Source organism: Punica granatum, chromosome 4 (genome assembly GCF_007655135.1).
Source record: "Punica granatum isolate Tunisia-2019 chromosome 4, ASM765513v2, whole genome shotgun sequence".
In the NCBI taxonomy this organism is placed as follows: Eukaryota; Viridiplantae; Streptophyta; class Magnoliopsida; order Myrtales; family Lythraceae; genus Punica; species Punica granatum.
The window spans coordinates 11,207,444-11,268,391 of NC_045130.1; the positions used below are offsets into that span (position 1 = coordinate 11,207,444).

A 60,948-nucleotide genomic window follows, 5' to 3' on the forward strand; every position below is an offset into this window, starting at 1 on the left:
AGATTTCAATTTTATTTTTTCAGCAAGATCATAAAAGATTCTCATAAATTAATTCTCGCTCATGTATCGATTTGGTCTTAGCTACAGTTACGAGGTACTTTTAATAGGAACCTGAAATGCCTCCACTGCGGATCCCCACTGCTTGCACCGCAATTTATAAAACCACATGACAGCTCATGATTCATATATTGATTGTTAACCTCATTTTATATGTTGGTTCATTTTCTTTGCAATTTTAACAAAATCATGTGCATTTCTCAAATATTTTTTGACGAAGTCCTTCATCCTTTTACATATGCGACCCTCTTGATTGATTAGATGGAGCAAGAGCAGAAAGTTAAAGATATAATGATCACGTTTGGTACACCAAAATGAAAAAGAAAGAAATAAAATATAAATTTATTGAGAAAAAAATAATTCTTTTAGTTAAATTTGAAAAATGTAAATTGATGTAACTAAAAAAGATTAACTTAGTTTTCATGATCTCGATTTATACGTACATTAAGTTTTACGAATTTCAATGAAACTATATAATATTTGAATATATAAAAGCTAGTTAAAATGAAGGCATGAATATTACTTAAAATTTTTGGAGGAAATATTATACTATTAAGTTGAAGACAAAAGATCATATTAATAAAATGTATCTTTCCAAATAGTAAAAGAGACACTATTAAAAGACACATTCGCCTATTGACTTGGAAGTCGCGGGTTATATGCATAGTGGAACTACTGGTGCCACATTATTAGTTATTTAAAATTTCTTTTTCATTACACTAAACCTTTGACATCCTTTGTAATTGAGAAAAAAAAAAAAGACACTGAAGAAAGAAATGGATGAAAGGATGAAATATTTATCCCATTGTTCGATTCCTATATGCCAAAGGTAACCTAAATAGTGAAAAATCAAAATGGATCCATATGCATGGTAGGGAGAGTAGTATACTTTTTTATACTCTCACATGTCTTTTTAAAAAAAAATAGTTTTTTTGCAAATCTTTTTAAATAATAATGGTATAAGAGTTTCTTGACAATTCAAATGGCCCAGTGACCATTCTGCAAGATACGAGAAAGATAAGTTTGGCCACGTACATATCGTGCATGTAGCCCTACAAGAAGTATTCTCTTTCATAATATAATGAAGTATTATGTACATTTTTTTAATAATTAAAATTCTTTTTTTGATTTAAAAATTCTTAATTTAACTTAGATATAATTTTAATTGTATATACAAAACTTTTTCTTGGTGTACATCGCCTACTATCCTGAAGTTCAATGGGCCTTATTAATCCAACCTTAATTATTATTATTTTTACGATATTTCCTAAATCTTTTATCTAATTTCACTATAAAAACCTTTTATGTTTTGATGTACCATTTTTTTATGTATGCGATGCCCTATCTAGCAAATTCAATTGGTTAGACTTCTTTAAGTTCAAGCGAGGTCAACTCACTAAAGAATAAAGATATTCCTATTGTGAATTTTCGGTAATTACAAAACATGCACTTGAGACCGTATCTAAAAAAAAGCGTCATATTTCATAAAATCAACCGACATTGATTAAAAATGTCCATATTTTTTCAATGAACGCATGATTATATCATGCTATTAATTGAGACAAATTCTCGCATGACTATTGACAATAGCTGTGACAACGAAATGCTTTCAATGAATATCAAATCCCTAATACAAGTAAAGTTCGTCCAATCAAAAGTAACATACCACCTAAAACCTTTTATATTTTGGTCATCATTTTCTAATTAGAACTATTGATAATTTAAATTACCATTAGTGGGAAGTAATGTTAGATTTTACACCGTAGGAAATATTAATTAGCACAATATTAATTGAAAATCATGATGATTTACTATCATCAAGGGTGTATAATTTTCAAACATAGACAGCTTTTTATCATTACTTTAATAATAATCAATATAAAAATTATTATTACGCATGCTAGACAAGAAACGATTAAAAATTTTCTCAACCCGAGGCAGCATGCGGGCTTCGAGCACTAGTGTAAAAAATAAAAATAGGTCCATATGAACAAGAGAGGGAGTATGGTGGATTTCTTACTCTCACCCACATCCTTCCTCCCTTTTTTTTAAAAATATATATTAGTTTTTCTGGTGCGTAACACTTACCATCTACATACCGAACATATTTGACAAATCGAAATTCGAGCGGTATTAGTTTACAATTGTGGGCTCTCTCCAATCACAAAATTCACACCTGATATATCGTTTAAGGAGATAGCACGTAAGGTGGATTTTCGCACTCTCACTCATCCTTTTTTTAATTTATTAATTTAAAATTTGTTTTCTAATTTAAGTGTAATATTTTTTCCGATGTGTATCAACTACTATCCAAAAGTTGAATGGGTCTGATGAATCTAAATTCAAGCTATATAGCCTAAAATCATGAATTTTCTACGATCACAAGACTCACACCTGACATTACCTAAGGGGAACAAAACCGAAGTACTGAAAACTAACTCATGTTGCAAAATACCTATTCAATTAATTTATCATCACTTTAAGCCCCTTTTTTATTCGTGGCATTACAAACGTCTTTTTTTCTTTTAAAAAAATTATTATTTTAAATGTTCCGGTGTGCATCATCCACCATTTAAGAGTCGAATGGGTTCGATTAATCTAAATTCAAGCGATATCGGCCTATAATTGCGATTTTCTCTGATCACAATACTCACCCCCGAGACTTTATTTAAGGAAAATAAGTACCGAATCATTTAAAAATTAACTCACATTATAGAAAGCCTATTTCATTTAATTTATCACCAATTTAAATCTTTTTTTTATTCGTAATATTACAAACATCCTTGTCAGTTTAGTAAAAATGTAAGGTCACATTAACTTGCTGATCACTAAAACTAATTTTTGCTTAGGCATGGGCTTCATCGTGACTTAGGGGCGGAGCCAATGAAGGAGCAGGGGGCCAATTGCCCCCCCTGAACTTTGAAATGTTTAAATTTTACCCCAAAAGTATGAATTTTTTATATAAAATTAGTACTTTGCCCCTCTGAACTTTGAAATTTTTAAATTTTGCCCCAAAAGTATAAGTTTGCCCCCCTTGAATAAAAATCTTGACTCCACACCTGTCGTGACTACTAGATACTTTTAAAGAATTTGGATCCCAACAGCAAGTAAAATTCATTCACATAAAATTAGGAGACAACTTCAAACTGATATATTATATTGCAATTATGGATATATTATATTGCAATTATGGTCATATAACCAGATAACTTGTAAAATCCAAATCATTTATTATAAGTAGAAATTTCTTGATTTTTACACATACATTTAATTGTATCATTAGGTTCAGTTATACTATATATTAATTGGTTATTAACAAATTATTATGATAAATCAAAAAAATTGATGAAAAATATTATTGCCCGCGACCTCATGTGGTTTGGTTGTTCCCTAGTACTAATAGTTCTTACGGGCACCGTTCGTGTTCTATCCACATCTGATGCGGCATAGGCAATAATAAGTTCATTGAATGATATGCTGATCTTGTCTATATAAATTCAGTTCGACTGATAATTTTTCTCTCTCTCTCTCTGCTCTTTTTTTTTTTGGGGCAGCTGTTCAACGATAATTAAGCCGACCACATCTGAGGTATTGTATATAAAAGTAATTTCAGTTTGCAGTTGAATTTGTCCGACATGGTCGGTCAAGCCCAAAGCAAACTAGCTCTTATGAGCAAGTTCACCCATGGACGTGGGGGGGCGACTTCCTAAAATTTTAACGTTCAAATAAAATAATTGTATTATTTGTAAAATTTTCATGGACCTATATGTAATTAGACTCTTTCTCAACTTAAAAGTTCAAGTTAAAAAATTATGATATCAAATCTCTTATAAATTCAAAAAAATATAATCAATATTTTGATGTGACCTATTAACTCTCAATAAATTTTTTAATTTTTGATAAGTTTTTTTATATTCGCCTTCTTACTTCGGTAAAAATAATTTCTTGTTTTTCCCTTCAGAGATTTCACCTCTGTCGCTTCAAATCCTAAATCCATCCCTGAGCAGGTTCCCCCATCAGCTTTCAAGTTACACGTCACCGCCCCCTTGTTCCGCTTTGACAGCGCATGCGCAGTAAATTAATCTTACATTTATTATCATCATCATATATATTACAAGGAAAGAAATTGGGATTAACTTTTTTTTATCCAAAAATACCCATTACAAGAATAAAAATTATAAATTCAAAACATTTAAATTAGAAGAAAAATAAAAGAATAAATTAATAATTTTATTATTTTCTTTAACTGGCAGTTTTATCACTCAACTACTAATTTCTCTCCCCCTCTTTCTCTCTCTCATTTCTCTCTTTTTACTTTTTTTCTTTCTTATTTTTCATTAAATATCACAAAAAAACTAATATTATATAAAATATTCGCATTTTCATATTTCTATATAAACATCAAATCATACATAAATTAATTTCTAAAATATAATTAAAATGAAAAATATTTGCATTTCACCTGCCTATATGCATTTCCCCATGTGGGGTCTGTTGACTAGGTAACCCGAGTTCACCATACGCCCAAGACACAAAGAGGTATGGCCGAGAGCACCTTCTAAGCGCCTTCTATGGGATGATTGGTGTCCCTCTTATGACATTATCACATGATATATCTATTATATATAAGATTTTCTCTCATGAAAATATGTGTGTTTTTGCTCTTTAAACACTATACAGCAGTTTTAACTAGCCAATACAACAGTTTTAACTAGCCAGTTGTTATAGTCGGCCTCATAATTAAGTTAAAAACGAACTAGGATTAATTTTGAAAAAGAAACTAGATTTAGATTAGAAATCTAAATAAATTAGGGTTAATTAGAGAAGTGGGTCTAATGACATACGTTCTCGATTAAGAATTACGATGTTTCGAATTCGATTGTCGCCAAAGGGCTACCACTTGTGTTCTTTTATTTAGATTTAGATTTTTTATTTTTTTATACTAGATTTATGAGTAACCGAAATTAGCTCAATGGAACTCGTCATTGACCTAAAATTAAGAGATTTGATTCAGTTTTTCATTGTGGACTTCACTGTCAGTTAATTTGCTTCTTATTTGGTCCATAAGTCTTATTGTAATTGGAATGAAGAGGGTCAATAAAGAAAGAGCTTCAACGAGGTGATACTCGCCCTCGATAACCACAAGAAGTTTCGAATTTAATTATTATCAGGAAGAGTTTTTCATATCCCTTACACCAAATTCTCTTTTTCTTTATTTTTTATTTTATAATTTCGTATGTATCTAGCTTATGAATCTCTCTCATAACTTAAATATTGGGCTCAATATATATATATATATATATAGATAAAAATACGAAGAAAGATAAATCGAATGAAAAGGCGGGAAATCCTATTATATGTTTATGAAGAAAGACTTTCTCACGCAATCTTTCCTCAAAAATATATATATATATATATATATATAAGAAGTGATTCCTAGTCCCATTATAGGAGCAGTGGGCGAGTGAGGATTTTTGCCCACTTGCCACTTCCATAAAAAAATAATTCAAATTTTAATTTTTAATTTTCTCTTCGGCCTTTTTTTCTTTCAGCGTTCTCTAGGTCCTATTAACAAGCTAGATAAGCAATAATCCGGTTGACCTCTCACTCTAAATGATCGTTATGACTGGACCAATTATTTCGAGGAACATTTAATTCTACCTTAAAAAAATTTCTTCTTTCGCACAATGTTTGTAAATCCGACTTGGAGAATAGAGTGAATAACCCAATTAACCCCTCACCCAAATGAACATTCGTCGTGTCAGACTGAAGTATTTTTTCCCTAACATTTTAGTCAGAGAAATATTTTAAAAAGAAAATATCGAAAATGTTAGATGTACAAATTAGTTTATATATAATATTGTCCTTTTCAAATTTTAGATTTATATTGCAAATTGAAACCCTAGGGTTCTTTTTTAACTTAATTAGAAGGATTAATTTTGGAATTTTTGTTATGTGCTTTTGGTATCCGAAAGTCTAAGGCAATTGAGCTCTACTATTTCAGGTTCAAGCCATGACAACTTTCTAAAGGGTAAAGCTGTGCATATCGTAGACTGTCTCTATTCACATGACAAAAAATTGAAATCTTATTTAAATGAAAAGGACATCTAATTTAATTTTGAACTTTATATAAGAAGAAACTCTTGGGCCTTTTTCTTTTCCTTTCACAATTTCCTTTTTTTTTTTAGGCAATAGGGCATTGGAAACCACCACCATTTTTGTAGGGTTGTCAACAACCTATTTAATAAGAGCAAGTCAATGCAAGTGCCTCATTTGGGTGCTAAAAGGAGCTCACTCAGAGCCTGTTTGGATTATAAGCAATGCTCAACTCTGCTCAATCTAATTTGCTACCCGACAAAGTGGGTCTGCGTTATCAAACCTATGGGTCGCAATATCACAACGGTAGGTCAACTTGCTCGAGAAACCATGCTTCTGGGCAGAAAACCGTTCGAAGCCATGCCAAACAGAGAAATGTGAAGCTCCTTCCTCCTTCCAAGCATCGGTAGGGTTCGAAACTTCAACCAAATTGGCTGCAGGAATCTCAAAGCGAGGGTGGAAACTCCCGATTAGTGAGTGGGTTCCGTCAATTCCATCGATAACTCACCTCCATTTCGTCAATTTCACAGACTGTGCGTCCGTGACGAGCAGCGGGCAAAGGAGCTGCGCTTCACTGTGAAAATGGGATCTTGTTAGGAGTTATTCACGGAGATACTGTGCTCTGGCACGCGATGTCAGATCTCCCGAATAATGCAAAATTATAGGGGCCCCCTCCAAGTGCTATGTTCTCGGCTCAATTTGCCCCTTTAAGAAGCAGTGGACGTGGATTTGGGAGAAGCATCCGCATTTGAGGTATGTCCCGTCGGCCTCTGTCTCCATTAGTACTTCTCATTTGAAGATTTCCCTTTGTTTTTCTTCGTTGGCTGCTCATTAAAAGTTTAGTTGATGCCATGAGATGAATATTGCAGCTATGCCCTGAAAGCTCATTAAAAGCTCAGTTTCCTTTTGTTTTTGTTACGAGTGTGATTGCTTTTGTTCTCTAGTGTTATACAACTTGCTAAAACCGTTTGAGTTGTTTTCTCATTATTTTGTTGCAAAAAACAACAACGTTTTTCCTTGTCTGAGAACCTACTGCTGCTCTTTTTTTTTTCCAAACATAGTCTTATGGATTTAACCGAGACGGGAGTCGCTATTTGTTTGTTTCTGCATTGTCTTTCTGTTGTGAAGTTTTGTTTGTCTGTCATTCATTTTGTTTTGCCTGTTATTTGTGGAAGTTCTGCTCCACCAACTGCATGCATCATGGCTCCAAAAGGGAAAATATCATCGACTGAAGTGATGAAATGGAGTTCGCTTTCCTAAATGTAATGCTTGAAAAGCTGAGAATAACACACACTACAACATGAAAGACTAGTACTTGGAATGAGATCACAATTGAAATGATCAATCTATTTCTTGATAAGCAACTGTGTTTGCAGAAAGTAAAGGACAAGCATCAAAGAATGAAGACAAATTTCACCCGATTTTCTGAAATAGTCAGGCATACAGGCGTCGGGTGGGATGCAGACACGAACACTATCACAGCCGACCCAGATGTTTGGGATATGTTTATAAAGGTACATACTCGTTAATTTTTTTGTTCGACTTCTATTGTTATTTTGAATGAATTGTCATTGATCTCCTTCGAGCAATGCCGTACTTCTTCGTACAGAAGAACATGGCGTATAAGACTTTCCGGAGCAAGGGCTGCAAGCACTACGATTTGCAGAAGCAACTGTTCAGTTCTTCAGTGGCTACCGGTGCTGTCCGCATATCCTCGACCGATCCACCTCCAACTTTAGAAGAAGAACGCCGGTTAAATGAGGAATTCTTCTCTGGGGGTAAGGGAAAGCAGAAACAACATGTCGATCTCGAATAAGGCTTCGACGAGAGTGACGGCCCCATCCATGTTGCAGAGCCCATTCTAATCGAGTCTCGACGCCGAGTGCCGAAAAGAGCTCAAAGCAAGAGCTCACAAATGCAGGTGTGCATGGACATATTCAGGGAGAGTTTCACGAAGAAGCCACAGGAGACCCCGCCGTCAGCAAAGAGAAGCAAGTCGGTATCGAGCCCTGAGAAACCTGAGAAGAATAGCATCGAGGAAACCCTCGAGGAGTTGGCTAAATTCAAATCGAGAATCCCTCACCCCTTGTTTGTGAATAGCACTCCTTGATCCGAGAGTGCGGAGGCTTTTCATGTGGTTCAAAGAGGACTCACGACTGGAACGGATATTGCAGCTTCCTCATCCTTGAAGAATCCGTGATCACATCTTAAAAATTTTTTTTTTCCGAAAAACAACGTTGTTTTTTGTTTGTTCTGACTCAACTCGTACTGCTCATGTTTGTTCTGTGTGTTTGCTTATGCTAATGATTTTCTATTTTATGTGTGTGTTGCATGTTATTGTGTTATGATTATAATTGAGGTGTTTCACTGTTAACGACATATTCATGAACTTATTTCTACAGTTATAGGCGATCATTTGGCAAACAGTATGTCTCGTAATGGCACGTCTTTGGGCAATGACAATAACTCTAGAGACGACGAGAATGAACGTAGGCAATGCATGTTCTTCTACTTGATGATGCAATTTGATCAGATGGAAGATCCCGTTCCACAGAACATGCCGTGTAGAAATTCAACACTTAAATGACGACAGTACATTGTTGAAGTATTAGGGAGAGATGTTCGGTGCTTCGAAAGTTTCAGAATGGAACCATACGTGCTTAAAAATCTATGTGACACACTGCAGTTGCGCTGTGGCATCACAGATACTAGTTAAAGTATTACCGTAGAAGAGCAAGTCAGCATGTTCTTGTTGGTTATTTCACACAGTATGCGATTTTCAATGGTGGCGGAAAGGTTTCAGCATTCGAAGGAAACGGTTTTACAAGTTATCAAAAAAATTGCACGCGGAATACAAGAATTATCTGCCGATTTTATAACATCGCAGAATGTTATTGTCCAGCCGGAATTTGAAAATGATGAAAGGTGACGCTTTTTTAGGGTATGTTATCTGCTAATTTCATACTGTATAGAATTGTTTTCAATATACTATATGGGGTACATATAATTATGCGTTTTTCATGCAGCATTGTATTGGAGCTATCGATGAAACCCATGTCGCTGCAAGCGCGCCACCGGGAACAGAGTACCTTACCGTGATCGTAATGCCAATATATCAAAAAATGTATTGGCTGTTTGTTCACACGACATGATGTTTACATACGCGATGACGGGTTGGGAGGGTTCCGCACACAATTCGAGAATATTTACCAGTGCTGCGTCAGTGGAACGCTTTCCAGCACCGCGTGGTCGTGAGTATTTGCTTATACATTTGCAATTTTCTATGAAATTGCAAGCCTAAATTAGTTAACTTTAATTTTCCTTTTGTTTTTTGCAGGACGATATTATGTTGTTGATGCAGGATTTTCAAATTTATCGAGATATTTGGCTTCGTACAAGGGAGAACGGTATCACCGAAGTGATTTTCCTAAGCATAATCCGCAAACAACGGAAAAAGAGCTATTCAACCAGTGCCATGCGTTAGTGCGTAATGTCATCAAACGTTGCTTCGGTATTTTAAAAAAGAGATTCGCCATACTGAGTTTAATGACAAACTTCATATCGTATACACAAAGACAACTTGTCCTCACTTGTTTTGTTTTGCATAATTTTATACGCCATAATAATTACAATGACAGATTATTTCTGGAGTACGGCGATGCGTGGGCGGATTACGATGAATTTCGCAATCCGCCACTACAAGAAGGAAATAGAGTAGATGTAGATATGAATAGCGCCGAAATGAACGATGTACGCAATCGTATCGCTACTCGATCATGGCTTGTAGAGAGAGGAGGGCGATGACATGCACTTAGGCGTTGTATTACGCATTGTTTTAATTATTATTATGATGTGACAATGATAGTGTAAGCATTATATTAAATGAAATGAATATAACGGGGATCTTTGTTTGTTTGACCAGTGATGGGGCCCACCCTCAAGCATTATATTAAATGAAATGAATATATTAGGGGTCTTTGTTTGTTTGACCAATAATGGGGCCCACCCTCAAGCTTATTTAAATATATTTTTGTCTTTTTTTATAATTAAGTTAAGTTGAATATTATTTAAATTTCAAACACACCCGCAGTGTCACATTGGCTCCACTTCAAAAAGCAAGACATCCACCTCAAGGAGGCGCTCATCCCAAAAATGCTACTCTAATACAAGGCACCCATTTTTGGTGCTCATAGGGCCCAAACACTTTTTATATTAAAAAAATTAATAATATAATATTATGTAGTATAAGTAATTTATTTCAATAATAAAAATTAAAATAATTTAATTAAACATAAAATGTAATTTATTTAATTAACAATATTTAATTAAAATAATCACATTAATAAAAAAAATAATTAATTGTATTTAATATTTAAATAAATACGACCTTTACACAAATATCGAAAAAATAGCTATACTTGGAAATTTGCATGTAATGGTTGAAAGTATTGAGATTAAATTTATTGGGGTCCACTTTTAAAAAGAGAGAATATTGAGTAAGGTAAATTTGGAGGAGTGGAAATTGTGTGGGAAGTATTTAGATATGTGTCGATATGTATAAGTTTCAATAAATTAATTAAAAAAATATGTCACCTGGAGTAATGGTCAAAGAGCTGTTCCTAATTGCAATGGCTTTTTGACCATTTTTATAAAATTAAAAAAAAAAAAAAGCCAAAGCAGGCCGCATGGGCCCAGTGCAAGCCACCCAACCGAGCGCTGTGCTGGACTTGCTCTAAGAGTGCGTTTGGATTTAGAGTTGAGTTGAGTTCAGTTTTGGTTTTAATTGGTTTGTAATGATTATATTATTGAATTATGAGAAAAAGTGTGAAAAATAATAAATAATTAAGAGAAAGTAATGATTGTATTGTTGAATTGTGAAAAAGTAATGAATAGTTGGGAGAATTTAATATTAAAAATTGAATTGAATGGTTAAAAAAATTTAAAAATAAAAAAAAGTAATGATTGTGATGTTGAATTGAAGATAAGTGGAGTTGAGTTGAGTTGAGTTAAACATTGTTTGGAAAACAAACACACCCTTAGAGCAAACACACCCTTACTAAAACTTGATGCTTTACATAATGATAAGAGATGTTGAATATTAATTTTGAAATTTATATAAGAAAACTCCTTTTCCTTTTCCTTTCACGATTTCCATTTTTTTTTATTTGGGCGAGGAAGCGTAGAAGGCCACCACTATTTTTGTAGGGTTGCTAGCAACCTATTTAAAAAAGTTATGTTGGAACCCACTTAGGTTAATTGCCGGTGAACCACGTGGAGCCGTTAAATGACACTTTGGCAAATCACTGGAATAAAAGCGACACTAATATCATACTAAATATAATACAAAATTGAAAGTTTGTATATTTTCATGTGATTGACATTAAGGATTGACGAAAATATAGTCTTATAATTATTTATATATTTTATTTTTTATTTTTATGCTTCCTACATTATAACATAAATTGATATAATGTGAATAATAAATAATTATAAAAGACTTCTAGGCCCCCAAGTCATTGCGCCGGATGCCGGTCTAGTGTGTATATATATATATATATGGAGACGCCTTAACCATTACCCAGAAAAAAAAAAAAAAGGCTTCAGAAGCTGCTTATGCAATCTGTGTCAAATTAAAGAAAGAAAGTCAACGTGTAATTATATTGCATGAATCAGTTCACCGTGTTCGTCATTCTTATTGAATGTACTTGGAAGTAGAAGCTACTTTGCTCTTTAGGTTTCGGTCCCCAACCATTAATATATCATAGCAAGATGGAAAATGGCCGATGCTTCGATGAGCTCAGTAAAAAGCTCATGCTCATCTCGGTGTATGATGTCGACCAAGGAAGCATTTTGGTGTCGTAATATATAACTAGCTTCTTTTCTATATTTCAAGTGATTCGGTTAAATTTTGCAACTTAATGCATAGATTTGAGCTGATCAATTTTAAAGATTTTACAACACGCGTGAAAGTTATGACTGAAGCAAGAAAGTGCTTGTTTCTCGCTTGATTTTCGCCTAGATCTCGGCCAATCTTCCTAACCGCGCACCGGCTGGTCTTAGTTTGTTGTTGGCATACATCATCAATCTTAATTAAAATGTCTTATCCTCTTAATTTGCATCGGACGTAATTACTAGCTTATATTGTCAATCCGTCATCGAAGGACCGGACCGTAAACATATATCTTTTAGAAAGAAAGAAATCCTTATTTCCAAGTTGGGTTACGCTCGGCCAAGCAAGGATTGTATATTGCACGATTTTCGTCGGCACATTAGATGAAAAATCCGAGCATGTCCTTTTGATGAACGAAGGCAAAGCCACTTTCGCTTCTTTAGCGATTAGCGTTCAAAAGTTGGTGCCACTTGTACCAATTTATAAGATAGTGAATTGGCGTGCCCTTATGATGAATCAGCATCAATCGTTGTCGTACGCGATCGTACATTGCATTATCGAATATATATGGGAAATATATATATATATATATATATATATATATATACACACACACACATAGTGCAAGGGCCACAGTTCTTGTTCGTGCATGTTGCATGTAATACAGATATCGAAGAACTTATAGGGAAGACGGCCCACAACTCAGAGAGATGGTAGGCTCTCTTAAGATTATGAATGAGATTTCAATTAAACGCTTTTTTTTTTTAATTACAAAAGAGATTTATGGATTTTGTCCAACATAAGAAAATAAAAATTAAATAAAGAGATATGGATAGTTGAATTACGACATTCAAATATGAAATCTTTAGATTATGAGACGAGGGTACGTGTCACTTCATTATACTCCTCATCTTAATAGAACACTTTTAATATAATTCTGAGGGGGAGAAGGGGTATACTAGCCAGTATTGCAATTCAACCTTTTATGCTGGTTAAATATAATTTTGCAGTGTAATTTTTTTCCCATCACTAAATGTTGATAAAAATATAAGCAATTAATTAATCAATTAATAACAGTAGAAAACAAAAAAAACGGGAAGCGAAGACCAGAAAGGAACCAACAAAAATCGGTTCAAGCGATTCGGCACTTGTTCCGCTTAAATAAGGTTTCAGGTTCGAATTATTGTGAATGCATAAAATTCATATTGAAAGAGTTTTACCCCTTAAAAAACGGATTCAATTTGATCGAATTCATCAGAGGTCAATTGAGTTTAAAATATCAAGGTTGAGACCAAAAAAAGAAAGTTAGTAGGGAGGGAGGGGGACGGAGAAGAGACATAGGCTACATGACAAAGGGAGGGTGGGTGAGTCTGGGCCGCATGCAGTAGCCATTTGTCTATGATTGCACGAGACCTCCCCCCTATGCACCCTTTTCGTGGGTCCGTTTGCTGACCAGATATTGAGTGAGTATGTAATCCCGTCATTTGGACTTTCGAATATAAAAATGCTAATTGAGAGAATATCTTTTGGCGAGTACATTAAAATAATTTTGAGTATCATTTAATCATTTGGCAATTAACATCCAATTAAAATATTAAAAAAATGATAAAATTAGTTTCAGAGTAATCTCATAAATTTTTACTTACAATTTTTTTATTGGTTATTTAAAATAAATGAATAATACTCGTTAAATATTTAGTTTGATTCGCCTCGCTTTTACATATTGTAAATTCAAATTATTATTTTTTTCCTAATATCGGTAGCAAGAGACTATTCATTTGGATTGTTTTCATTTGGATGTGGACTTGTTTCTACCATATATATATATAAATAAAAAATCAATATCATTGTTAGTATTATTGTTTTCCAACTTTTTCTTTTTTAATGCTTATCATTTACCAAGCAATTTTCTCTCTTCTTTTTTTCAAGCTTGCACGACTTAATGTTTTCAAAAATTCAACAGGTCTCGACTGATTCAAGGTTTGAGCCAAAACAATCCACGTAAAACTCTCATAGTTGTGGATTCTCTCCATTTACAATATTCGAACTCGAAATCTTATTTAAAAAAAGATATATCAAATTACATGAATCAAACCTCATTCGTCTCTCCTATTGCTTTTTTTTTTCTTTTCCTTTTTTGCTTGGGCTATTTCTTTTTCTTTTTCTTCCCTCTGTATATATTTATTATTAATGAAATTAAATTAACCCATTGTCCGATCCCCATATGGGTATGGGTCTGGGGTCAGACTTGAGAGCTCCCCTCCTTTCTCTTTCACGTTCCCTTAATCCTATCTTCTTCCTTCCTTCCCCACATTACCTCTCTCTCTCTATATATCTGTGACTGCGACTGTGAGTGCGCGCAGGCAAGGCAGCGTAGAGAATAATAACAAGCAAGTACAGACCACAGAGAGTTAGTAGAGAGGGGGCAATGGACGTGTATGGAATGTCGTCGTCTACCCCCGACCACGTGTTCCGCATCGACGACCTCCTCGACCTCTCCAACGGCGACCTGTTCTCCTCCACCCTCTCCGCCGCCTCCACCTCCGACGACTCCCTCAACGCCCTCTCCACCACCGCCCTCCCTCCCCCTCCCCCTCCGCCCCTCCCTGATCTCTCCTTCTCCTTCTCCTCCTCCTCCTCTCCCGCCGCCCCCATTTTCCCCGACGACTTCTCTTTCACCCCCGTAAGCTCTCCGCTAGCGTGATTTCTTCACATGTGCAATTATTTGTATTTTTGATAATTTTTAAAATCGAAAAATGTTCATGACTAAGTTGTGGGTGGGTGCAGAGCGATGACGTGGCCGAGCTAGAGTGGGTCTCGCGCTTCGTGGACGACTCCCTCTCGGACGTCGTCATCCCGGCGAACTCCGTCGCCGGCACCCTCGCCGTCCGCCCTGACGCCACCGCATTCTCCGGGAAGCCCCGGACCAAGCGTTCGAGGCCGGTCTGCGGCAACGGGAAGCTGACCGAGGAGAACTCCGCGGACGCCGGGGTGGAGGCGGCGGTGCGGCGGTGCACGCACTGCGCGTCGGAGAGTACGCCGCAGTGGAGGACGGGGCCGCAGGGGCCGAAGACGCTATGCAACGCGTGCGGGGTGAGGTACAAGTCTGGGCGGCTGGTCCCAGAGTACAGGCCGGCGGCGAGCCCGACTTTCGTGCTGACCCAGCACTCCAACTCCCACCGGAAGGTGATGGAGCTGCGGCGGCAGAAGGAGCTGTCGCGGCAGGAGCAGCACTACCGCTACCAACAGCAGCAGCAGCATGACTTCCAGGTGTGCTGAGGAGCCGACAAGTGTCATCACTGCGTCCATAGAAGCTTCAACATCTTCTTCTTCTTCTAGAGATTACTATAGAAATTAAAATCATCAATCATTTCTGAGTATTTCTCAAGAGTCTATCTTAGAGCTAATGCTTCGCCATGGCAATAGAGGAGTGAAGCAGACGACTGAACTGAAACTTTTTTGAATTTTGGGCTGTAAATCGTAATTGGGTCTCTCTCTGTCCTTTTGTTTTGCTAGATACAAATTGTTTCTTCTTTTGACTGCCATTAGAGTCCAAAACTCAACGCTTCTGAGAGAGAGAGAGGGGTGACTTTTCGTGATGAGAAGGTAACACATTGCACGTGATGGCTACTCTGCCTATGAGCCTGAGGGGAATATTCTTCCTCCCTAAATAAAAAATAAAATAAAATAAAAGGTTTATTAAAGGAAAATTAGTCGCACCGAAAATTTGGCCATGTCTCTACTCCACTTAATTTCACTTATTTTCAATTCAATAACACAATTATTTTTTTCTTTTTTTTCAATTTTTTAACCATTCAATTCAATTTTTAATATTAAATTCTCTCAATTATTTATTACTTTTTCTACAATTCAACAACACAATTATTATTTGCTCTAACTATTCATTACTTTTTCCACAATTCAACAACACATTACTTTCTCTCAATTATTCATTATTTTTTCACATTTTTTCCTATAATTTAACCGCGCAATCATTACAAGCCAATTAAAATTAAAACTCAACTCTACTCAATTTTAAAATCAAATACAACCTTAATGCTGCCCGGACTAACAAAAAAAAGAAAAAAAAAGGTTTATTTTGACTGAATTAATCAGAATCAAATTGAACTTCTGGATACATGAGTTTATACCGAAATTTTTAATGCTGCTCAGATTGAAGCGAAAGTAACCCCATGCTGCCAATGGATGGAAGTGCTACTGTAGTAGTCCAGAAAAATCATGGGGTTGGGAATCCCCGGCGCGGAAGGGAAGCTCACCTGAACTCCACGAGGAGCTCGCCGAGTCCGAACCTTTGGTTTAGGACTCGACGAGCCCAGCTTTGATGGTGGGAACTCTGAGTTGTCGGCCTAGACTAGGCCCTACTTCTTGGGCCTCAATCAAGCCCAGCTTCGTAGGAGTAAACACTGCCTGGATCATTGGGCTGGGTGTGCTGGCCCAAAAGCGAGGCCCACACTTGGAAAAACCAAGCTGGACCTTGTGGGTCAAAGAACCCAAACAACAGTAGGAATGTGCCTTGGGGGAGTTCATTGATAAATCCCCCTTCATTTCGATGTATAAGCGTAAGTTTTTCCCTGTTCTCAACCGAGAAAAAATAAAAGCAAAAAAGAACCCCACCCAAAAAAAAAATCACTATTCACATTTAGACCTTGATTCTGTTTCCCAAGCAAACGTGGAATTGGAAGTTCATTGAGTTACGCGGAAGGAAGTTGCGCCAGGTAACTCGATGAACTGTCAATTTCATGTTGAATTGACCTTTCAATTTGGTTATTTGTTTCAATTTAAGTTCCTTGGTGAATTAACTTTAACAATATTTTGTTGGTGTCATATTCGATATAATTTAGTTATTTGTTCATATTAGTTTTTTGCATGTGCCTTGCACGGGTTTTTTCTAAGGGATTTTTTAATCAATTTCTATAGCTTAATTTTAATGAGTATGCAAAACAATTCCATTTCATATGATTATTCTAAAATTAGATATTTATTTTAATAATAATTACGAACTTAAAAAATATTTTCGAGTTAGTCATTAGAATTGGAAGTTAATAGAACATGTTTATAGAGTGATGTAAATTCTAAAAAAAAATAAAATTAACAATTAGATTTTATGAATTATTTCTCATTTTATTGAAATTTTATGTCCATGCTAATCCTAGTAATTGTATTAGTGATTGTAAATTAGAAGAATAACTAACAATAACTTTCTAGTAGAGAATCTTTAACACACACACATATATATACACACTAGGGTATTACTCCGCGCGTTTTCGTGGGTTGAAATTTTTTCATTAATTTGATTGCTTTATCGTGGTAGTTTGGTAATAACCAATCTAAAAATAATTGAAATTAATGATAAAATTATTATATTTAACATTTATGAACTATCATTTAATAGTAAATGATTCAATTTTTTTCAAAAATGTACTAATTAATATTTTATATGGCATAAAAACTAACATTTCTCACGTTAACCTTAAACTAAATTATCGATGTTTGTAATTACGAAAACCATGATTACAATATAATAGGCCTTGAGTGGCCAGCTAATTTTAAGTGTACTAACTTTACTTGTAATAGGATCGATTTTCATTAAAAGTATTTTATAATCATTGTAACTTTACATTTCATAGGAAAATAAAAGGCATTTCCAAGATCCAACATTAAATAAAAAGAAACTATTTAAATTGGTGATAAATTAAAATGGAGTTTTTTTTTTACAAATTCGTTGATTTTAGGTGATTCGGTGTTTGTTCCCTTAAAGCGAGGTCTCGAGTGAAAGTTTTGTAATTGGAGAAAATCCACAATCTGCAGACATTTGTCTCTTTAATGGACTAACCTTGCTTGAATCTAAACTAATCGCATCTATTGAACTTTTGAATAATTTATGGTACATACAAAAGAGACTATTTAACTGGTGGTAAAATGAAATAAGCTATTTACCATCACAGTGTGTTTTTAGTTAGTTTGGCGTTTATTTCTCTAGAGCAATGCATAATTATGAGATTTTGTAATTGTAGAAAAATCTATGACCGTAAGAAATTTGTTGACTATTACATCGATCTTGCTAGAACCTAGATTATTAGAACTCATTAAACTTTTCAGTATTAGGCGGTGCACACCAAGAAGAAAAAAATGGCTTTCGTGGATAAATTAAATTAAAAAATAAAAATATTAAGAAATTTTTAAAAAGAGTGAGAGTAGGGAAAATTTCCCCACTGTTCTTGTGGAGGGGACGAAACCATTTTCATTGTTGTGCATAATATAATATAATATCATATCATATCATACAGTGGACTTTTTACAAGATTTGAAACAAAACATATAAAAATTATCCATGAATTATTTACGATGCGTTTAGTTTTAGAGTTAAAATAACTTTGATTTTGATTGTGGAAAATGACAAATGTTGTGTAGTGTGTTGATTTAAAGTTAAAGTTAAAATTTTTTACTTGAGAAATGTGTATTTTTGTTGTATAGTGTGTTGAGTTAAAGTTAAAGTTAAATTTTTTGTGATTTTAACCCCGAAAACAACCGGCCGTTACATATGGAATAATCCAATTTTGTATAGATATATATGCTTCGTTTAATTCAAAAATAATAATTCCATTCTACTCTACTTTACTCTATTATTCTCTCAATTTAACAACATAATTATTACCTTTTGTTATCGTTTTTTCAAATTTAATAATAAATTATCTCACATACTTTTCCTTAATCATTAAATTAATTTTTTAATACTAAATTCTTCCAATTTTTCATTACTTTTTTTGTCTTTTTTCCAAATTTACATTAAATTCTCACGTACTTGTTTTCCTAAACTATTATTACAACTAAATTTTTAATAATAAATTCCATAAACTATCTTTCATCTCCATTTCATGGAGTGAAGTAGAGTTATAACTCTACTTTGAAACCAAATACACACATAATTTTATTTATCCTTTAAAATTATCATATTTATAATTAATTGTGTATATTTTGAAATATATGTTATTATATTAATGTAATTTAGTAGTAATTTGTTGTTTAAAAGAATTTATTTGTAATACATAAAATTAACTATGTAAAATATGCTCTATTAATTAATTGAGTATATATCATAATTTTACTTATTGTGTAGAATTACAATATTCATAATTGATTATGCACGTTTTGAAATACATGCAGTTATATTAATATTATTTGGAAATATATATAATTATATTCATATGATTTAGTAGTAATTTGTTGTCTAAAAAGAAATTCTTTATAATACAGAACATTATCTATGTAAAATATGGTCTATTGATTAATTGAGTAGATATTATAATTTTACTTATAGTGTAGAGTTGATTGTGCACATTGTGAAATATATTATATTAATATTAAGTATTTACATTAATTTAATTTCACACATTTCATGATTTGACTATAAGATATTATTTATTTTACGATTCTATCCCTATTTATTAGTTTCTATTCAAGTTTATATATACATAGATTTTATGTGATAATATATAATTAATTTTTAAAAAATTAAAATTTATCTCAATAATTAATAAATTTATCGAAATATGTAATATTTTTGAAAGAGACAAGTGTTCTATAGAAACAATACCTGAAAATTCATATTTTTTCATAATTTCGTTACCTATTATAAATTTTCCAACACCATAATTCTTGCACAATATCTTATTACTAAAAAAATTTTAGTTTTTATTATGCTTATTTAGTCAAACATACAATTTGAACATATCCTTTCTGCTTATATTTATTTTTCTTATAGTTTTGGTCCTTTAAGTTTGGCCTTCAGTCAATTTTGATCCCATAAGTTTCAAAAATACCGAATCAGTCCTATACTTTTGATTCGGTAGATACTTTTGGTCCATTCCATGATTGGTCATTATAGAACTGCTGATGTCAATTTCACAGCGTTAATTTTCTCAACGTGAAAATTTTTTGTTGGCTGAAAATTTAAAAGTTTACAAGAGAAATTAAAAATAGATTAATAAAAATTTACAATCTTTTTTAAACCCTAGTGGGCTGGGTGCTCGCAAGTTGGATCAAATAGAGGGACTCTTATTTTGGAGGCTCGGTGGGTTCACTAAAAACAAGGGGCAGATGGAAAGGGACCCCCTAGGGAACTGGTCCCTGTCTCCTCTCTCTTTATCAAGGAGAGTGTCACGACTCAAAATTTCGATAGAACTTTTCCTAAATTTCATCGAATCCATTATCATATAAAAACTTTTCACATAAAAACTTAGTTATCATAAATTTCCAAAGTATATAACCAATCAATCAACTCTAATAGGTATATACACTTTTCCGGAAATTTCTTTTTCGCTCTCACATCAGTGATACAATTAAACAAAATCTTCAGGTCGTAACATTCTAAAGTCCATTATATACAGAAAGGATATCTATTAAATAACTAAGGCTCCTACCTAGTCCTCCAAGCTGATCCCCGATATCAAAAAGTGGTTTTTCCGCACAATCAGAAGCTTATCTGGAAAAATGTATGCAGGATGTGAGCTGCATCTCAGTGAGCACTAAATTTCAAAGCAAAATGAATAATATTAAGAGATAAATATATTTTATACAACCAAATATTCATATAGATAGTAGTAGCATAACCAAGTCTATCAATTAATTCACCAACACGACATATTAGAAAATACGTACAACTAATTACTAAGTTCATTCATCAACAATCAATTGCCCTTATAACCATATAAAACTATTATTAGAATTAACATTTAACCCAACATCATCTTGCACTCATAGCCTAACTAAATCAAATTAGCAACAACCTGTCTTCCACATAATAATTCAGACAGTCATAACAATTATCACATTTACAGCAATCCAACCAAACAAACAATACACATCACAACCAAATCAATATAGCCATAGGGTTGCATTTCCTCGTAACAGAGTTATGACGGTACCGTGACCCCGCACATCTCGCTCATACCATTCTAAACTTCCAATATCCACATCTCATAAGCGGGGGCCGCCTATTAACCTTTGGCTGTAAGAGTTGACCTCAATTTATATTCCGCCGGGTCTTAGCGGCCGATCAGGCCCCTTTTTCAATTTCGCCGGGTCCAACGGCCGATCAGACCCCTGTTTATATTTCGCCGGGTCCAGCGGCCGATCATGCTCCAATTTATATTCCGCCGGGTCCAGCGGCCGATCAGGCCCTATTTGTATTCCGCTGAGTTCAGCGGCCGATCTGGCCCATTTTGTAATCCGCCAGGTCCAGCGGTCCCATGGTTATAAACAACAATCACAAGCACAGTCAACTGCAACCAGGCCATCACACATCATAAGCCCACACCAAATCCTTATTCCCAAATTATCACAGTTCCGTATACACAAACACAACCACAATCATTTTCCAATTGAATCACATTATCGTCATATTTTTCTTACGCAAGCCACATACTCAATCATACTGTATATCCTAAATCAAGGTGAAACATAAAAGGCCATATTTCTCAGATCCTTTCCCACAACATTGCAAGACCGATTCCTTAATCTAACTACCACTATATTCGTCTTAAATAATTTATATAATTATAACACATAATTTCACAAGGAAATAGTGTATTCATAAAACATACTATAATTATATATATAATTTCACAATAGAATGAAGTACTCACCGAATCCCAAAAATTATTTCATCAAGTTCGAGCTTTAGAGTTGCATGGTTCCCCTCTCCTCGATCCCAATCAACTAAACACGTAGCAAGGAACCAAATTGTAACGTATATTCACAACATCATGTTACAAATTATACCTCTTGATCGTCCACTTATCCCTCGTATCAAGCCACATCATGTTGGTGTTACAAGAAGATCGATCAGACCCTAATTATAGCTACACCACTAGCAATAGCTACATAGTATACAGAAACCAGGATTTCAACCCACTTAGAATATTCCAAGGCAGCAATACAATCTTTCTTTTTTCTTTTTTTAATAAAGAAATTCCTACCCCTTCATCTCTGCAATTAAACTAATAAATCTTACTACCTCTAATTTTCATCTCATAATTAATTCAAGTCAATAAGGCAGAAACTTAGATAAAATGTAATGACTAACGAAGTAACTAAATACATTACTAAAACAAGGAAATCGGAATTAAAACTCAACAAAATCCCTTTTCGATTCAGTTAACCCTCATCGAGAAGCTCCAAGTTAAGTCTTGCCTTTAATTTCTCTGACTGGTGGCCCGACTAAATCAGCCCCATGAACAAGTCCATCTCTTAACTAGTAGAAAAGTGGAATTCTAGCAAATTAACCAACCAACTTCCCAACAAGACTCCTATATGATCAGAATAAACACTATCACTCGCTCTTTCTATTTATGCATATAAGCTAACCTTGCTTTGCTCCACACCACATTAATACTTAGATTTAATAGAAAGAACATGATCGAAGGAAAGGATAACTCAAACAACATGAATTCAGCAATACATACCTCATATGCCCATAAATTAATCAATTAAAATCTAAACACTTGCCCTTGGAATGACTTGCCACCACTATACTCTCGGCATAATCCATCATTTCTTATGTTTTTCTCTACTTTCAGCCCATCTCTTCAGCTCCATCCTGAACTCTCGTCCAGCTCTCACTTACTATCTCTCTCTCTGTTTTCTCTCGAGCAAATCCTCTTCCTCCCCCTTCTCTCTCTCTCTCTCTCTCTACAGCTCTATTTTCTTCTTCCACTATCCCAGCCAAAAACAGTGCAAAGGAAAAGAAGGAAGAAAGAAAAAAAATGAAATGGCAAAAGGAATGGCGGTGGCAGGATGGTTTAAGGGATGGCGGTGGAAATGGATTGCTTGGGGAGGAAGAGGGCCACGTGGGGCCCTTTCTTTTTTTCTTTTTTTTTTTTTTTCCTTCAGCAACGTAACACACACATATATATATATAATAGCATATGTATGTATAGGTATGTATGTTTAAAAAAAAAAGTGCCGGGTCTTACAATCACATATATATATATATATATATATATATGCATATGTGTATGGATGATATATATATATATATATATATTTTAATACTAGGTCTCACAAAGAGAAAGAGAAGGGTGAAGAGATTCGAGGGAACTCTCTTTTCAGGCACCTGTAATTCTCGATTTGGTTATCCCCTCTCCCATTCTCTTTGTTGTATAAAGACAGACGAACAGAGGAGGATTGAATCGGAGCCCAAGAGAGAGAAGAAAAGGGATCATGGGCTCCCCTTTCTTCCTATCCCTCCCTCCCGACGACCTCGTCGATGCCTCGATCTGGTCCCCTCGCTCGGTGACCACTTAGCCCCTTAGAGCTATTTAAAAAAAAATTATTTTATCATTTATTTTTTCTTTTACATTTTTAAATGTTTTGATTTCCATCCAATACAAATTTATCACATGAACACATTTATCAGCGTGAAGTCCACAATAACAGCTCTGTAATTGTCCATTACGGATCAGACAAAATATCTAACAGACTAAACATATTTATTTGGTATTTTTAAATCTTATAGAACCGAAATTGACTAAAGACTAATTTTATACGGCCAAAATAGTAATTTCCCTTTATTTTGTGTTATATGTATTAATTATCTACTCTTCATTATGCAAAAATTGATAAAATTTTATCGCGCGTATCAACTAGTTTCTCTAATTTTGCTAGCCATCCCTCCTCCAACTAATAAATTCCTTTTATTTCCTACATCTATTCTTCCTTTTATTTCCTTTTATTTTAGTCGAATTTGCTGAGAAAAATTTTCATTTGGTTTCTCATCTTTCCAAAATAACAAAGAACCCAATGAATTTTTTTTTTCCAATGAGACCATCGAGTTATTTGTGTGCGTATATATTGTGCTCACGATTCACGGATGTCTTGAATTTTTGGCATATGGTTAGGTTCCAACTGGTTCGGCTAGAGTCTGTATGCATGTACAACCCAAGTGCTGGTTGATAATGCGGTATATTCAATGGGAAAAAGAAAATGCAGGGTTAATATTGCAAAATATAGCAACTGGAGGAGCAGAAGTAAGAAGAATGAAATTCATAGAAGTGCATTGCCGCCAAGCTGAAATTATGTGGGGGCAATTTCGAGGAGAATCAAAATATAGGGGCATATCAGAAAAAATAAAATTACTGTGATCTTGTGTAATCTCCTCTCAACAGCGTTCTCCGTCTCGTCTCCCCCATATCAAACCGCACAGCGACTCTCTCTCTCTATCAGTCAGATCAGACGAACCCCTTGGCGACCAGTCTTTTCAGAAAACCCTAGCGAGAGCTTGCTTAGTCGGTGACGATGCTGAAGTTCTCCGATACCGTCTCCGATCATATTCGTTTCCGGCTCGAATCGGTGGACGAGTCTAGCCTCGACGTCGTCCTTCGGGAGCTCTGCCAGGCAATGGCTCTCTCCTTCTCTTTCTACATCTTTCTCTAAATTAATCCATTCAAGATTGCACTGTACGTAGTCTATCGATCATTTGTCTGTTCGGTTTCGCCACTTTACTATTTGAAATTTGGTTATGTTCTCTGTTTTGGTCCGAAACCCTAGCTGCTGTTGCTCTAGCCGGTGTCTCTTGCACTTCGTCTGCTCTATTCTACTTGCGTGATATAGTTGCTGTAGTGTCCCTCACGATGGGTGGAGATTTTGGTTCTTAGGCGATGAAAAGATGCGTCTTTGGCTTCCTATTTCAATCTTTTATGCATATATGCTGACTGACAACCAATTCCTGTTTTCTGTGTTCACCTTCCTTACATTATACTTGTGGAAGCTGTCTGTTGATGATTACGTCTGTGGTTACTTCGTTACCCACTGCTGATTAATAATGTGTCCTACTGATAGAATGGCCTTGGAGACGACCTGAGGATGCAACGTGAGGGATTACTTAATTGTGAAGCTTCTTTGGGGATGAGAAAAAGCCACTTAATGAGAAAAAAAAGTCAACTACACTTGAAACGAATAGTGTCCCTTAGGGAAGTCTCTATCGGTCAATATAGAAGCAGTCTCATTCTTGTAGGCCTTTGTCCTTATTTTATGTTTTTGCATTTTCAATAATAAATCATATGATCTATTATCAATCAATCTCTGTACAGGCCTAGTATTTGGTCCTCAACTTCTGGGTTACTGTGCTGCCACTGCTCGAGTCTCCTACTATATTTGATTGCCATGTTCTAGTCCAAAGATAGTGGGTGGCAATAATTTATTTGGAAATTATTATGCTGAAGGAATATTTTAACGAGTCTTAATTTATGAATGACTAGTTTGCATTCCTCCTTTATTTAGGATCTATGAATAGTGTGGTTTTGAGAAGTGGATTTCAGTCAACAAAGAAGCAGTGACATTGATATAGGCTTTTGCTTTATATCATTTATATTTAAATATTTGGCCATTATGTATGAACCATCATCAATGGATAATGTATCCCAGTACGAATTTCTACTATTTGGTCCTGAACTTTTGGATTGCTTAGGGGTTGTTGCTTGAGTCACCTATGATGTGCTTCATTGTATCATTTGAAGCATCTTAGAGGAATTGGATCTCTTAATTATAGATGCGATAGCAGATTGTTCACGAAACTTTAGATAGGTTTCTATCATCTTTAAATTCCCATTGGGTTTGCGATTAAATTGACTACCTTAAATTAAACTTCTCTCGTCCATGTTTAACTATTGATGAGCTGGTAATGCAAATGAGGAAGATTTTCCAAGCTCCTCTGTGTGTGTCCTTTGTAAGAGAAAGGAGTGTTTTAGTATTTAGATTGAATGGATGATCCGAAAGAAATCGTTGAATGTTTGGGAGTGGTTGGGCTCTCTCTCTCTCTTTGTTTTTTTTTTTTGGTGGGGTTTTGGGGGGTGGGGGAAGGGGGTTAAATTGAAATTTTTGTCTTCAATGATAAAGTACATACTCAAGAAGTGGTATTTTTGTTTTATCTTCGCTGAATATGAGGTTTAAGTCCCACGCATCCTGTCATTGGCCTCCTCCAAAAAAAATTAAAGAAAAGCTAAAATCTTTATAAAGATTGCTGTTAAACATGCCTTTTCTGTTATATTGCATAATTATTTACGTGGCTGATTTTGCAGTTTGCTGAATATGGAGTTGAGGGAAGTGTTCTGCTACTCCAAAGCTGCTGGGAGTACCTGAATCTTCACAAGGAAGACTTGAACATGCATCTGCAAGCTGTTCTGGTGGCAATTTTCAAGCATCTCCTGGATAAGCCAAACTTTAGCACAGTTCTGTGTCTGTCAGTGAATGGTGGGATTATCAATGAAGGTTATTTGGAGAATCTTTCTAGTGTGTTGCACTTATCCCTAAGCGAAAAAGTTAGCATTGGTCTTGCTTTGTCAGACTCTGAGAATCTTGACACAAGAAAATGCGGTAATTTTAATTGACTCCCATAGTTATCTTTAGTTATAATTCTTGTTATTTAAAGAGACCTATGGCTCCTATTTGCTTATGTAAAGTTCATTGAGAATATATTGAGAGATAATTGACTCTGGTTTTTCAGGTAAGAATTTCTGCATGGCCCAGATTGAAGAACTGTCTGCAAATGCTACTGCTCTGAAATCTGTTGAGCAGGTTCAGAGTATTCTTATGTTCCTCCACAGATCAGAAGACCTACGCAAGCACGTAGATTCCTTCATGCAGATGCTGTCTCTAGTGCAACCTAAAGATGATCCTTTATTCATTATAGCTCCTTTCCTCTCAGATGAATTGCGTGAGACTGATACATTTAGGTTAGAAATGTTCCCTTGGATCTTTTACTGGATTGTATGTTATTGTCACCATGCGGTAAAGTTGACCTACTCTGGCCCTGCTTCATGCATTTCTTTGTACAGGAACTTGGATGAATTATTTGATGGTAAATACGATGAGTTTGATGCTATGTTGGAAGAAATGGAGAAGGAAATTAGCATGGGAGATGTAATAAAGGAATTAGGTTATGGATGCACTGTCAATGATTTGCAATGCAAAGAGATTTTATCTCGATTTTCACCGCTCAATGAGGTCACTATTGCGAGATTACTTGGCACAATTGCCCGTGCTCATGTGGGTCTTGAGGACAGTCAGACTACTGCTTCAACCTTTTCTATGGCCCTTGGTGGCAGTGCATGGTCTGATTTTCCATTGCCAAGCTCCTGGAATGTTCAAATTCTTGTGGATTCTATTAAGCAGCTTGTGAGTATTTGGTCTCCTTGTCAACTGTGAATTGCTCTGCTTTTCAACTGTAATTCAGTATATAGCTTATAATCAGTGTACGTGCTGATTTTTGACGCTATCATATTATCCCTGTTGACAGGCCCCTGGAACTAACTGGATATCAGTAGTTGAAAATCTGGATCATGATGGTTTCTTCTTGCCTAATGAGGAAGCACTGTCTTTTCTTATGTCAGTTTATCGCTGTGCCTGTCAGGTACTTGATATGTTGAAAGCTGGTAATTTGTTATAGTTTCAGTACAACTATTGTGCTATGGTACTCAACTGTGCTATGCAGGAGCCTTTTCCCCTTGAAGCTATTTGTGGGTCTGTGTGGGAAAATAGCGAAGGCCAGTTGTCATTTATCAAGTATGCTGTGTCAGCCCCTCCAGAAGTATTCACTTTTGTTCATTCTTCGAGGCAACTGGTATGTTTTAATGTGGAACTTATTTGGTACCTGTGTTTTAAATAATACAGATTTCAATAGTTTGTGGTAATAATGACGTACTCGGGCAGGCTTATGCAGATGCAGTTCAAGGCCATAAACTCCAGCTTGGACATGCAAATCATGCATGGTTATGCATTGATCTTTTGACTGTTCTTTGTCAACTTGCGGAGAGGGGGCATGCCAATTCTGTTCGGTCGATCCTCCAATATCCTCTAAAGTACTGTCCGGAAGTGTTGCTTCTTGGCATGGCACATGTCAATGTAATGTTCTTTCTCAGTTTGTCTCGAGAAAGCTATGCAACAATTCTCCCACTATAATATTTCTGTCCCGATAACATCTACATCTTCTGTTTGCAGACTGCGTATAACCTAATTCAGTTGGAGGTGTCATTCACTGTTTTTCCCATGATAATGAAAAATGTTGCGGGCCTTGGCATGATCCTTTACCTGTGGCATGTGAACCCAATTTTTGTATTGAGGGGATATGCAGATGCTGTAAGCCTAGATCCGGACTGCATGACAAGAATATTGGACATCTGTCAAGAGCTTAAGGTAAAGTACTGTTAAAGTGGACAATAATCTCCTAGATTATCTATACTTGTCTAGAGTACAACGGCTTAAGTGTCAAAGGAGAAGGTTTTCTGTTTCATTGATTGGATTAGTTATTGGTCCTTTCTTAAGATGACTTGTTAGTTTTTTCTGATTTATCCTTTACTATGAGAAAATTTGGAAATTATGTTTCTGTTTCTGTTTCCAGTCAATAAATCTTGATGTCTTTGCATTTAATTTTGCAGATATTATCACCAGTTTTGGAGATGATTCCTTCTTTTGTTGGTATTAGATTGGCTGCCCTTGCTTCAAGAAAAGAGCTTATAGATCTTGAGAATTGGTTGAATACTAATTTGAATGTGTATAAGCACGCTTTTTTCCAGGTAAATTTTCTATTAAATTGTTTTCTGCTTTTCTTTGTCGTTTGAAATGTATATTTATGAGAGAAATCTCGGGTGCCGCATGATATTTTCAATTCTATCATTTGTTTAGATAAAGCAGAACCATTCAGAGTGTTGAGCATAATCTGATAGAGTTTTTGTGATGATTCAGGAGTGCCTTGAATTTCTAAAGCAAATTGAATTTGGTGAGCCATCTGCTAGAGGATTTGATCATTCTGTGGGCATTTTGAGTCTTTACGTGGAAGCAGCATCTGTGTTTGTCAAGGTTTGCTTCTGTCAAATTAGAAATAATTGACTTGTATAGTGCTTGGGTTGCCAATTTGTTCTCCTTTTCTCTCAGGTTCTCAGGGCTCAATCAAGCATATTCGCATCCCGTCAACAGATTGAGGAGTTGGAAAGGGTGTGTGTAACTCTTACACGCTCAAATACAAGGTTACAGAATGGTGGGGCCAATGATTCTTCAACCACAGAGGGATATGGAGAGGACATAGAGTCTGAGGCAAACTCTTATTTCCAGCAAATGTTTTCTGGGCAATTGACTGTTGATTCCATGGTACAAACGCTTACACGATTCAAGGAATCTTCTGTGAGAAGGTGAGTAAATACATAAATTTCTCTTTTTCAGCTTTTTGTAAGCATGATTTTTTATTCCCCCTAGCAAGTTTAAATATACTTTTGCAAGGGATAAGTCTGGATCTTGTTATTAGATACTTTATATTAGTTATTTGAATGGTGTCCACAAGGATACAGTAGAGAGTGTCAGAAATCATATTGTCGGTGGCTGCTTAAGTGTCCGAGTCCAAATTAAAATAGTGAGAAGTATGTATCACCTTCCAAGTCAAACTAGGGGGATAAGGAAAGAAGTAATACTCTGCATTGATAAAGGATTGGTTTCACAACTTTGGTTCTTCTCTACTAATTCCTCGTATAGAAAGATAAAAATCTGATGATGGGAGCCTCATGTTCCTAAAGGCCTGGTAACTGTATGCCATAAATATATAATTGAAGTGCCGTCTAAATTCAGTTTCCAAACAAGTATTTCTGGTTCTTTTTCCACATTAGAGCCCATTTGTGGAGTCTACACATGTAGCAAGGAAAAATGTATTGAAGCTATTGAAGGTATCACTGTTGGAAGAGGTGTTAGTATGGAAGTACGTGAAATCGTTAGGTGTATATTCCTTATCTTTCTCATGGTTTCAAACCTTGCATATTTTTGTGACGCTCTAATTTTACCCGTGTTTCTGAAACAAAATTTTCTTTACAAACAAGCTGGTTCACTTGATGTCTCAGCAATATGCACCAAAATGTTGTGTTTTTGAAGAGGAAGTGAAATTGGTGGATAATAGTACATCTGTTTCACCTTATAACTTAGCCTGTCATTTGGTGTGTTACTTATCTGACTTTCATTGTGGGTTGTGACAACTGCAGGGAACAGTTAATTTGCGATTGCATGATTGGGAATCTATTCGAAGAGTATAAATTCTTTCCCAAGTATCCTGAAAGGCAGCTTAGAATAGCTGCAGTGCTCTTTGGTTAGTAACATGGCAGTAACCTTTGCCATTGATGTACTGTTTTGTACTGCATACATCTTCGATGGATTATGATTGCCTTCATGTTATCTGCATTTCACTAGCCGGGTACTCATTGTTTGTGCAGTCTTGTGGTTTGCATTTGGTTGAAAAAAACTTACATAATCTAGCCTCTTTCTGTGGTAACTTCTGTGTTTTTCCACCCAAGTTCTTTTCTTTTTCGTACCCTACCTCTGGCTCTGAGAATTACAATGTCTCTTGGACATTCTACTTTAATGTATGGGATTGAATTACTCATTAGTCTGAGTATCACTGTATGGAAAAGAGGGGGCTGACTGGTGATGTACTTGTGGGAACGAAAAGTGAAGTGGTTGGTTACTCCGCTTGGTTAGGGAGCCTCTATGTGTTTGAAAATTTGAATCCATACCTGATGACTCCTGTTATCTGGATGTCAATTCTTAAGGCTGATAGAGGTTGTAGAGTAAGATTCAATAATGCATTTAAATTTAGAGAAGCATGTGGGTGGTTAGCCCTTCTGGAAAAGGTTGCATCTAGTGGTTAAGCAAGTTTGCTTCAGCTGGAATATGCAATTGAACAATACAAGTGGGGAAATGAGGAGCAAGTCGTTATGATAACTATGCATTAGGAATACGTCTCTCTCTCTCTCTCTTTAAATTGTCTTCTTTTAATCTGGCCAGTGTCATTAGGAATTCTAGGTTGTTGACCATGCTGTGGATTCGCCCTAGACATTTGTTTCAGTTATTGAACTCAAATGACTCAGAAAATGTTTTGATTTATATGGATTTACTCAAAATCAGGGAAACTGTTTCTCTGAAAAGTTATGTGGGGAGTACCCTCATTTGGAGTCTTCTACATAGCGTTACCCTTGGACAAGCCTTTCCCCATGTTATATTATGGCGCAAAAAAAAATAAAGAAGTAAGGCTGGTTTCTTTCTGCATTTATAGTTTACTGATTATATATCTGATTCTATTCAGGCTCGGTCATCAAGCACCAGCTTGTTACTCATCTTATGCTGGGGATTGCGCTTCGTTACGTTCTGGATGCACTACGCAAACCTGCAGATTCGAAGGTTCCTCTTACACACACTCAAAAAAATAAAAGGGCTTCCATTAGTTGTCTCTATTGGCATATGCTGATATTATATCCTTGTTGAATGCAGATGTTCGTGTTTGGAACTAAGGCCTTAGAGCAGTTTGTGGATCGATTAATTGAATGGCCGCAATATTGCAACCATATCTTACAAATCTCGCATATGCGCGGTACGCATCCTGATATTGTTGCTTTCATTGAGCGGACACTGGCGAGGATATCCTCAAGTCATTTGGAGTTGGATGGAAGCCAAAATATCACAAGCATTCATCAAGGTCCAACTCAGGCCAGCTTTGGAAATGTGGAGGTTGGAATGAACCATCACTCTGTCTATGTTATTTTTATAACAAGTTATTTTGCCATAGAAATTTATGAAGATGATAATACGCTGATACCCAAGGAAGGCTGATGTTTTCTTCTCTCAGATTAAATATCAGGGGGATTTCTTTTGTAGTATCTCAGGAGCATTTGTTGACACTTTAAAAATATTAACCCAGATAACCTTGTTCTACTCAAACCATATCTATATCCAGCTCAGGAATTTTCTTGGCATATTTTTTGTTTAAAGTTCTAGAGAAATATTACTTGGAAATTTTGTTAAAATCAAATTCATTTATGAATATACATACTGCAATTTATGGTTGAAATGTGGATTTATATTACAGTTAAATAGTGGTACCAGCTCTATAGCCACACAGCAACTTGCATCACAGTTTCAGCTTCAGCAAAGACAAGAGACCTCTCTTGAGGAAAGGCAAAAACCTCCTGCAGCCTCATCAAATGACTTGAAACCTATTATGGCTGCTGTTGGTAAATCATCTGGTGCAGTAGGCGAATCTACGAGCAATCAGAAGGTACTCTTTTTTCAACATTGTGCGGGTTTGTGGAAGCATCAAATTTGTTCCTTAAATCTTTATTTTATTTTTTGACCTGTTGAATGAATTTAAGATGCAGATTGCTGTTAGTGCTGCACCATTGTCCTCATCTCCTGGATTCGTACGGCCTTCCAGAGGAGCCACTTCTGCGAGTAACTTTCTGGAAACATCAATTTTGACGTCCAATGTCCAGTGGCTAACTTATTTCTGGTCAAATACGTTAGTTAACAATCATTTTGTTTTGCAGGGTTTGGCTCTGCTTTGAACATAGAAACACTCATTGCTGCTGCTGAGAAACGAGATACTCCCATAGAGGTACTCATTCATTTGTTTGCACTTGGTATGACTCATATTACATGATTCTGTGAAGAATTATTTGTGCTTTGGTGGTGACCACTTGACTCCAATTCACTTGGTCCTCTAGTTCCTTTTCTTGGTACTTTACCACAAAATTACCCCTGTTTGCCTTTCATTAGGATGCAACTGGCTGACCATACATATTTAACTCTTTAATGTTGCATTATTTCATTGTTTTTAGCTTTTCTTGCCCTCATTGGGAGTATACTTGTTGGTTTCTCCTTTATTATGACCAGGATGTGTTTTTTAATTTTTGTTATCATTGCAGGCTCCAGGATCAGAAGTCCAGGATAAAATATCATTCATCATCAACAATATCTCAGTTGCCAATGTAGAAGCTAAAGCAAAAGAATTCACTGAAATCTTGAAAGAGCAGTATTACCCTTGGTTTGCACAATATATGGTCATGAAAAGGTGAGAAATTGGGACCAGTGCTAGGGTTTTTGCTTTGTAGCTTCTTGACGCCTAGTGTAGTTGCAAATAATTTTTGCCTTGGCTCACCTTGTTGACTGTTTCCTTTTAATTTGTAATGTAGTATTTCGTACATTCTATTGTCACAATATAATGTTGTGATTTCAGCAGCTAAAATACTGTTTAATGTTTCGTATGATGCCTTACATCGCTCCTATCTTATTGGCAGAGCAAGCATTGAGCCCAATTTTCATGACCTTTATTTGAAGTTCCTTGACAAAGTTAATTCAAAAGCCTTGAATAAAGAGGTTGTCCAAGCAACATATGAGAACTGCAAGGTTTGTTATCATTTGCATGTTCTTTGATCTCCCACATGTTTTATACCTCAACAATAAATTTTACTAATAGTAAGTGATGGCACTTTGTGAATTTTCTTTTAAAGGTTCTTTTGGGATCTGAGCTAATTAAATCAAGTTCAGAAGAGCGATCGTTGTTGAAGAATTTGGGAAGCTGGCTTGGAAAGTTAACCATTGGGAGGAATCAGGTTCTAAGAGCACGTGAAATAGATCCAAAATCACTGATTATAGAGGTAATTAGCCCTTGGGGGCAACTTCTGAGATTTTATTGGCATGCCTGAAAGTTCATGATGTTCGCATTGTGTTTTATTCATGGTACACATTTTTTTCTGTGCAACTGTTGAGTTTTGCTCGAGACAAATGGGGCTATCTGGTTGCGTAGCCAATTTCCATTCCAAAAGTTTCTCAAAATTTTCTACTCGACCCAAAATTTCTGTAAATTTTGAAAATCGTTCTAATATCCCATAAGAAGACCATATCTGGAGTGAGGGAGCCTAACAGTGCCATAGCATAGCTGAGGCTGCAATCACGACAGCTAGGATTAGCTTGCGCCTCCTCAAATCAATTCCCCCTTGCATTATGAAGAAAATAAGAAATAGGAGGAGCAAGAAGCAGAGAATTAGAGCCATTCCTCGTAAAACCTAATTCCCTCGTCCCTGCCCTCGACCTTCTACTAACTAAAAGAAGGTCGATGTCAAGGGGCAGTTAGGTTACTGGAGCTGGTGAACTTATTTATGGTTATGGTTTCTGGCTTCTTTCCACTTTTGTTGAGAGAAATTAGGTTTGTAGAGAGTGGAGAGAGAAGACGAATTTTCCTATTGAGAGGTAAATTGTAAATTGGTGCAGATTGTTGAATTATGCATAGGGCCTTTTTGCAATTGAGGGAAAATTTTGGAAACTGAAAAGTAGAGTTACGTCCTGAATATCTATTAAAAAAAAAAAAGTTGCCTCCTGAAAAGTGAGAAAAGGTAGTGCTATGATGGCTACTTGTCATGCTCCTCTTTCTGCTGAAACTTGGACCTATAAGTATGTGCTTTCTTCTTTTATCCACGTGGTAAATGTGTCCATGTGTTATTATTATGACTTGTAATGAGAATATGATGCTCCTGAGATGTTGGTATTTAAATACTTGTTTGTATCTGTATTGTGGCAGGCATATGAGAAGGGAAAGATGATCGCAGTTATCCCATTTACCTCCAAGGTAATAGAATTTGACAATTGAACTATACACTGGATAAAATCTTTGAAGTGCTGCTGAAAAATTTCTATCTTCTCTTGCAGATTCTGGAACCATGCCAAAATAGTCTTGCATACCAACCTCCTAATCCTTGGACCATGGGAATTCTTGGGTTACTGGCTGAGATCTATTTGATGCCCAACTTGAAAATGAACTTAAAGTTTGACATTGAGGTATGTAGATGAGCTTGTGCACCGACACCTTGACATTTGATATTGGAGTGCCGGTTGGTCTGTCTGTAACCCTGCCCATGTGGAATTATATAGGTCCTCTTGAAAAACCTAGGGGTGGACATGAAGGATATAAACCCTACTTCCCTTCTGAAAGATCGGGTGAGAGAAGTTGAAGGAAATCCTGATTTTTCAAATAAAGATGTTGGAGCCTCCCAACCACAAATGGTTGCTGATGTAAAGTCTGGGATAATACCTCCAATAAATCAAGTTGATTTGCCACTCAAAGTTGCTAGTCCTTCAGACTCTGCTGGCCATGCTCATTTGTTGTCTCAGGTGTGTGTTTAGGTATAGTGCTTGTCCTTGGTGTAAATTTGTATTAATTCTGAACCTTCTCTTATTCTGAATGTAGTATGCGGCTCCTCTTCATCTTTCATCTGGTTCGCTGATGGAGGATGAAAAGTTGGCTGCTCTAGGTCTGTCTGATCAACTCCCGTCTGCTCAAGGACTTCTGCAAGCTGCTCAATCCCAGTCATCCTTCTCTGTTAGTCAGGTGATAGCATCTTTCCTCCCTCAGGCATCACATGATTGGATCTGAATAACTCCGCTGCTGATAGTTAAGTTGTGTCATTTGCAGCTGCCGCCTACACCAGCACTGAATACCCATGTTGTAATTAACCAGAAGCTGAGCACGTTGGGTCTGCATATGCATTTTCAGAGGTTGTTTGTTGTTCAAATCCTTTCAGTATTCTCTGTGTATTTGCTGGCATGTTTGGAATTTGTTGTTCACTTCGTTGTTCCCTGCAGAGTGGTTCCAATTGCTATGGATAGGGCCATCAAAGAGATTGTGCCTGCCATAGTTCAACGTAGCGTCACCATAGCAACTCAAACGACAAAGGAGGTTGTTTTGAAGGTATTCTTTATTTGTATGACAATTTTTTTGGCTGTACAGCAGCGCAGCGGAGCTGCATTTGGATTTTTCTGATGGATAATCGTGCTATAATGTTATTATCATACATAAATATGAAAAGTTGAAATTTTGGGTCTTCTGAGCTGTTATCTAGATGGTTTCGCTATTTCATTTCCCTTTCAGCCAGATATATTATACCTTATCTTTTTCGATACATTTTGTTTTCCCAATGCCAAATCTTGAGACTTGAGAATGCATCAGCTTGGCGATCATTTTGGTTAAACAACCTTATATGCCTTGTCCTTACCAGCTTCTGAGGTTCGTTATATCAAGGATGGTCTACTCTCCATAATTATTGTCTTTTGTTAAGTGGTTGTCTTGGTTTGTTGCCTCTTTTTTGTGTGAAATGTGATGTAGATTGCTTTGACTTGTGTTTGTGGTAATAGTTGCTTTGTGTCTACCTGAGGTGCCTGGAGCTGCAGTGACCTTTCTTGAGATGATTCTTCTATGTGCTAATTTTGGCAATCTTCTGTGACACTTGATAATAGGATTATGCTCTGGAGTCAGATGAGACACGTATTTATAATGCAGCACACTTGATGGTTGCTAGCCTGGCTGGGAGCCTAGCTCATGTGACATGCAAGGTACAGTCATTTTTTTTTTGAAGAAACAAGTAACAACTTGGCTCTATTATGTGGTTAGGGATCAGAAAGGTTTTCTGCAAAACAGTGTCTCATCAGAAATATGATGATCAGGAACCATTGCGTGCTTCAATATCTAGTCAACTCAGGAACTCACTCCAGGGGTTGAATATCTCTGGTGAACTTCTTGAACAAGCTGTACAACTGGTTACTAATGATAACCTTGATCTTGGTTGTGCGGTAATTGAACAAGCTGCCACAGATAAGGTTAGACACCGAGACATGATTTTTCTACCCTTTTCTTCTTCATATGGTAATTGCACCAGCTCTGCATCTATCTTTGTAGGAAGAATTATGCAGTATCGTTAGCTTTAAAGACCATATCAACAATGTCCTCTGTTGCAGTTTGTTGACTGGCCTATCGCTCTGCAAAATTACCCCAGTAGTTTGTCTTATAATTGGACTATCATGACTCTATCTCTCTCTCTCTGAAAGGTTATTGCCGCTTGCTTTGATGGATATAATTCCCTGTTTTCTTCCCATGTGATGTACATAAATTTGCAGCTTTATAATAATCCTCGTGAGTTGTTGGACATCGGAATTCAGTTATTGCGTATAATTATTTTATGAAATAGATAACCTTTTTGAGGAACATCTTATGCATAATAAGGTAATTTGTTTTGGGTTTCGATTCTCTCTGCTTTTCTTGTCTATTGTTGATAAATTAGGTTTTGCGAGTCTTTTTTGTAATTTGACCTTTATATACTCATTCTTTCTGTCTCTTACTTCTGAAATTTGTTTGCATCAATTGTAAGATTTGGTTAAGACTGTCTTAGATATGGAGTATAATAATTCCCTTTTTTTTAAAAAACATTTATTGCATGGAGCTATTCATGTGTTTAAGAACTTTTAGTAGAGATATTGCGCACTTTGCCTGATATAAATGAACTTACACTATCAAAACATTCTTCTTATTATACTGCAAAATCTGGTTACTGTTTTGTTTTCTCATTGCTTTTCTTTAATGGGATTCTTGGTAGTAGGCTTTGAGCTTTGAGCCATGCTGATTTGAGGTTTGCGCATATTATGTCTTTTATGTTACAGGCAATCCAAACCATAGATGGGGAAATAGGTCAGCAACTCTCTTTGAGAAGGAAGCACAGGGAGGGTGTGCCTCCAGCATTCTATGATGCGAGTGTTTTTGCTCAAGGTTCAATAGGTGTCCTCCCGGAGGCTCTTCGCCCCAAGCCTGGACATCTAACGCTCTCTCAACAGCGAGTTTATGAGGTATCCATCTGTCTACAATCAGAGTTAGTTTTTATGTTCTTACTTTGGTGGTTGGGGTTTGTGTTGTGGGCTTTCTCTCTTTTCTTTTTCTTTTTCTTTTTGGGGGGGCCTGTTGTTCAAGCTTTGATATTACATCAAATTCTTTTCTTATAATTTATATGTTTCAGGACTTTGTTCGGCTTCCATGGCAAAATCACTCTAGCCAGACCTCACATTCATTACCATCAGGCCATTCTGCTTCATCTGGCTCTGTTCCTTCCAGTGCTTATGATTTGGCATCCGGACCATTGTCTGGTTATGTGCCTTCCTCTTCAACTTCTGCCATCGATGCAGTGCCTCGACAACTGGATATTCCCTCTGAGGGAATAGACAATACTGCAGCTCCTTACTTCAGGTTTGCCTTGTGTTAATCTGTGTTTTTCTTAAGTGACAATATCTGAGTTTATCAAATTGATGGGCTTAATCTGGTTCCTTAGTACTTCCTCAACACATATCGGAGCAATTGATGGTGTTATCCACCAGCATGTATCTGAGAAAAGTTCAACTACTGCTTCATTGCCTTTGTCTGCTTCGTCATCAGAACTGAATTCTCTGGAAACTGCCAGCGTTGTAAAGGTTTGATTATATGATGGTGATCTCTTATGCTATTGTCTTGCATCTTCTTTTTGCTAAACGTTCTCTGGATTGTTGATAGGAATTCAATCCACTACAGGCTCTGCCATCACCTGCAGCCTCTGAACGCCTTGGAAATAGCATTTCAGAACCTTCATTACAGCCAAGAGATGCATTGGACAAGTACCAAATTGTTGCACAGAAGGTCGTTTATTTTTCTACGTTTTCTTTTGCTTATGATTAAGACATATATGGCAGTTTAGTCTTCTTCTTCTTTTTTTATTATTTAAATATGTGGCCGTTTCACCTGAGAGATGTGAAGGGATAAATGTGATTTATTAAGCTTTCATTTTCAAGTTGCTTTAAGAACGAAACTTTACTGGGGAGAAATTTTTATGGCATTTACCCAATTACCTATATTTATATTTATATGGCATTCAATATGCTGGTACACCTAAGGAAATAAATAACTCCTTTAGTCTCTGCTTCTCTGTCTATTGATTTCCTAAATTATCCTCTCTTTACTCTGACATGGTAAATGCAATTTTAGATGTCTATTTAAGTATTTTCCTTGTTTAAAATTTTAATTTTTTAAAAAATTGTTTATGCTAATAATATGTTTTTAAAAAACTGTATTTTTTCCCCTTTCCTGAGCTCGGATATATTCTTGGTATCCTATTCTTATGCCAATATCAATACCATATGGTTGTTTCAACTACTAAAGTGATTCTGTTATTTTCAGTTGGAGGATTTGATGACAAGTGATGCTAGAGATGCAGAGGTCCAGGTATATTTCTCTTCCTTAAAGTTCCTTATTATGAAGTTACTGAGAGTTGAAATGTCATATGTACAGCTGATGAGCCTTTTCCATTTAGTACATGTTATTTTAGCATTATTATAATTATTCTGTCACCTATCATGTTTTTACTACTTGATCACCATAGGTTTTCTGTGCCTTCTGTGCATTTATGTAGTAGCGTGGACTTCTACTTTTGTCAATCACTTGCATTGTCGTGCCGTTTACTGCATTTACTTGTTTTTATGCTTATTTCTCTTTTAGTTGTTTTATTTATTTAATCTACATCTGCTAATGGAACTTATTTTCTTTTTCAGAGAATTATTGCTGAGGTTCCTGAAATAATATTACGATGCAGAAGTAGAGACGAGGCTGCCTTGGCCGTTGCTCAGAAGGTTGTTGCTACAATTATACTAACATTGTCTTTGTAATTTTAGTTTAATTGAGAATTCCTTTTGAGGTTTGTTTTGGCTGTATAGCAATTTTTCGAGACACTAGGTTGAGTGAGTTCCTTCCTTTCTATATCTCAATGCAGGTGTTCAAAGGCTTGTATGAGAATGCAGCCAACAGTTATCACGTTGGTGCTCATCTTGCTATTCTGGCAGCAATTCGGGATGTTTGCAAGCTTGTTGTCAAGGAGCTTACCAGCTGGGTATGCCACGAGTTTCTACCTGTGGGGTTAATATACATAATATGAGATGGCCCTTTTGCATTTCTGAGTTATTAGAAGTTTCCTATTGTTTATAGATGGGCTTCATCTGATCCCCAGATAAGTATATGTTCTGCATCACTGCAATTCTGTGGTATTTATAGAATAAGCATGAGTAAAACTAGTTATGGGTTATTTGATATGAGAAAGTGCAAATTATGCAAGCTCAAGTAGATAAATTTGTCGGGCTTTCATGCTGAGGGGGGTGGCGGCTATTGTTGAAGGTTTATTTACTGCTAGTAGGCGGAGAATATGATACTATTAACCATTTAATTGATTCCAATGCTGCAAATTAAGTTAGCAAATCACCTTTCTTATTACTGAATGGTCCCAGTTGGTTGTTGCACAATCCGTGCAAATCCCAATAGATACTATTATCTTCCAAGAGTATGCTGGATGTGTAGCTTTCCATTGATCGTGTGTTCTTATTATGTTGAATTAGGATTTTATCTTTTGTTTTATGTTGATGTCATTAATGCCTATCTGAGATTTTTATAGGTTATATACTCGGATGAGGAACGGAAGTTCAATAAAGACATCACAGTGGGTCTCATTCGAAGCGAGTTGCTAAACCTTGCTGAGTACAATCTTCATATGGCAAAACTGATAGATGGAGGAAGGAACAGTATGTAGCAAAGAGATCTTTTCTAATTTTGTTAATGTTAAACGGTTGGATTCTGATCACAGATATTAATATTTGCAGAGGCTGCTACTGAGTTTGCTATTTCCCTGCTTCAAACTCTTGTTCTTGAAGAATCTAGTGTTGTTTCTGAGCTCCACAGTCTTGTTGAAGCATTAGCAAAGGTTTGTTTTACTTTTTTTCTTAAGATCTTTTTCTTTTAATGCTACAGTGTATAGTGATATGATGCTTACGATCTCTCTTATTTTCGCACAGCTTGCCACAAAGCCTGGATCCCCTGATTCTTTGCAGCAACTTGTTGAGATCTTGAGGAATCCTGGAGCTAATACAGCCGTTCTTGGTGGCATTTCAGCAGGAAAGGAGGATAAGGGCAAGCAATCTAAGGACAGAAAGGTTCCTGCGAATACAATGATCTCTGAGGTCTTATTTCGTGTGATATTACTGTTTCTGTTCATCACTTTAATTTTCTGTTCTCTAGGCTCCTGGCCCAATCAGCTCAGGCAGAGAAGAGTACAATAACGTCGAGGTTGTGGAGCCGGATCCTGCTGGCTTTCGTGATCAGGTAAAACTGGCCCTTAATCAGTGGGCATATGCTCTATTTGTTCTTTGTTAAACTTGACTTTGTGGATTGATGAACCACACTGGGAGAATATAGCGTTGTAGGGTAGAAGAGGGAAATTCCATATGGTCTTGCTTGTGTGTATCTGTTTCTTACATTTGTTAATCTTAGTGTTAAGTAAGTTTCCCTAGTTTTTGCAGTAGTTCTTACTAAATCAAATAAGCCAGTAACCTCTGGGCAATTATAAAGTAGCATCATTTTTATTAATTCCATATTTTTTTTTAACGTTCATTAGTCAATAATACAAAGGACAAGTGAGAACAGGCAGAGATGTCCACCACTGTTAGAACTTATCCATCTCTTTCTGCTTGCGGTAAAGCTGTATATTTACTTACTAGTATGTCCATTCATACTTTTGGAATATTTAGGTTTCATCGCTGCTTATGGAATGGTATGGGATATGTGAGCTCCCTGGTGCAAATGATGTTGCTTGTTCACATTTCATCTTAAAGTTGCATCAAGGTGGATTTCTCAAAGGCGATGATATGACAGATCGGTTTTTCCGCTGCCTCACGGTAAGAGACATCCAAGGGCTATCATTAGAAATTTATTTTTGAAAGTGGATATGTTATATCCTCTTTTTTTTTTAGTGAAGAGAAGATACTTCTTTGTTTAGAAGCCTACTTGTGACCAGTTGTTTGTGTCTACTTGATTTCAGGAATTTGCAGTTGCTCATTGCCTCTCTTCTGAAGGTATCAATTCTGGCTCAGCGCAATCGTCTCAACAACCACAGAGCTTATCCTTTCTTGCCATTGACACCTATGCGAAGCTTCTTTTCTCAATTTTGAAGGTGATACTTCTTATCTGAACTTATCCTCTCGATGTTGAAGGTGATACTTCTCCTGGTGATTTTATTTGGAAATGCTCTTGACTTGTATTGTTTGATTGTCTTCCAGTACGGTCCTGTGGAGCAGGGATCCAGTAAGCTTTTGGTTTTGCAACGGGTGAGTAGTGACTCAAATATGTAATCTTATGCTTAAAGTAATTACATTAGTGTGGGATATAATGTGTGATCTTTGGCAGATAATGGCAGTTACAATCAGATATATCCAGAAAGATGCAGAAGATAAGAAGGCATCTTTTAATCCGAGGCCCTATTTCAGATTATTCATTAATTGGCTTTTGGATCTTAATTCCTCAGACCCTGCCGTTGATGGTGCAAGTTTTCAGGTAGTCATTACGTTGAACCCTTGCTCATGCTACGGGCTGTTTGTGGGGTAACTAAACATTGACCTAATATGATGCAGATTCTGGTGACATTCTCCAATGCATTCCATGCTTTGCAGCCTCTGAAAGTTCCATCGTTCAGGTCAGCTTCAACAGTTTTTAACAATTTTCCTCTGGCTTGGAAAGCTGAAGTCTTTTTTTTCTTCTTGAGGACGCTAGTGAAATTTGTGTTAACATACCCATCATAACTAGAGTTGTTTCTTCTTGTGCTTGAGGGAGTCAGTGAAACTTGTATAACATATCCTGTACATTGATGATGTGATATTTGTTAAATATATGACTAGAGCGAAAAGATTATGTACAAGGTTGTGAAGGTCTACATGAAAATTGCATTAGAATATGGAAGTGGCAGGATTTAATGGCATCAATGGTGCTTGTGCGAACTGCATTCCTACCTTGGGAATTTTCTCTGCTGCTGCAAGTTTTTTCCTTTTCTGTGTGTTGTTGGAGGTTCGATCTTCAGTTTCATCAAACTAATGCTTGCAAGTTGACTCGTTTTTAAATTTTACATTCCAGCTTTGCATGGCTTGAGCTGGTAAGCCACAGGAGTTTCATGCCAAAAATTCTCACAGGGAACTCTCAGAAAGGATGGCCTTACTTTCAACGCTTGCTGGTGGACTTGTTCCAGTTCATGGAGCCATTCCTGAGGAATGCTGAACTTGGAGTTCCGGTTCGTTGCTTTCTGTTTTTACTTTACATTTCATTGATAATCCGATCCTAGAAAGACGGGCCATCACATAAGTTAGATTGGACCTATATGGCCCCTAGGTGCTCCTGAATTTACGGCCCATTTGATTGGAAAACAAGTATCCTTATTTTATTTGCTTTGTTTATGCAGGTTCATTTTCTGTATAAAGGAACACTTCGCGTTCTGCTGGTGCTACTTCATGATTTCCCTGAGTTCCTTTGTGATTACCACTTTACCTTTTGTGATGTGATTCCCCCAAGCTGCATTCAAATGCGAAATATTATCCTCAGTGCATTTCCTCGTAATATGAGGCTGCCAGATCCATCTACGCCAAACTTAAAGGTTTGACCTTAGAAAACCCTTGGTCTTCACGTTGTTAAATCATGAGTCTGTTCCTAAATGGATCATTTATTTGCAGATTGACTTGCTTGCGGAGATCAGTCAGTCCCCTCGCATTCTCTCCGAAGTTGATGCTGCTCTTAAAGCTAAACAAATGAAGGCTGATGTGGATGAGTATCTCAAGGTACTTTCCATCTAATGCTGAATTCGTCTTGTTTCTTGTTCTGGGGAAAGCCTAAGGACGCATACTCTGTTCTCTTCACAATATTCAAGTGTGGCCTCCTTTATTTTCCTCCCCTACATGTAGCTTATTCGTGACAAATTTTTTTTCCAAATTGGGTGCAGACAAGGCAACAAGTATCTTCGTTCTTGTCTGAACTGAAGCAGAGATTACTACTTCCACCAAGTGAGGCTGCAATCTCTGGGACCAGATATGATGTGCCATTGATCAACTCCCTCGTGCTTTATGTTGGGATGCAGGTAATTTTCTTTTTGGTCTTTGTTTTTGGAAAGGAAAAATGTTACATATCTCCTCCGTTTTGGAGGATGATATCATCCTTCCACGGAAAGAAATGCCTCTTCTGCTTATAGCAGTAATTCAGAGGCTTTGATTGTGAGACATGGATACCTACTAGAATTCTGTCCTATCCTATTTCACAAGGACAGTTCTGTGGTAGGAGCTGTGCAAGGTTTTGCCTCTTACTGGATGTTATTGAGGGGTAGAAAGTTTTAATGGGAGTTTCTCTGGAGTGCTTGAAGGACTTTCGGCTCCAAACAAGAATGTGCATTTGATTGTTTCAATCCTTTTCTCTCGTGTTATAGGCAATACAGCAACTGCAGGCAAGGACGGCACATGCACAGACACCAGTCAACCCTGCATCATTAGCTGTCTTTTTGATAAGTGCGGCTTTGGACATTTTCCAGACACTGATTGTGGAGCTCGACACTGAAGGCCGTTATCTCTTTTTGAATGCCGTGGCCAATCAACTTCGCTACCCGAATACTCACACCCATTACTTCTCATTTGTCCTCCTTTACTTGTTTGCTGAATCAAATCAGGTGGGCAGCTGTTTATGTTCTCTTGATTTGATGTTTTGGTCAATCTGAGTCTGAGATGACTCCAGATTGGTTTGTGAGAGGAAGGGGACTTTATATTTGGATTTCCGATATTCGATTTTCAAATTGAAAAGTCGCTCGCTTGATAAAAGAGCTAATTTCGGATTGTGCAGGAAATAATCCAGGAGCAGATAACTAGAGTGTTGTTCGAACGCCTCATCGTAAACCGCCCTCACCCGTGGGGTCTACTCATCACTTTCATTGAACTCATCAAGGTATGTAGACATTGAATTTTGCTGTTTAGATGGATTATATGTGGAGGTTTACTTGAATGTTGGAATCATAACTGAATGATATGTCTCTGCAGAATCCAAGGTACAACTTCTGGAACCGATCCTTCATAAGATGTGCCCCTGAGATTGAGAAGCTTTTCGAGTCTGTTGCCAGATCCTGCGGGGGCCCGAAACCAGTGGATGAGACTGTTGTGTCCGCTTGGATATCTGAAAATTCTCATTGAGATGACATCTTATTCACTACATAACTCTCGCTTTTAAACCTAGGAACTTTTGGGGAGTCAAAAATTCTAACATAGGCGTCGAACATCTCAAGAGAGTGAGAAATTGTAATTGGAACCCTGAATATATATTGTGCTGTGCCATTTATTTAGTATGTACATTATCATTAGTTGTCATTATTAGGACAATGTTTATTTGCTCATATTGGTATTTTCTCATGGGGTGTTCCTAGTCAGTTTATGTTGATTCATAGGCCAATCCGCTTATAGCAGATATGCTTACAAGGCCTTGACCCCTCTCCAATTAAAGGGTGACCGGGCTTGGGTGCCCCGTGGTTGTTATGAGACCTAGCTGCATCTCCTACCTCGTATTAGACAGTTAAAAATTTGAACACAAAACCCGATGTAAATATGTGATGTTACGATGTGATAAAAAGTATTAGAACACAAAAATTTGAACTACTAAATAGGTGACTCCTCTCTGATGGTGGTTGCTCGTTTGCTCACTGGACTGCTACTAAGGCTTGCGACCACTGTGAGACTGCTGGGTCGGCTTTGAACTTCAATTAAAGCGGTCACTGTCCTCCATATGCATGGTTTCGACCTTGATTTACCCCTTCCTACTTGTGGTGGTTGCTACCTCGTTGAATGAGGTAAATACAGGATAGGATATCTACGGTCTCATTGAATGAGGTAAACACACTCTGGGACAGTAACTGTATCTCCAGATGATACGTAAGTTTCTCTCTTGCCCTTGATAGCAAAGAAGTGTGTCGAAATTTTTTTTATTTTTTTTATTTTTGGGGTAACCGTCTGAGAAACTTTGTTCGAATACAGTCATTAAAGGGAAAGGAAGAGGAAAAAGTTTCTATCTCGTTTTGTTATGCTCAATAAGGAAAAAGAAAGGGAAGGCAGGAAAAAAATTTACCAAAGCAAATAAGGGGAAATAGAAAAATTTATAAATCAAATGACTATTACTCTTTTATGTGGTTTATTAACAAAAAAAAAATGATAGGTGATATGATTCTTTTTATATGACTTCGAATTATTTATATTCTTTCTCATACCCGGAATCAGGGTTGCAAGAAAATGAGTCCCCAAAAAGGAAAGAACGTAAAACTTTTTCCTCCATTCTCCTCACATTCCTTTAGATCTTAATTATGGGTCATTTCCATGCTAATTAAATCGTTGCTCTTTGTGACAACGTCCCATAATTTGATCACTTTGACATTTATTTTCCATGAATCTTTTTCAGGTACCGGCTCTCTTGATAAATTATAAAAGATCTTGAAAAATAAAAATAACAAATCAGTACATAAATAACAATATTTTTTAAGAAAGTGAAAAACATATTGAGAAGTCAAAGATGCAAATTAGGACATGCAAACCTATAGTTAAGCATTACAATTAAGAATTAAATAAAAAAGATTTGAAATAAAAAAAGTTTCAACTCACATCACTAATCTCATCAGATCAAGCAAAAGCAACCAAAAAGAAAAAAAGAAAGAACAATAAAAAATGAAACTCGGCAAGAAATTTTTTCAGTGCTAAATTCAAAGAATACCTTAGTCGTGGTCAAGAAATTCGGCCACTTAAAAACTCTTAAGTTGGCTGAACTCAACTATCTAAAACTCTTAAGTTGGCTGAACGTCTTAGGTTGTGCAGTTGGTATTGTGTTATTTATAATGTAGCACAAGGAATCTATAAAAAATAGTTTGATTTTTTTTTTTTATAATTTCGGAAGGTTTTGTAATTGAAAATAATTTGATTATATCGTCTTCAATTGGATATCAGCATATTATCTAAAAGATTGCAAACCGAGTATTTTGGGGTCTTCTGACCGAGTCCCATCTCGTCCTTGCTTTCATATTTTCTAGATATATATGTCAAAACCAAATAAGGGGAAAATTCCATTCCCCTTCCTTTGATTCCCTTCCCTCTCCTCAACACAAACAACACAAACAAACTTAAATGTCAAAAATCTATAATACAAAATATAAAGTAGAATTGGTATATTTATTATGCATTAAATATATTATTATAAATTTCATCAAAAAATGCCTATTTTTACTTGAATGATTTATATAACAATTAGTTTATTTACGGCAAACATGCCTTTTTTTTTTATATCGAAAATCCTATGCGCTCATTAAAAAAATCACCTCCTAAAAGAATTAAGAGTAATTTCTCCATAATTTTATAGAATTATGCATGCATTTTTTAATTTTTTTTACTAAAACTACTTTGAACTTATCAAAAATCAAATATAAACTTGTTTTATTAGAAATTTAAATTAAATAAATATATCAAAAACTCGTGCATCGCATGGGTAGTTGACTAGTGTTAAAGTAAATTGCACCTCCCAATTATTAAATGACAAAATTCACTCCATCACACTTCTGCCCATTTACCATGTTGACCCCTACAAAACTCTTTGATCCTTGATCTTTAGTTGCTGTTTCAATTTCGCCCCAATTCATTATTTTGGTCAGTAGGTCTTGCAGATTGAATTTCCATCAAATCTGTTGACGTCTTCGATTATCCAGGATTCACAGTCTGCCAGCCCTCTTGAGGTTATTAGCTGTCTGTAACCACACCACACCCTGTGGTTATTAGCCATCAAAGTGATCGCCTGCAACTTTGTTGGAGTGCTTGACCACTGGGAGGGAGCCTCAAATGTCCTATATAATTTTGATGAATGATAAAATCATTAAATGAAACGACCGGGAGTATGAGAGGTGATGCCTTCGATAACCAAGAGCCGCAAAGGATATCTGTAGTCGTCGACTTTGAGTACACTCCCTAGAGATGTTGTCTTATTTTTTTACTTTATTGTAGAAGTTCCTTATTTACATAAAACTTGGAAGGCATATCTCATGATTCACGTTTACTAATGGCTATCCATTGCTTTTAACTGTTGAGATTCTTAGTAATTGTTGACAAGTGGTTCTCTTTTATTTTTCAATTTTTGAGAACTTTTATTTGTAAAAATTTTTGACATTAATAGATTCATCGAAAAGTCAAACCGTTGGACTAAATTAAATGAATAAAATGTGTAGCTTTGAAGATAAGAATGAATTAAAAAAGAAAAGGAATTTAGATAAGTGAGAACCGGTTAAAGAATGGGGATAAAAAAAAAATCTCTAATTAAATCAAAATAATCAATGGGATGAAGTATTATTTTTTCTCAAGAATAGTGTCATCTATCAAAATTTCAAGATGGAGAGTATATTTTAACAAAAAATTGAAGACAATATTTAGACATATATCAATTGGTGGGCAGCTGCGGCGTAGTCTACCTTGAGAAGAGTCTTGCTGATTTGATGGATGAATAATATCACTATCACATTGTATTCATTATTATATATATATATATATATATTTTTATTTTTTCTTAAATAGTCTACATTTGTTGGGAATTGGTGTATGCCCTAGAGGCAATCTATAATCAGTTCTGTAATATGATATCTATTTCATTATATTACGAGGCATATCTGTTATTGTGTAGATTGCGCTAAATATGATTTTACACAATAATGTCCTTGGAATAGTAGGTTCAATAGGCATCAAGTGTGATTTGATTGTGAGATCCTATAATTAATGAACATTATTCCTAAATGTCCATAGTCAAAGTATTATCGTTAATTAGGACAACGATAATACGGTTAGACTAGTGTGAGTGTTGATTGATGACCAAGTCTCATAGGTCATGGATATGGAGATATCAAATCACACCACATGTATACATTAAGAGTAATGTGTATTGGAATGACCCACCATGAGATTGCTACATGGGTTGTTACGTGACTGTCATTAGCATATCTCAAAGTGACTATAGTGTAATGGTCCTTTGACTTGAGGTCACCATAGATTCCTACATGTAATGTCATATACTTTGATACTGTCAAACGCCACTGTAACAGGATGGTTATAAAGACAGTTATTGGGTATACCACAGAGCATGGAGAGGAATGTGAGTGATCAAAATAGAATTTGTCCCTCCTACGAAACGGGAGCGATATCTCACGGCCACTTGGTGGTTAAGTCTAAAAGTGTATGCATACCCAAATGAGTCGATATAACGATATCGAGCTCATTTGTTCTGATAGACTTAACCGGTAAACCAAGAAAGAGAAATATTGAGCCATACAAGGATGTCATCGACCATGCCTTGGGCTCAATAGAGATATAGGGGACAATGGATTATATTACACGGTAATATAGGTCACGAGGTTCGTCGAGAAATTGACTTTCCGATTACTTGAGTAACGGTGATGCATTGCTAGATGCCGCTCACTGTTTGTAATATTGAAATAGAGATTTTGATATTACTATCAACGTAATTGGGAACCTACAGGGTCACACACTACGACTAAATTGACGAGATATTTTGAAACAAATAAAATCGTCTAATAGAGATTAGATGATTTAGGATGTGACTAATTAATCGGATATTTAATGAGATTAAATTTGTCGATTAATTAGACCCGATTTATTAGATTAAATGGACTAAATTGATGCACGATTAATGCGGTGACACATGGGCCAATGGTTTAATGACATTTACTTGGACACATGTCACTTGGAGCCTTGATTTTCCTTGTCCCACATCGGCTAGAATTGGTTTTCTTCCTTCCCCTGTTGCTTATAAAAAAAGGGGGCAGATCACATATTATATATATATGCTTATATATAAAAGCGCACACATATTATATATATATATATATGCTAATATATATATGTACGTGCATATATGTGTGCATATAAAATATATATAATTTGGGTTGAATTGTTCAACTCAAATTAGGTCCATTAGTCTTAAAAATTTCGGGTGTTGCATCGGTGTTTCTTTCGAGTGTTGGTCGCTAGCACCGCCGATCTCGAAGACTCGTCGACAAAGTCGGTGTGGACACCGGTAGAGGCGTCACGCGTGGGACGCTTGGTCGACAATTTTAAATATTCCAGGTACGCTTTTATTTACTCTTATTCTTCTAGTAGGTCTTGGAATTAGTTTCACGGGTAGGAAATTTTGAATTTCTGTTCCTTTTTCGCTTCCGTTGCGCCCCGTGGAACTAGCAATTGGTATCAGAGCCTAGCTAGTTAGAATCTGAGTAGATAATAGCATAAAATATGATTTTATGCTTGGTACTGGTATGATTATGTTTGATATTTGCGGTGCATGACTGTTAGACATGGACTATGTCCTAGTTGTGTTAGTATAATAGTTATACGTGTGAACTATTATGTAATAGTTACATAATAGTGTATAGTGAGATCGATTAAATGTTAATCAAATCCCTCAAAATATTAAGTCCATATCCTTCCACCGTGTAACGCTCGTCAAGACCAAGATCGATGAGTGTGTAGACCTTGCCTTCGCAGGATGCCCTTATCTATCCTAGTAAGACGTTGTGTTTACCAGTGGGTCGGACTTAACTGAGCAAGCCTAATAGGATTAGGAGTTCAGAGGCATGTAGTTGGGCATCGATCTATAAGATAGATTTGAATAAGGAGTTATTCACTCAACTAATCAAGAGTTGCATGTGATGCAATTGGGAAAGTGAGTTCCCTACCTAAATAGCCAGTTCTGGGTGAATCAGCCCTCGCTGACTCAGAGCTTGGTGAGATATGGATCTTGAGCTACTATGAGAATGATATTCTCTGAATCAATGTTGAGGGTCATTGATTTGATATAAATAGTGGGAGCAATATTTATAAAGTCCTCATTAAATATTGTTGTGTCATAATACTTATTTTGTATATTTCTATGGTAGTTACCATGGCAGGGAGCACTTCTAGTACTTTCTGTTTGCGATCCGTCCTTGATAAGGACAAACTGTCAGGGAATAATTTCCTTGGTTGGTATCGAAACTTGAGAATTGTTCTCACCCAAGAAAAGAAGGTATATGTCTTAGAGCAACCTCTTCTTGCGCCACCGCCTGACGATGCCCCCCAAGCTGAGAAAGATGCTTATAGTAAGCATCATGATGATGCCGTAAACGTCGGATGTCTCATGTTAGTCACCATGGACTCGGAGCTTCAGAAGCAACACGAGAACATGAAGGCGTACGATATGATCGTGCATCTCAGGCAGCTCTATCAAGAGCAGGCCCGACATGAGAGATTCGAGATCTCTAAAGCACTTTTTCAAGCAAGGTTGACTGAGGGTAGCCCGGTGGGTCTTCATGTACTCAAGATGATTGGGTACGTTGAGACTCTGGGAAGACTGAGATTTCCTCTTGGTCAAGAGTTGGCCACAGATTTAGTCCTACAGTCGCTGCCCAGCAGTTATAGTCAGTTCATTATGAGCTATAATATGAATGACTACAATAAACCATTGCCTGAACTGCTTAGCATGTTGAGAACAGCTGAGCATGATATCAGCAAGGGGACGTCCGTTCTAATGGTCCAAGGGACCAAAAGAAAGGGCAAGAGCAAGAGTAAAGGCAAGAAGGCTAAAGGTGCATCCAATTTTGACTTGGGTGCGTTGAAGCCTAAAGCCAAGGTGGCGAAGAATGATTACTGCTTCCATTGTGGCAACACTGGACATTGGAAGCGGAATTGTAAGATATACCTGGAAGAGTTGAAGAAGAAGAAGGGAAGTGAGACTTCCACTTCAGGTATCCATGTTATAGAGATTAATGTATCTACTACTTCTACATCTTGGGTATTAGATACCGGATGTGGTGCTCATATTTGTGGAAATATGCAGGACCTAAAGGACAGTAGATCGTTGACAAAGGGCGAGGTGGACCTACGAGTTGGAAATGGAGCAAGAGTTGCTACATTAACTGTAGGGACTTATCACCTAGTTTTACCTACTGGGCTTGTATTAGATCTTAACGACTGTTATTATGTACCTGCTATTAGTAGAAACATAATATCTGTTTCTTGTTTGGACAAGAAGGGATTTTGTTTCACTATAAAGAACAAGTGTTGTTCTATGTACATGAATGATGTATATTATGGCAGTGCACATTTAAGTAATGGTCTGTATGTTCTTGATCTAGATACGCCTATTTATAATGTGGAAACCAAACGGCTCAAATCTAATGATTCGAACCCGACTTACCTCTGGCATTGTCGTTTAGGCCATATTAGCGAGAATCGCATCTCTAGACTCCATAAGGATGGATTACTGGACTCGTTTGATTTAAAATCGATCGAGACATGCGAACCTTGCTTAATGGGGAAAATGACTAAGGCCCCTTTTACCGGAAAAGGTGAGCGAGCTAGTGATCTTTTGGCTCTCATACATACCGATGTATGTGGACCAGTGAACAAGCTTGCTAGAGGTGGGTATCTCTACTTTATTACATTTACTGATGATTTCAGTAGATTTGGATATGTGTTTTTGATGAAACACAAATCTGAATCCTTTGAAAAGTTTAAAGAATTTAAGAATGAAGTGGAGAATCAGTTGGGTAAGAGCATTAAAGTTCTTCGATCAGATCGAGGAGGTGAATATTTGAGCTATGAGTTCGCTGACTATCTTAAACAGTGTGGGATTTTATCTCAACTGACTCCACCTGGAACACCACAATGGAATGGTGTAGCTGAGAGGAGGAATCGAACTTTATTAGATATGGTTCGATCTTTGATGAGTCATGCAAACTTACCTGACTCCTTCTAGGGATATGCTCTACAGACAGCTGCTCTCATATTAAACAATGCTCCGTCGAAATCAGTTGAAAGGACACCATATGAGATGTGGTATGGGAAGCGTCCCAAGATGTCTTTTCTAAAGATATGGGGTTGCGAAGCTTATGTGAAGAGATTATCTTCGGATAAGCTTGGCCCTAAATCGGACAAATGTTACTTTGTGGGGTATCCTAAGGAAACTCGAGGATACTATTTCTATAATCCCATCGAGGGCAAAGTGTTTGTCGCTCGAACTGCGGTATTCCTTGAGAAAGAGTTTCTCTTCAAAGGAACTAGTGGGAGGAAATTAGAACTTGGGGAAGTTCTACCACAAAATGACATTGACCAATCGACGGGCAATGTTGCAGAACAAGTATCACAAGTTTTTGTGGCACAATCTTCTACACAGGTGACACAGGAGCCTCGTAGGTCTAGTAGGATACGTCATGAGCCCGAGAGATATGGATTTCTCGTGACTCAAGACAATGACGTATTGCTCATAGATAATGATGAGCCTACAACCTATGCGGAAGCCGTAATAGGCTATGACTCTGAGAAATGGCTGGTGGCCATGAGATCTGAGATAGAGTCCATGTACACTAACCAAGTATGGACTTTGGTTGATCCACCTGAAGGGGCAAAACCCATTGGGTGTAAGTGGGTCTTCAAGAAGAAGATTGACATGGACGGTAATGTGATTACCTTTAAGGGCCGACTTGTGGCAAAAGGTTTCAGACAAGTTCATGGTGTTGACTATGACGAAACCTTTTCCCCGGTAGCTATGCTTAAATCCATCAGGATCTTGCTTGCAATTGCAGCTTATTATGATTATGAGATCTGGCAAATGGATGTCAAAACTGCTTTCCTGAACGGGAATCTCCTCGAGGATGTGTATATGACGCAACCTGAGGGTTTTGTCGATCCACATAGTGCCAGAAAAGTTTGTAAGCTACAACGGTCTATTTATGGGCTGAAGCAAGCTTCTAGGAGCTGGAATCTTCGTTTTGATGATGCAATCAAAGAGTTTGGCTTCATCAAGAATGAAGATGAACCCTGTGTTTACAAGAAGGTTAGTGGGAGCATAGTAATCTTCCTGGTGTTATATGTAGATGACATACTTCTGATCGGGAATGACATTCCTTCCTTACAGTCTGTGAAGACTTGGTTGGGAAGGTGTTTCTCTATGAAGGACTTAGGCGAAGCTACCTACGTGCTAGGTATCAGGATCTATAGAGATAGATCCAGGAGACTGCTTGGCTTAAGTCAGAGTGCATACATAGATAAAGTGCTTCGGCGATTTAGCATGCAGGATTCTAAGAAAGGGTCGCTGCCTATGTTACATGGCATAAGCCTTTCGAAGGCTCAGTGTCCTTCTACTCGAGAAGAGAGGGACCGCATGAATAGGATTCCATATGCGTCAGCTATTGGATCCATCATGTATGCTATGTTATGCACTCGATCAGATGTCTCGTATGCTTTGAGTATGACGAGTCGATACCAATCAGATCCAGGTGAAAGACACTGGATTGCAGTAAAGAACATCCTTAAGTACTTACGAAGGACTAAGGAGATGTTTTTGGTATATGGAAGCGAAGAAGAGCTCGTTGTAAGAGGTTACACCGATGCTAGCTTCCAGACCGATAAGGACGACAGTAGATCGCAGTCAGGGTATGTGTTTTGCCTGAATGGAGGTGCTGTGAGTTGGAAGAGTTCCAAACAGGAGACAGTAGCCGATTCTACCACAGAGGCCGAGTATATTGCTGCCTCTAACGCTGCAAAAGAGGCCGTTTGGATCAAGAAGTTCGTGACAGAACTTGTTGTGGTTCCTAGCATCGCAGACCCAGTGGATCTCTATTGTGACAACAATGGAGCCATTGCGCAAGCTAAGGAACCCAGGTCTCACCAGCGATCCAAACATATACTCAGACGCTTCCATCTCATTCGCGAGATCATCGACAGAGGAGATGTGAAGATATGCAGAATACCAACAGATGAGAATCTCGCAGATCCACTTACGAAGCCTCTTGTGCAGCGCAAGCACGAGGCTCACACTAGATCTATTGGCATTAGACAGATGCCAGATTGGCTCTAGTGCAAGTGGGAGATTGTTGGGAATTGGTGTATGCCCTAGAGGCAATCTATAATCAGTTCTGTAATATGATATCTATTTCATTATATTACGAGGCATATCTGTTATTGTGTAGATTGCGCTAAATATGATTTTACACAATAATGTCCTTGGAATAGTAGGTTCAATAGGCATCAAGTGTGATTTGATTGTGAGATCCTATAATTAATGAACATTATTCCTAAATGTCCATAGTCAAAGTATTATCGTTAATTAGGACAACGATAATACGGTTAGACTAGTGTGAGTGTTGATTGATGACCAAGTCTCATAGGTCATGGATATGGAGATATCAAATCACACCACATGTATACATTAAGAGTAATGTGTATTGGAATGACCCACCATGAGATTGCTACATGGGTTGTTACGTGACTGTCATTAGCATATCTCAAAGTGACTATAGTGTAATGGTCCTTTGACTTGAGGTCACCATAGATTCCTACATGTAATGTCATATACTTTGATACTGTCAAACGCCACTGTAACAGGATGGTTATAAAGACAGTTATTGGGTATACCACAGAGCATGGAGAGGAATGTGAGTGATCAAAATAGAATTTGTCCCTCCTACGAAACGGGAGCGATATCTCACGGCCACTTGGTGGTTAAGTCTAAAAGTGTATGCATACCCAAATGAGTCGATATAACGATATCGAGCTCATTTGTTCTGATAGACTTAACCGGTAAACCAAGAAAGAGAAATATTGAGCCATACAAGGATGTCATCGACCATGCCTTGGGCTCAATAGAGATATAGGGGACAATGGATTATATTACACGGTAATATAGGTCACGAGGTTCGTCGAGAAATTGACTTTCCGATTACTTGAGTAACGGTGATGCATTGCTAGATGCCGCTCACTGTTTGTAATATTGAAATAGAGATTTTGATATTACTATCAACGTAATTGGGAACCTACAGGGTCACACACTACGACTAAATTGACGAGATATTTTGAAACAAATAAAATCGTCTAATAGAGATTAGATGATTTAGGATGTGACTAATTAATCGGATATTTAATGAGATTAAATTTGTCGATTAATTAGACCCGATTTATTAGATTAAATGGACTAAATTGATGCACGATTAATGCGGTGACACATGGGCCAATGGTTTAATGACATTTACTTGGACACATGTCACTTGGAGCCTTGATTTTCCTTGTCCCACATCGGCTAGAATTGATTTTCTTCCTTCCCCTGTTGCTTATAAAAAAGGGGGCAGATCACATATTATATATATATATGCTTATATATAAAAGCGCACACATATTATATATATATATGCTAATATATATATGTACGTGCATATATGTGTGCATATAAAATATATATAATTTGGGTTGAATTGTTCAACTCAAATTAGGTCCATTAGTCTTAAAAATTTCGGGTGTTGCATCGGTGTTTCTTTCGAGTGTTGATCGCTAGCACCGCCGATCTCGAAGACTCGTCGACAAAGTCGGTGTGGACACCGGTAGAGGCGTCACGCGTGGGACGCTTGGTCGACAATTTTAAATATTCCAGGTACGCTTTTATTTACTCTTATTCTTCTAGTAGGTCTTGGAATTAGTTTCACGGGTAGGAAATTTTGAATTTCTGTTCCTTTTTCGCTTCCGTTGCGCCCCGTGGAACTAGCAACATTGTCTTGACTTGCACTGTTTCGCAAGTAAAATGTTTATAGAGCACTGACTTTGATAAAATAATTTGATGCATAAATCCATTTAAGGCCTATTTGGTTGACCCTAGAAATCCACAAGATTAAATTAGTGAAAATATGACTCCGTGTCATCGTGACACACTATATTAGTAGATGGAGGTGGTTAGCCGACTAATAATGGCGGGCAATAGTATGCAATTTTTTTTTCTCTTTCGGATTAATTGCCCCACCTAATATTCAGAAATTTTAATCCAGATTTAAGCTTAATTAGTCCATTAATAGATAAAACTCTCTTAATCGTGAATATATATATATATTCATATAAGACTCCAATTCAATATTTTACTAAAAAAAAGGGGTGACTTACTATCTAAATTATCCCATGTTGGCCAATGATGTGCAATTTACATCAGTCAAATCTTGATTTTTCTTTTTCTATTGATACATAAATTTGACGGACTTCATTCCCACAAATATGATAAGTGAACTTATATTGCGATTGTTCACCTGTAATGGGGCAGTGCAATGTTGTTACTCCTCTGGAATTTTTATTTTTATTTTTTTTTCTAGGCAGAAAGTGAATAGGGTTTGGATTAGTGGGTTGGTGGTCTCGACAGTTTTGGCAGATTCACAAGCTGTGCAAATTTGCAATGTGTTCCGTCTTCTATGAAGATTTGCAGAATCAGATTCACAAGCTGCTCTTGTTTCCTAGCTTGTTTTGTGACTGTTCAATAGGCTCGTTACATATTGAATCCAGACTATACATATATGGTCGTCGTACGTACAACGCTTCTTTTGCGAAAATCAATTTAGATCAGGGAGCTGTCGGGGACGGGAGTGACCATTCACCACTAACCGAAGAGAAGAAGATCAGAGATTATTCTCGGGAAGTTCTGCTGGTCCAGAGTGTGCTATGATTGGAATTAGGAGGAATGGTTTTCCCCTATATGAACTTGGATTTTGCCTTATGATCTGGGACTTCTTATTTTGGGATACAATCATTTAGTTATTCGATGAACGGACCGTGATTGTTGAACAATATAACACTTATGGCATCGACATTGATTTCTGAATCAGCTACGTACATTATTTGAAAGAGTGAATACCAACATCTTTCAAATCATAAAAAATTTTAAAAACACTAATAAGTGATTAATTTCTTGGTAGGTCTAGCTATAAGCTACTAATTAAAGAGAGGCATTAATTGAATTGAATCAAATTATATTTCACAATGCGCGCGATCTCTCAAATCTGAGCGAGACTTTCTACTGAGCTTCCTCATCATTCATTAATTGGACAATACAATAACATACGAACATCGCACGTGCCCAGAAACTGCAGTCCAAATATTTGCTGATTTCAATGAGTCAGTCAGAGAGAAATTGCACGTGCGTAACTTCATACCAAAGAGTCTTCTGCATTTCAATATATATCAATCAAGACACAGCCTTCTCTTCTCCTTAATTGCCGTCCATTATATTTACATTACGGTCCCACCCGACCTCTCTCTTCGTACAGCCGATCGACCTCAGCCGAGAAAAGATTTTTAGTGTACATATACATGGACTAAGTCGTTAGGAGTGTATCTCTAAGACTATAAAAAGGTCTGTGAGTCTGAGAAAAAAAGGGGATATTATTGATCTCGAATTGTAATAATAAGTGATCATAAACTAAATGACTTTGTCGTGAATAGACTTTCTGACAATTTCTTACTTCCACTTCTATACTACGTTCTGGTCCATGCGCATTCGCTATGACGGAAAGAAAAGGCCTATAAAGGGCAAAACAAGCCATTCATTAATAAGGGCAGTACTAAAACTCATTTCAATTATATGTTCAATTATATGTTCATTGGGATCAATCAATGTCATACTTGGTAAGGGCAGTGGCTATTGAATTCTTTTATTTATGACCTTTCTTCTACACACACCACACCCGACAAGTGTCGGCGGGCTTTGGTTGAAGGGTCTAAAATTGGTGAATCTGTACGTACACTGACTATTAAATTAAAAAATAAAAAATAAAAAAAACGCTGAGCTGTTTTGTCTGTACTTTCAGTACAATGGAGTGCTAGGAGGGAGGCAGCCGAATCTGATTTTATATATTTGTTATCTTCATTTATATATATATTAATATTTTTGTTCTCTTCATCATTTATATATATTAATATTGTGACCATCATCACCATCATCTTTGCCTCGGTTCCACCGTCCTTCCGAATTGTATATTCACTTCCACCAGCTACATGTCCCCTCCGAGCCCCAACACTCAAATTTGCGACCATATCGGAATCTTCCAAGGAAAATTCTACGTTTCTTCCTTCGACATTTTATTAGTAGTCGGATAACATATAATGTTTATTGCATAATAGCCTTCAATTTACATGTTTATGAGATGATGATGATGATGATGATGATATTAATTATATGTAAATTCGACTAGTAAAGATGAGGATAGAATGTCGGTTATAATCTTGATCAGTGCCATTGTAGTCTGATGAATTTTCATTTTTATAGGTATGATAGTTAATTTATGATACACTCAGTGAAAGTTTACCATGATTCTTTACATCTCAATTCATGCTTCATGGAATTGTAATGGAGGAAAACTTTAAGCAATTTTCCATGTGGAGTATATCAAGAACTGAAAGTATATATGATTCTACATTTGAACAATATATGTGTTTGAATCTTGTCAAACCATCATGTTTCAAATCAAAAAGGATATCAAAGGATGATTAAAGACATAAAAATAAGACTAACCTGGGTCCCCTAGAAAAGACAAGAGGCTCCATCACAATGATTAATTAACTAATTAATTAAATTAATTAGTCCCTCTCTAACAACAAGCCCTCCATCTCTCTCAGTCACTGATTGAGCCATTGATAAATAGTCCACTCTCCTACCCTTCACTTTCATTAGAACTCTGTCCCTCTCTCCATCTTTTTCCCTTCACTTGACAATCAAAACCAACAGCCGCTTTGCTTAAAAACTCTCCCCCTTCCATCAAGAATTAGAAATGACTTCTTGTTCTTCTTCTGGGCACACTATGATGATTTCTCCGGGAAAGCTCCGGTCCGACCTCTACTCGTCGCCCTCGTACCAAGACTCCACCGACTCCGAAACCCCGCTTGTGATCTCAGTCCTATCTTCCCTTATTGAACGGACCATGTCACGCAATGAGCGGATTGCCAGGAATTGCTCATGGACTGGAGGTGACAGGGCTCGGATGGTCTTCGACTGCTCGGAGAGGCCCGACATGACTATCCAGTCTTACCTCGAGCGCATCTCCCGGTACACCAGGGCTGGCCCGTCGGTATATGTGATCGCATACGTGTACATCGACCGCTTCTGCCAGGCCAACCCGGGATTCCGGATCACTTTGAGGAACGTGCACCGGCTTCTCATCACGACAATCATGGTGGCCTCCAAATATGTAGAAGACTTGTAAGTTTTCAGGTCCTCACTACTCATCACCCACATTATTCGAAACTCACGAACCCAGTCAAGAACGGGCACAGGCAAAGATAGAGATACCGCCATTTTGGCTACAGATTTGAAATCCAATATAATGTCCTAACTAATATATATGTGTTCTTGGATGGGAACAGGAATTACAGGAACTCGTACTATGCGAGAGTAGGGGGATTGAGGACGGAGGAGATGAACAGGCTGGAGATGGAGTTTCTGTTCCTGATGGGGTTCAAGCTGCACGTGAACGTGAGCGTGTTCGAGAGCTACTGCTCCCATTTGGAGAGAGAAGTCGGCATCGGCGGAGGCTACCACATCGAGAGAGCTCTCAGATGTGCAGAGGAAATCAAGGCCAGGCAATGGCAGACACAAGAACGAAGATATCATCCCCACCATCCTCACGTCATTGCTCGGATTACACTATGAAACGAATGAATCAGGCGGGGGGGGATCACAATCATTATATATCTGTGTCCTTACTGGGCAGTTTGAGGAAATTAAGGTTCGATGCAACTGGGTGTACAGGTTCTGTTCTTATGTATAATAGCACATATGCACGCATGGCCAATTAATTAAGCGCTTTCTTGGATTTTGAGGGAACTAGCTAGGAATTTCGAGGGTTATACTTATTTGCGTCCTAATTGGAGCCTCCGACTGATTTCGTCCTGGTTTTATACCGAATCACTTTCCCAGTATCGATTTTTAAGTATGAAGACGTGGAAGAACATTTTATCCCTTCCCACGAGGATATCGGTCCAGTCTTGTGTTTCAGCGGTAAACTGAATTGAAAGAATTTTACTTCCAATTACAAGAAGTTCAAAATGCACTTAAAGCATATTATATTTGCAGCTGGTGTCAATCCAATGCCCGAACAGAATTAGTATCAATCACCATGTTGATATCCATGATCTGAAGATTTTTGAATATCACTAATCGGTCTTGAGTTTCAGAATCAGGGAGAGATATTATAACAAGTTGAACACCAGAGAAAATAGTTGGAATAAAATCTCTCGAGACAAAACACTGTTCATCATTGAATCAAAGTTGTACGGTAATGGCATGACGGGTTGTCAATTGATTGTTGGTTAAGATTTGAGTCGTTCAGAAGTGAGGCCACATAAGAAACAAAACAAAAGGAAAATTTATCATGACCTCGTGTCACATTACACACGGCTATCACGGTCATCCATCCGCGGGATTCACACAAGTCTCACATGTAATGGACGGTTGTGATCCCGGTGTCAGGTGTCATAGGGTCTTGCTAGACCCACCACAAAACGAAATACATAATCATGCGTTGCACGTACACGGA

The 60,948-nt window shown here is 36.9% G+C and overlaps 3 protein-coding genes across 5 annotated transcripts; all 3 read left to right on the plus strand.

The window, feature by feature from the left end:
- The first annotated feature begins 14,259 nt into the window (after nucleotides 1-14,259).
- LOC116202832 (GATA transcription factor 2-like) lies at nucleotides 14,260-15,714 on the plus strand. Its single transcript, XM_031534457.1, has 2 exons — nucleotides 14,260-14,726; nucleotides 14,831-15,714. The coding sequence occupies exons 1-2, from the start codon at nucleotides 14,472-14,474 to the stop codon at nucleotides 15,320-15,322; spliced, it is 747 nt and encodes a 248-aa protein (XP_031390317.1). The 5' UTR covers nucleotides 14,260-14,471; the 3' UTR covers nucleotides 15,323-15,714.
- Nucleotides 15,715-24,234: 8,520 nt separating this feature from the next.
- On the plus strand, nucleotides 24,235-44,937 carry LOC116202829 (CCR4-NOT transcription complex subunit 1). 3 transcript variants are annotated; one of them, XM_031534452.1, is made up of 51 exons: nucleotides 24,235-24,457; nucleotides 26,140-26,434; nucleotides 26,565-26,793; nucleotides 26,896-27,235; nucleotides 27,357-27,470; nucleotides 27,552-27,680; nucleotides 27,770-27,961; nucleotides 28,058-28,252; nucleotides 28,495-28,632; nucleotides 28,802-28,915; nucleotides 28,991-29,244; nucleotides 30,079-30,182; nucleotides 31,176-31,270; nucleotides 31,361-31,597; nucleotides 31,956-32,144; nucleotides 32,239-32,317; nucleotides 32,413-32,480; nucleotides 32,791-32,936; nucleotides 33,163-33,271; nucleotides 33,376-33,522; nucleotides 34,443-34,490; nucleotides 34,571-34,699; nucleotides 34,793-35,032; nucleotides 35,109-35,249; nucleotides 35,334-35,416; nucleotides 35,504-35,609; nucleotides 36,155-36,250; nucleotides 36,362-36,514; nucleotides 37,352-37,534; nucleotides 37,702-37,928; nucleotides 38,011-38,149; nucleotides 38,229-38,351; nucleotides 38,889-38,933; nucleotides 39,260-39,337; nucleotides 39,478-39,594; nucleotides 40,150-40,276; nucleotides 40,355-40,455; nucleotides 40,547-40,684; nucleotides 40,770-40,853; nucleotides 41,279-41,425; nucleotides 41,569-41,700; nucleotides 41,807-41,854; nucleotides 41,934-42,080; nucleotides 42,158-42,219; nucleotides 42,654-42,807; nucleotides 42,976-43,167; nucleotides 43,244-43,348; nucleotides 43,510-43,644; nucleotides 43,987-44,223; nucleotides 44,394-44,495; nucleotides 44,588-44,937. In XM_031534452.1, exons 1-51 carry the CDS (start codon nucleotides 24,359-24,361, stop codon nucleotides 44,735-44,737), a joined length of 7,242 nt encoding a protein of 2,413 aa, XP_031390312.1. In that variant the 5' UTR covers nucleotides 24,235-24,358; the 3' UTR covers nucleotides 44,738-44,937. The 3 variants fall into 3 exon arrangements, with proteins under 3 accessions (XP_031390312.1, XP_031390314.1, XP_031390313.1); XM_031534454.1 differs by having other exon boundaries at nucleotides 38,247-38,351; XM_031534453.1 differs by having other exon boundaries at nucleotides 32,245-32,317.
- Nucleotides 44,938-59,077: 14,140 nt separating this feature from the next.
- On the plus strand, nucleotides 59,078-60,394 carry LOC116202857 (cyclin-U2-2-like). The gene is made up of 2 exons (XM_031534486.1): nucleotides 59,078-59,612; nucleotides 59,777-60,394. Exons 1-2 carry the CDS (start codon nucleotides 59,185-59,187, stop codon nucleotides 60,060-60,062), a joined length of 714 nt encoding a protein of 237 aa, XP_031390346.1. The 5' UTR covers nucleotides 59,078-59,184; the 3' UTR covers nucleotides 60,063-60,394.
- The last annotated feature ends 554 nt before the right edge of the window (nucleotides 60,395-60,948 follow it).

Coding starts and splice junctions, on each gene's coding strand:
- LOC116202832 (XM_031534457.1), top strand. CDS start 14,472: ATGGACGTGTATGGAATGTCGTCGTCTACCCCCGACCACGTGTTCCGC. Junction 14,727..14,830: donor ACGACTTCTCTTTCACCCCC/GTAAGCTCTCCG, acceptor GGGTGGGTGCAG/AGCGATGACGTGGCCGAGCT.
- LOC116202829 (XM_031534452.1), top strand. CDS start 24,359: ATGCTGAAGTTCTCCGATACCGTCTCCGATCATATTCGTTTCCGGCTC. Junction 44,224..44,393: donor TGTTTGCTGAATCAAATCAG/GTGGGCAGCTGT, acceptor CGGATTGTGCAG/GAAATAATCCAGGAGCAGAT. Junction 44,496..44,587: donor CTTTCATTGAACTCATCAAG/GTATGTAGACAT, acceptor ATGTCTCTGCAG/AATCCAAGGTACAACTTCTG.
- LOC116202857 (XM_031534486.1), top strand. CDS start 59,185: ATGACTTCTTGTTCTTCTTCTGGGCACACTATGATGATTTCTCCGGGA. Junction 59,613..59,776: donor TCCAAATATGTAGAAGACTT/GTAAGTTTTCAG, acceptor GGATGGGAACAG/GAATTACAGGAACTCGTACT.